At 37.8% G+C, this 72089-nt stretch overlaps 1 protein-coding gene and 1 pseudogene across 4 annotated transcripts; both read left to right on the top strand.

Moving 5' to 3' along the window:
• The first annotated feature begins 22205 nt into the window (after positions 1-22205).
• GCFC2 (GC-rich sequence DNA-binding factor 2) lies at positions 22206-58730 on the top strand. 4 transcript variants are annotated; one of them, XM_036028209.1, is made up of 17 exons: positions 22209-22566; positions 26566-26694; positions 31368-31592; positions 32520-32617; positions 33298-33416; positions 34567-34753; positions 36374-36497; positions 37406-37487; positions 38017-38129; positions 38863-39062; positions 40717-40867; positions 45716-45837; positions 48320-48396; positions 49789-49855; positions 52577-52723; positions 55683-55807; positions 57104-58730. In XM_036028209.1, exons 1-17 carry the CDS (start codon positions 22269-22271, stop codon positions 57219-57221), a joined length of 2382 nt encoding a protein of 793 aa, XP_035884102.1. In that variant the 5' UTR covers positions 22209-22268; the 3' UTR covers positions 57222-58730. The 4 variants fall into 4 exon arrangements, with proteins under 4 accessions (XP_035884105.1, XP_035884103.1, XP_035884104.1 ...); XM_036028210.1 differs by lacking the exons at positions 45716-45837; positions 48320-48396; positions 49789-49855; ... (1 more) ...; positions 55683-55807; positions 57104-58730 and having other exon boundaries at positions 22207-22566; positions 40730-40805; XM_036028211.1 differs by lacking the exons at positions 38863-39062; positions 40717-40867; positions 45716-45837; ... (3 more) ...; positions 55683-55807; positions 57104-58730 and having other exon boundaries at positions 22207-22566; positions 37406-37523.
• LOC114500811 lies at positions 49870-50791 on the top strand (annotated as a pseudogene).
• Positions 58731-72089: the final 13359 nt, after the last annotated feature.

Genomic DNA, 72089 nt, shown 5'->3' with positions numbered 1-72089 from the left:
CAAGGGAGAAAAAGGAAGTAACATATAAGGGAGCCCCAATAAGGTTAGCAGCTGACTTCTCAATGGAAACGCTCCAATCCAGAAGAGAATGGCAAGAAATATTCCAAGTAATGAGAAACAGAGGCCTGCAACCCAGGCTACTTTACCCAGCAAGGCTCTCAATCAAGATAGAAGGTCAAGTAAGGAGCTTCCCAGACAAAAGAAGTCTGCAAGAATACACCTCCAGCCAGCCAGCTCTGCAGGAGATGCTAAAGGAACTGCTTTAAGGAAAGGAAGGAAAAGAAAGGGGGGGAGGGGACACAGGTATGAAAATGGCAATGAATAAGTACCTGTCAATAATAACCTTAAATGTAAATGAATTAAATGCTACAGTCAAACACACAGAATAGCTGAGTGGATAAGAAAGCATGACCCATGCCTATGCTGCCTACAAGAGACCCACCTCAGGATGAAAGACCTACACAGGCTGAAAGTGAAGGGCTGGAAACAAATTTTCTAAGCAAACAGACAGGAAAAAAGCCAGGGTAGCAATACTCATATCAGACAAAATAGACTTCAAACAAAGGGCCTTAAAGAGAGACCCAGAAGGTCACTTTATAACACTCAAGGGAAGAATCCACCAAGAAGACATAAACATTGTAAATAGATATGCACCCAACATAGGAGCACCCAAATACATAAAGAAAATCTTAGAGGACTTAAGGAAAGATATTGACAGCAACACAATTATACTAGGGTATTTTAACACCCGACTGTCAAAAATGGGCAGATCTACTGGACAAAATATCAACAAAGATATTGTGGAATTGAACAATGCCCTAGATAAAATGGACTTAACTGATATATCTAGAGCCTTTCATCCCAAAGAAGCTAAATACACATTCCTTTCAAATGCACATGGAACATTTTCAAAGATAGACCACATGATAGGACACAAAAGAAGCCTCAACAAATTCAAGAAAATTGAAATCATACCAAGCATTTTCTCCAACCACAAGGGACTGAAATAGAAACCAACCCCAAGGAAAAACAAAAAACAAACAACAAAAAAAACTCAAAATCATGGAGATTGAATAGCACGCTATTAAACAATGAATGGGACAAGAATGGAATTAGGGAAGAAATCAAAAGGTTCCTGAAAACAAATGAAAATGAACTCACAACAACCTCAAATTTATGGGACACAGCGAAGGCAGTCCTGAGAGGGAAGTTCATAGTGATACAGGTCTACCTAAAAAAGATAGAAACATTTCAAACAAACAACCTAAGCCTACGTCTACAAGAACTCAAGGAACAACAACAAAGATAGCCCAGAGCAAGCAGAAGGAAGGAAATAACCAAGATCAGAGCAGAATTAAATGACATAGAGACTAAAAGCACAATTCTAAGGATCAATGAATCCAGGAGCTGGCTCTTTGAAAACATAAACAAAATCGACAAGCCTTTAAGCAGACTCATCAAGAAGAAAAGAGAGAAGACCCAAATGAACACAATCAGAAATGAAAGAGGAGAGATTACAACTGATACCACAGAAATACAAAGGACTGTAAGAAATGACTATGAAGAACTGTATGCCAGAAACTTGAAAGCCTAGGTGAAATGGAAAAATTTCTAGAAACATATAATCTTCCCAAGCTCAATGAAGAAGAAGCAGAAAGCTTGAACAGACCAATAACAGCAGATGACATTGAAGCAGTAATCAAAAAACTCCCACCCTGGCTGGTGTGGCTCAGTGGATTGAGCACCTGCCTGTGATCCAAAGGGTCACGGTGATCCAGTTCGATTCCCAGTCAGGGCATATGCCTGGGTTGCAGGCCAGGCCCCCAGTACAGGCTGCACAAAAGGCAACCACACATTGATGTTTCCCTTCCTCCCTTTCTGCCTCCCTTCCCCTCTGTCTAAAAATAAATAAATAAAATACTAAAACAACAACAAAACTCCCAACACATAAAAGCCCTGGACCTAATGGTTTCACAGGAGAATTCTAGAAAGCATTTAAGGAAGAGCTAACCCCTATCCTTCAAAGACTATTCCAAAAAATCCAAAATGATAGAAGACTCCCAAACTCTTTTTATGAAGCCAGCATCATCCTAATCCCAAAACCAGATAAAGCTACAACAAAGAAAGAAAACTTCAGGCCAATATCGCTGATGAACATAGATGTTAAAATCCTCAACAAAATATTGGCAAACCACATCCAACAATACATTAAAAAGATCATACACCATGACCAAGTGGGATTCATCCCAGGGATGCAAGGATGGTATAGTATTTGCAAATCAATAAATGTAATACATCACATAAAAAAAATCAAAGACCAAAATCACATGATCATATCAATAGATGCAGAAAAAGCATTTGATAAGGTACAATGCCCATGTATGATAAAAACACTCAGCAAAGTGGGAATCAAGGGAGCATTTCTCAACATAATAAAGGCCATTTATGAGAGACCTACAGTCAACAGCATACTCGAGGGGAAAAGCTAAAATCTTTTCCACTAAAATCAGGAACAAGACAAAGTTGTCCACTTTCACCACTTCTATTCAACATAGTATTGCAAGTTTTATCCATAGTGATCAGACAAGAAAAGGAAATAAAACACATCCAAATTGGAAAGGAGGAAACAAAACTGTCATTGTTTGCAGATGACATGATAGTGTACATAGAAAATCCTATAGACTCTGCCAAAAAACTGCTCGACCTAATAAATGAATTTGGCAAAACAGCAGGAGACAAAGTCAATATCTAGAAATCAAAGGCATTTTTGTACACCAACAATGAAACATCAAAAGCAGAAATCAAGAAAAAAATCCCATTTGATATAGCAACAAGAAAAATCAAATACCTAGGAATAATCCTAACCAAGGAGGTAAAAGACATGTGTGCTGAAAACTACACAACACTGAGGAAAGAAACAAGGAAGACACAAACAAATGGAAACATACACCATGTTTGTGGATCAGAAGAATTAACATCATCAAAATGTCCATAGTACCTAAAACAATTTACAGATTCAATGCAATACCTATTAAAGTACCAATGGCATGTTTCATAGACATGGAACAAGCACTTCAAAAATTTATATGGAACCATAAATGACCCCAAATAGCTGCTGCCATTTTGAGAAAGAAGAGGAAAGTAGGAGGATCACAATACCTGATACCAAACTGTATTACAAGGCCACTGTAATCAAAACAGCCTGGTACTGGCATAAAAACAAGCACATGGACCAATGGAACAGTACAGAGAGCTCTGAAATAAACCCAAGTCTCTGCAGTCAATTAATATTTGACAAAGGGGGCAGCAACATAAAATGGAGTAGAAATAGCCTCTTCAAGAAATGGTGTTGGGAGAACTGGACAGCTACGTGCAAAAAAAAAAAAAAAGAAAAGAAAAGAAAAAGAAAAAGAAACTTGAGCACCAACTTACACCACTCACAAAAATAAATTTAAGGTGGATAAAAGATTTAAATGTAAGTTGTGACACCATTAAAGTCCTAGTGGAGAACACAGGCAGGAAAATCTCAGATATTTCATGCAGTTACATTTTCACTGATATGTCCCCTAGAGCAAGGGACATAAAGGAAAGAATAAATAAATGGGATCTCATCAAAATAAAAAGCTTCTGCATGGCTCATGAAAGCAGTGTTAAAATAAAAAGAGAACCAACCATATGGGAAGACATTTGCCAATGATACCTCAGACAGGGTTTAATCTCCAAAATATATAAAGAACTTACATGACTCCACTCTAAGAAGACAAGCAACCCAATTAAAAAATGGGCAAAGGACTTGAATAGACATTTCTCCCAGGAGGACATACAGAGGATCCAGAGAAACATGAAAAAATGCTCAGTATCACTAGCCATCAGAGAGATGCAAATTAAAACCACAATGAGATACCACTTCACACCAGTCAGAATGGCCATCATAAACAAAGCAACAAACAAGTGTTGGAGAGGTTGTGGAGAAAAGGGGACCCTAGTGCACTGTTGGTGAGACTGCAGACTGGTACAACCACTATGGAAAGCAGTATGGAACTTCCTCAGAAACCTAAAAATAGATGTACCTATTGACCCTGCAATTCCACTGCTGGGACTCTATCCTAAGAATACTAAAACACCAATACAAAAAGAACCTATGCATCCCAATGTTCATAGCAGCACAATTTACAATAGCTGATGCTGGAAGCAACCTAAGTACCCATCAGTAAATGAATGGATCAGAAAAACTATGGTACGTGTACACAATGGAATTCTATGCATCAGCAAGAAAGAAGGAGCTCCTACCTTTTGCCACAGCATGGATGGAACTGCAAAGCATTATGCTATGCAAAATAAGCCAGGCAGTGAAAGACAAATACCATATGATCTCACTTTTAACAGGAACCTAAACAACAAAACAAACAAGCAAGCAAAATATAACCAAAGATACTGAAATAGAGAACAGGGTGACAGTGACCAGAGGGGAGAGGGGATCGAATTTCAAGGGAAAAGGGGAAGAGTTTACATGAACAAGTATAAAGGATACATGGACAATAACAAGAGGGTGGTGGAAATGGGAGGGAGGTGGGGAGGGCTGGGGGGATGGGCTGGGATAGGAGTAAAAGACAGAAAACTGTACTTGAACATCAATTAAATTTTTTTAAAAGAATTTAAGCTCAGTGGATTGAGCGCGGGCTGGGAACCAAAGTGTCCCAGGTTCGATTCCCAGCCAGGGTACATTCCTGGGTTGCAGGCCAGAACCCCCAGCAACCACACATTGATGTTTCTCTCTCCCTCTCTCCCTCTCTCCCTCTCTCCCTCTCTCCCTCTCTCCCTCCCTCCTTTTCCTCTCTAAAAATAAATAAACAAAATCTTTAAAAAATAATAAAAAATAAAAAAAAAGAATTTAAAAAAAAATTTTCACCAAACCTTAAATAAACATATAATACAGCATTTTTCCAGAGAGATATTATGAAACCACCTATGTAATTTCATAGTCTTTAAGAGACTATGTCACACTAAAAAGGTAACATTAATTTTAATAATATATTTTATTTACCATAACCAAAATATTCCATTTTAATAAATGATAATGAATAGAAATTCTATTTTTAAGGTATTAATGAGACACTTACATACTTTTTTCATAATGTCTTTGAAATTCAGTAGGCATTTCATATTCACAGCACATTTCAATTCATACTGGCCATATCAAGTGCTCATTAGCCATTTGTAACCAGTGATTACCATACCGTACAGCACATCTCTAACCTCCATTGTAGACAAACTGTTTCATATCAGAGGAAAAGCTGATACCAAAACAAAAGGAATGCAAGAAAGAAACTGTAGACCAATCTGACTTAAAGCATAAATGGAAAAATTCTAAAATATATACTATGTGAAATTCATGTGAAAAAGGTAAAGGTCAAGAGTATCTGGCACAATTTGAAAACAAACAAGAAAGTAGAACTTGACCCCCTCAGACATAGCTTTTTGATTACCCTAGCTGTTTTGAAAGTTAGAGTAATAGAATTGGGTGTAGAAGCAGACAAATAGGCCAGAGTAACAATACAGGAAACATGGTATGTGACAGAGGCTACAGTGCAAAGCAGAAGACAAGAGTGTTCTGATCAGTTTATAGTGCTAGGACAATTTTTTATCCATAATTAAAATTTTTTGAATTAGATTCCTACTTTACATTCTACACAAGAATATATGCTAAATGTTTTAAAGATCTAACTATGGGTGGAAATGAAACTTTAAAACTCTAAAAGAAAAGAGAACTTTGTGGTAGGGTTTCTTAAACAAGATTTCTTAAACAAAATCCCAAAAGTATAACTTATTTAGGTAAACATTGGTGAGTTTTACTATATTAAACTTAAAACTTCTGTGAAACAGTAACAAAATTTAAAAATCATTCCCAGGCTGAGAAAAGATATTTATAATGATAGAACTAACAAAGGAATAGATCTAGAGTATATTAAAAATATCCAAAAATCAATAAAAATAATGAAAAATTTAACAGAAAATTGGACAAAGAATATAAAGAGAAAAAATTATGCAGTAAATAAAAAAGAAACACAAATGGCTATTAAACATGTGAATAAATGTTCTACCTCACATTGATTAGGTAAATGCAAATTAAAACAGTAATGAGGTAACATGCACACTCATCAGATTGGTAACAGGGTTTGATGACTCTAGGGATCATTGAGAATCTGGAGCAATGGGAACTCATACACTGCAGAAGGGAGTATGAATTTGAATAGGTACCATTGAAGGCAATTTAACAATATCTAATAAAGTTGATCATGTGCAGGCTCCATCACCCAGTAATTATGCTTCTAAGTAAACTCCCTTAAGAAACTCTTCTTATTTATTCAGACCAATTGAATTCTCACTCTCTTTGTCCCTTCTTACCCCTCCAGACTAGGTCCAGAGGAAGCTCCAAGTATATAATGGTGTTTTCTTATAACAAATATAAAAAATAGCTTCCTTGAGATTATACCACCACCCAACAATACAAAAGTTGCTACAGTAAATTTTGTTTAAAATAGCTGTTTTCTTTCCCATCACAGATATAAATTTCACTGTAGGAAGAAAGTATTGCCAGAAGGACTAATAAAAATAAAAGATATCTTTGAGAGTAGCAGCATTTAGAATAAAGTTCAAAATCTTTAGGAGGCCATGAAGGCCATGTATGCCCTCTCACAGGCCTGCCTCTCCAGCATCATGTTGGCCCACTCTTCCCCAGCTCTTCCTCATTTCAGCACTTGAATTCACCTTGTCTCTCCCACCAAAGAGATCTTGCTGTTCCCTCTACCTGAAAGCTGTCTTCTCTACCTCTCCTTGTTGCCAATTCATGCTCAATTTAAAAGTAGCATTTCTTGGCAAACAATAAATACTTGATAAATATTTTTGGTCTGAAGTAGACTGGCCAAATACTGAAATGATTTGGACTGTTTGACTATTTATCTTCAGAGATTCAGAGCTGAATTTTGTATAATGCCTTTTAAAAGCAGGTCATGCTCTTTAAAAGCACTCCCAGGAAGAAACAGACAGAGTGTGATATTAGAATGCCTGTAGGAACAGATGCAGGATCAACAAGAAAATGTCCATCATTTCCAAAGCATGATGTGAATGGGACCATTAAAAGGAGTGTCCTATAAGTGAAGAACATCTCAAGGGCATGCAGCACTTCTTTTAGGTGCAGGGCATCTTTTCATGCTTCTGTGCAAATATCCAAAATGGTGTTTTTGAAACTTAATCTATAAAGTTTACAACCAACAAAACTCCATTTGGATCATTTTAGGGGATTTAGCTAGCCAAATGATGTCATGACATAATCAAAGTACCTGCAAGGGACAGTCTCCCACCTCTGAAACCAGCCCACCTACCCATTTGGCCCTGGTTCTCAGAAGTGTTGTTCTGTGTGTTTGTCTGCCTGCTGCTCTGGCCAAGTTGCACGGTTCTCAGGCTAGTGGGTTTCTTAGAGGGCAGCTGTCGGTGTGAATCCATGGCACACTAGAGTACAGGCTTAAATATGCCTGACCAGAGTTTAGGATGACAGGTTAAGGATGACATGACATTCAAATAATACCTCACTGGAGCACTGTGAATGTCCCCGTCTCTCTCAGCTGCCCCAAGCTTCGGTGGTCTACATGTTTTATTCCAGCATGCCACGCCCTCTTAGGGTAAGCTTCAGGCAGTCTAGATGTCAGTAGCAGCACTGAGGTCAGTGTCTCTTCGTGATATAACTCACCTCAAATGTGTCCACCCTCCTGGAAACTTGGCACATGCAACTTGGGTCAAAAAGTTGACCAGTGTCTGGGTCCATCGTTATTTAAATGCAAAGCCAAGAACCAGCCACCTAGAATTTCGTGAAATATCTTTTCTGTAACCAGAAGTAAGGGTGTGGTGTAAAGTTCCAGAGTGTTAAATCCTGCAGGAGGATGAACATTCACACACTGATGCAGTGCCTTTGGAGGAACTGGTCTGCCCACCACTGCACATGCTGGCCTCCCAGCTTTGCAGCAATTGGAAAAACGAATGGCAGAGGTCCTAGGACAGTAACATCAGGAAGTTGCAGACAGGGCACCAGATGTGTGATGTGTCCCATTATTTCCTGTGAATATATCTATTCGGCAATCCTAAACACCTCAGAAACTCTGTGTGGCACTTGACCCTGTAAGCCTTTAACACTACCTCATAGATATTTCCAGTCACCCAAGCCCTACAAGGGTCTGTGGATGGCATTGTTGACCGTTCATGCCAGGCCACCAAACAGATTACTTGGCTCAGGTCGGAGGTCCAATTTGTTTTCAGGCCAAAAGACAAAAGCTGGAAGAGCGGTACTATCAACTCTCCTTTCTTATCTTTTTTCAAAGATTTTATTTATTTTATTTTCAGAGAGAGGTGATGGGAGAGAGAAAAAGAGAGAAACATAAATGTGTGGTTGCCTCTCACATGCCCCCTACCGGGGACCTGGTCTACAACCCAGGCATGGGTCCTGATTGGAAATCAAACCAGCAACCCTTTGCTTCGAAGTCCAGTGCTCAATCCACTAAGCCACACCAGCCTGGGTTCAACTCTCCTTTCCCATGAGGCAAGGAACTACACCATGCTCAGCAATCATGGAAAACTGTAGCCTGACATTTCTAAGTGCAGGAGGGTTAAACAGATCAAAACAAAGGAAACAAAATATCAAGGGACAAGATGAGAAATGTGTTCTTACAGAGCTGCTAAAGCCAAAATAGACAGTGCCCTCATGTGGAAAAAAATTTTTTAAAGAAACACCTGTGAGTGACCTGTTGCTGATGAATATTTTTTCAGAAATTAAGCAAAAGACTATTTTCACTCCTTCAACCAGGAGTAGCCAGCTGACAATCCTCCAAAGACCCAGATGGCTAAAATTCTGAAGCCAAATGCTACGTGACAAAGTATTATGAGCAAAGAACAAGTGATTAACATTTACCTTATACATTTAAACCCAAGAAGTTGTCTGGGGTTCAACAGAACTAGACAACTTATTTTTAATATTAAAAAAGTAAATATAACATCTAATTAACAGAAAATTCATTTGCCCTGCTCCCACTGAATAAGGTGATTTTCTTAAAGCCAGTGTGAAGAAATGTCCAATTATGAATTCTCCACGGAGGATCCACTTATTTCCACTGGGCCCTAAGGCATAGCCATCCACAAGGGAAGGGCAGCATGCTTCACAAGCTCACTCGTGATTTTTTCTAGGAGTGGCAGGAACACTGGGCAGTGAGTCAGACCTTTGCTCACTCCCCTGAACACAGAGCACCTGTAAGGGAGGTGAAGGGGGTCCTCTCTGAAGAGGAAGGCATGGTTTAGAGAAAGAGAGGAGGGTCTGAACTTCCACAGAACTGGGGTCTTGCATGGGTCTCCACCTGCTGCACAGGGTCCTGTCAACTATACCTATACCGCTGCTGTGGAATCAGCAAACCCTACACATCAGGGCTTTTCTCCTAGAGAGCTGGCTGCCAAAAGTTCCAACACACCACAGTTCCTATGATTTACTCTTCCTTTCTGTAAGCTCTCTCATGCTCTTCTTCCTTTTACCTTTATTCTTCACCACTGTAGACTCTCATTCCCTTCACCTGTCCTGTTTGCCGCATCTGGGAACCCCCTTGGGACCTCTCTTCCTTCCACATCCAGCCTGGGCTCCCTGTTCTATCACACCACATTGATATTCAGACCCTTACCAAGCTAGCCCAACCCTGTCTAAAATTCCCCAACCATGAATCCATCAAATCTATGACCATTTCTCCTACTTCATGGCATCCAAGCACTGCTGGAGAAAATGTCATAGCCCTGAGTGTTGGATTTATTTATATCCATAGTATATGCCTCACAATCTCCTCAGTGCTTCTCAGAAACCTTTCTACTTATGGTTGACCAGCTTAGCTATTTTAAAATTTACCCACTTTCCCAAAGTTAACCATTCTCCTCTACCCTTCCCCACACAGACTGTCTGCATGTGGCCTCATCTCCTACATCAAGGAGAAAAAAATAACTAGAGCCATAGTGCTGGAATTCTCTCAACTCTTTGATGGTCAGCCACAAAAGTACCTATATCTATGTTATTTTATAGCTCATCTTCTTATTTCAATTAAAAAAATGTTTTCCTGCTCCTCTTTCTCCACTGTACTCAATTTCCTCATCTATAAAATATAATAATACTGACCTCATGGGGCATTTATGAGTATTAAATAAGTCCTCACTTAATAAATAGAATATACTCTCAGAAGTCTTTTTAAAGTAGGTTTACTGACATATAATCTACACGCCATAAAATTCATACCTTTAAAGTGTATAGTTCAATGAGTTTTCATCATTTATACATAGAGTTGTACCATTATCACCACAATCTAAATTTAGGGCATTTTTATCATTCTAAGAAAAACCCTGTACACAGTAGCAGTCACTCCCCATTTTCCTCTTACCATAGCCCCTGAAAACCATTGATCTACTTTATATCTTTATAGATTTGCCTGTTCTGGACATTTCATCTAAATGGAATCATACTCTACCTGTTCTTTTGATTGGCACCTTCCACTTAGTACAGTGTTCTTCAAGGTTTGATTTGCAAGGCTTTTAGAATACTGTCTGGCACATGATAAGTGTGCTGTGAGTGTTACTGTTTACAATTATAATTTCCTGGGCTTATTCTTTCTTAACTACTAAGCCCCAACTCTTTCTGAGAAACTCTAGTGATTTTCCTCTCTCTGGAGTATTTTCAACTCTTCTTTTCTACTTTTACCTCTTTCTTAACATATAAACCTTTTTAAGCCTATCCAATATCTGGTTAGTTCCTAACTCTCTCTACAGAGATAATTAATTTTAAAACTAGTCAACTGCTAATGCCACATTTTTCTATTTACTTCTCACAACTACTCTAGCATTAGTAGTATATAGAAAAAGCTTATCTTAAAATTGCCATTGGCTCTTAGAGATGGACCCTCAAAACCACCAGGTTTGATCTATTAACTTGAGCTGTATGAAGTGGTCAATACGCAATCACTTTTGTCATATGAAATGACAATTTTATATCATTCAGTCTTTCAATGCCTTCCAGGCAAAGAGTACCAGGATTACACCTACAGTTGATTGCTTCTTGCAGTGAGGGAGAATACACTCCCTAGCTATTAGAAAACATATGATTTGAGCTTGTCTTAGATGATAAATCTCTGTAGAGCTAAGGAAACAGGAATTTGCTGTGGACTGGGTGCAGTCAGAAAACAGAAGCAATTCCATAACTGGGTATCTTAATAAATTTAACCTAGGAGAGAAGACTGGAGTTCAGCTAAACCTATAATTGACAAAGATGCAGTAGCACTCATATCAGCCAGGATAAGGGAATGTTAGTCATTTTTGTGATTTGGACAATGTCCATAGAAACGATTATAAAGCACTCTTGCCTTTGTCTTGATCCATTATGGCCACTGAATGACTTTGTCTGATGTTGATGTTTTGAACAATTGTTTATATTTAACAGAAGAGCATATGTCCTAGTTGTGAGTGCTGTGTGAGTACCTAGCAACATTGTGGCTTGATGATAGTGTCAGGTCAACTTTGGGGTGTCAGAACTGCTTTTCTTCCTCTCAGTCTTCCTTCCTGACCAAAGGAAGATGATATCCATGATATTAAGTTTTTCACCATGGCTGAGATTTTGCTGATTAAGATCAAGTGTATTCAGAGAACAGAGCCTATTGTTCCTTTAGGGTTCATTTCTCCTTTTTCAATCATAGGATAAGTTGTTGAATCATTTAATGTGACAATGCCTGTGCAGTAACATTTAGGACTCTGGATGAGATAGATGGGTCAACTGCATAAAATGCAAGTACTTGAAATAAGTCTCAAAGCCAGGGGCCTAGACTATAAAACCCAGGCAATAATAACACCTGTGTCTGCTTAGAAAGCCAAGTACCTTTTTTTTTAGTTTAGTCATGGACTATTCTACTTGCTCTCCAGTATTTAAGACAACACAGTTATTGTTATGGAACAAATTTTCCTTCACTAGTTAAGAATAATTCAAAATAACTCTAGCTAATGAACTTAAATTTCAACAGATTTGTTGAACTCTCAGAGGCAAAGTTGTGTAATTTATAAGTTTCATTACTCTTTTCTAGTAGACCTTTTTTTTAAAATGTGGGACGCATAGCCCATATAGTATGCATAAAGAAGAAGCTAGTTTTCCTTACAGGAAAAATTTCCAAGTTGCCTGCATTTGTGTCTTTTTATAGGTTTCTGAGCATTCTTTTCACAAAAACATAATTCCTGGTACTTTTAAATTGCTGAAAATCTGTAATAATTATTTTGAAAACACAAGTTAAGTTAGCATGTGACAGGCATTAAGAATGAACACAATTGGAGCTGGCCAAATTTTGGTCTGTTAAGTTCAGCAGATTCCATGAATGAAATTAAACGTGGGTATGTCTCTGAAAAGAATAAACATTGTTTCATGAAGATCCTAATATTACTTCTGATTCCTGAAAGACTGGGTTTTGCTGATATAGTTGTAATAACTTCAGCAAAAGTATTTTGCTAACATGACATCACTGCTTAATTTTTATAAGACTATATAGAGGTTAGGATTCAAGATGTGAATAAAATTTAAGTTATGAAAGGTCCTATAAAAGATAATCTACCTTTTGAACTGCTTGAAGGAACAATTACTAAATTAGGCAGCTGACAGCTATTATCTGAGAAAAGCACTTCATAAAATTTTGTTTTTCCTTAAGTAGTAAAAAACTATACAAAGTCCAAGTTAAATAGAATGAAGATAAGGGGTATCACATTGAGAAGTCTTTTAGTTAGTTTAACAAAGGGTATCAAAATGGAACAATAAGTAAGATTAATAGTAAAGGAAAAGCAAATGGGTAATGAAGAATAAGAACATTGATCTTCCATTGTCTTGGTGGAAGCTGTAGTCAACAATGTGTTCCATCACCTGGGGTGGGGTGGGGGGGACTTCTCCAGTCAGAAGCTTCTTGGTAATTCCTAAGACTCCTAAATTTAAGGTCTCTGAATGAATGGACATCTAATAGTCAGAAGAAAATGTATGTCTTTTAAGTTGAGATCACCATCTTGGAGTTTTAGTAGGCTGTTGGTTGTTCACATTATCAGATGAGGTGCATTCCATTGAGGTTTAAGGACAGTTTTTTCTCTAATACCTCCTTTAGAAAACTCAATTACCAGGTTCCAGAATATGAAGAGTCTACTTAGGTAAAAAGCTGGAGACATCATATGAGTCTCCTGTAGCATTATGTCATATCAACTTGTAATAGACTAGAATATGCGATTGGAAATAGTGCCCAAATGCATAAGGCAACCTGTTTTTTACTGGCCAAGTGACAAGTGATAGTTTTAAGAAAAGATTGATCTTACTGCCATCAAGTTTAATAACAATGATTTGGGTCTTCGAAACTTGAAGTTTTACAGAACTTTGATGGTTTTAGCTTCAGAATTCCCTTTATTTTCTTTATTTTCCCTAAAGTTGTAGAGGATAGTGGAGATTCTGAGTAAAAGGTAAAGTGAGAACAAGTTAGATACCCTTTATTTTTATAATTTCTCTCTCTCTTCTCTCCCCACCCCCCTCTCAAGTAGCTTAATTGGTATTTGCTCCCTTTGGTCAAGTTGGGAGAATTTGATTATCGACTATAACAATAACTGGATTGATCCAAAACACATCTGATATGTTTAAATCATGAGTACATATAAATTTTTAAAAAAACTAATTGGCCACAATTAGAGGGTATTATAAAGCAACTTATTATTTTCAAAATTGGTAAATACAAAGAAAGAAAGAAGCATTTATATTTCCTTTTCCTACATGAATGATACCACTGAGTATCCAATATTAAATGAGAAGTTTCTCTTTTAAAAATATGTCACTCAAAGCAATCTACAGAGTCAATGCAATCCCTATCAAAATTTTAATGGCATTCTTCATAGATTTAGAAGAAATAATTCTAAAATTTCTATGAAACCACAAGAGATCCAAAATAGCCAAAGCAAACTTGAAAGAGAAGAACAAGGATGGAAGCATTACATCTCCTGCTTTCAACTATTATAAAGCTATTATAATCAAAACAGTATAGTATTGGCATAAAAAAACAGACACATAGATTAATGGAACAGAATAGAGGTAAAAACCTATGTATATATGGTCAATTAACTTATGACAAAAGAGCCTAGAATATACAATGGGAAAAGGACAGTCTCTTCCATAAATGATGTTGGGAAAACTAGACAGCCACATGTGAAAGAATGAAACTGTACCACTCTCTTATACAACACACAAAAATTACACAAAATGGATTTACAATCTGAACAACAAAACTACTAGAATAAAACTTAGGCAGTAAGCTCCTTGACATCATTCTTGACAATGATTTAGGAGAAAAAACTTTGGTGACAAAAGCAAAGGCAACAAAAGCAAAAATAAACAAGTAGGGCTAAATCAAAACTTTAGCTACTAACAAAAAACAAAAAGAAGACTCAAATAAATAAAATCAGAAATTAAAGAGGCGATATTAAAACTGATACCACAAAATACATAAGATCATAAAGTACTGTGAACAATTATACGCTAACAAATCGAATAACCTATAATAAATGGATAAATTCCTAAAAACATATAATTTATCAAGATTGACTTCCAATCAAAATGGCAGAATGAATATGGCTCTCCTACTTGCACAACCACATCAAAATTACAACTAAACTTTAGAACAACCATTATTCAGAACCATCAATAATCAAGATGAATGAAAGTCCTACAACTACAGAATTAAAGAAGAATCCACATTGAGACTGGTAAGAGGAGTGGAGATGCAGAAGAGGCTGGTCCCATACCTACATGCAGTGGATAGAAATCAGAAGATGATATCTCAAGAGCGAAGGGTCCCAGACCCACACTAAGCTTTCCAGCCCAGGGTTCCAGTGCCAGAAACATAAGTCCCCATTACTTCTGTCTGTAAAAACCAGCATGGATTGAGGCCATAGAAGACAGAAACCTCTGGAGTCTCAGGCAATTTCTCTTAAAGGACCCATGCACAGACTTACTTGGACTTACTCCCTCTGAGCTCCAGTGTAGGGGCAGCAGATTGAAACACATCAGAGATATATGAGGAGACACTGAGTTCTCCAACATCAGAGTAAGAGTTGGAAGACAGCTTTCTCCCAGTCAGAAGTGCTGGCAGAGGCCATTGTTCCTTTTCTGAGCCCTCCCCCAAAAGAGCCACAGAGCTGGTAGGCAGACACCATTCTAAGACTCCATCAACCTGGCTCACACTGTTTGTCCCACTCTGGTGATTCCCTGAAGCCCTGCCTACCCAGCTTTCTGATCCACCCAAGCTGTTTCCAGTGGCTTTTCCATATGAGAATTTGTCTTGGCCCAGGCATCAGATTTTTCTAAATTCTCTCAAACAAGAAGCATCTGGCTTCGATGAGCCTGATACTGCTCAGCAAGTTGCCTCAGACCTGGCAATAATAGCAGCCAACCTTGGTTCACAGCTTGGTCTAGCCAGGGCACATCCAAGTCCAGCACAAATAGCAGCCATCTGCAGATCACTTTGAAACTTATGTTGTATGACAGAACACAGCATAACACATGTGGTAGCTGACCTTGAATATGCCTAGAGCAATCAAGGCTCAACTACAACAGGAGGGTGTATACAGCCCACATGATGGGTGCATCTCAATACCCAATTTGAGTAATAAGGGAGGTTGTGCCACTGGACTCTACAGGGCACCTACTATATTAGGGCACTCTATCAAGCCTGGGAGATATAACAGCTCTACCTAATACATAGGAATAATCACAAGGAGGCTGCCAAAATGAGAAGACCAAGACACATGACTTAAATGAAAAAGCAGGAAAAAAAACTCATAAAAAGAACTAAATAAAATAGAGACAAGCATGCAACTAGATGCAGAGCTTGAAAATTGATTCTACAGATACTCAAGGAACTTAGTGAGGACCTCAACAGCATAAAAAAAATATTGTCAGAAACAAAGGATACACTAATTGAAATAAAGAACAATTTATAGGGAATCAACAGGGGAGTGGATGAAGGTGATAATCAATCAGCAATTTGGAATACAAGGAAGCAAAAAACAACCAATCAGTACACCAAGAAGAAAAAAGTTTCCAAAAAAATGAGGATAGTGTAAGGAAACTCTGGGACAACTTCAGGCAAACCAACATTCACAAGGAGGAGAGACGGCAAGCAATTGCAAAACCTTTTGAAAAAAATAGTGAAAGAAAACTTCCTTAACTTGGTGAAGGAAATAGACATACAAGTCCAGGAGGCACAGAGAGTTCCACACAAGATGAACTCAAAGAGGCCCACACTGAGACACATGATAGTTGAAATGCTAAACGCTGAAGACAGAGAATCTTAAAAGCAGCAAGAGAAAAGCAGTTAATTACTTACAATGGAGCCTCCATAAGACTGTCAGCTGATTTCTCAAACAAAACTTTGCAGGCTAGAAGGGATTGTCAAGAAATTTTCAGTGATGAAAAGCAAGGACCTACAACCAAGATTACTCTGCACAGCAATGCTATCAATTAGAATCAAATGACAAAGAGCTTCCTAGACAAGAAAAAGCTAAAGGAGTTCATCACCACCAAACCAGTATTATATGAAATGTTAAAGGGTCTTCTTTAAGAACAAGATCAAAAATATGAACCATAAAATGGCAATAAATATATATCTATTAACAATTGATTCTTAAAAACAAACTAAGCAAACAAGTAGAACAGGCACAGAATCCTAGATACAAAGTACATTTTTATGGTTGCCAAATGGGAAAGAAGTTGAGGGAATGGGCTAAAAAGGTAAAGGGTTTAAGAAGTACAGATTGTTGGTTAAGAGTAGTCATGGGGGTGTAAAGCACAGCAGAGGGAATAAAGTGGCCAAAGAACACACATGCATGACCCATGGACATGGACAACACTGTGAGGATATCCTGAAGGAATGGGCGTAGTGGGTAGAGGGGAACAAGGGAGAAAAACTGGAACCACTGTAATACCATAAACAAAATATATTTTTTTTAAAAGACCAAATCATGAAGAATCAGAAATCTGAACTCACCAATAACGAGTCAAGTGATGGAATCGATAATCAAAAGCTTCCCTCCACAGAAAAGCCCAGGGCCAACTAGTTTGGTAAATTCTACCAAACACTTAAAGAATTAACACCAATCCTCAAACTCTTCCCAAAAATTGAAGAGTTAGGAACACTGCTAAACTTATTTTAAAAAGCCAGCACTACCCTACAACCAAAGCCAGATAAGGACACTACAAGAAAACTATATACCAATATATCTAGTAAATGTAAAAGCAATAATTTGCAACAAAATATTAGCAAACTGAGTTCAACAACACATTAAAAGGATCATATACCACAAACAAGTGGAATTTATCCCTGAGATACAAGAATGGTACAATATATGCAAATCGATATGTGATATACCACATTAATAGAATAAAAAATACAAATTATATGGTCCCCTCTATAAATGTAGAAAAAGCATTTGACAAAATGCTACATCCTTTCATGCTGAAAATCCTCAACAAATTGAAGTGTATATAGAAGGAACATACCTCAACATAATAAAGGCCATTCATGAACTAACAACATGCTCAACAGTGAAAGATTGAAAGCTTTTACTCTAAGAACAGACACAAGACAAAGATGCCCACTTTCACCAATCTTATTCAACATCGTACTGAAAGCTTTACCTTTCAACACTCAGGAAAACACTTTAAAAAAAAAAAAAAAGAGCATCCAGCCCTGGCTGGTGTGGCTCAGTGGATGGAGTGCTAGCCTGCAAAAGAAAGGATTGCCGGTTCGATTTCCAGTCAGGAAATATGCCTGGGTTGCAAGCCAGGCCCCCAGTAGAGGGCACACGAGAGGCAAACACATTGATGTTTCTCTCCCTCTCTTTCTCCTTCCCTTTCCCTCTCTCTGAAAATAAATAAATAAGTCTCTTTTTAAAAGAAAGAACATCCAAATCAGAAAAAAAGAAGTAAAGTTGTCATTTGCACATGATATAATCTTATATGTAGGAAACTCTAAACCAGAGATGTCAAACTCATTTTCACCTGGGACCACATCAGCCTCATGTTTGCCTTCATAGGGCCGAATGTAATTTTAGGACTGTATAAATGTGACTACTCCTTAACAGTTAATTGAGAGCTTGGCACTGCCACAGAGTAAAAACAAGTTACTGGGCAGAGAAAACAAAGAGAAGGGCCGGATTCAGCCCAAGGGCCTTGTGTTTGCCACCTGTGCTCTAAAGGCTACACACACACAAACTGTTGGAAAGAATAAATGAATTCAATAAAATTTCAGAATACAAAGTCAACACATAAACATCCATTGCATTTCTATACACTAACAATGAACAATCTGAAAAAAAATTTTCAGTAACAATTCCATTTACAACAGCATCAAAAAGGAAAAACAAATACCTAGAAATAAACTTGACTAAGGAAGTGAAACTTATATACTAAAAAATACAAAATATTAATGAAAGAAATTGAAGACACAATTAAATAGAAAGACACCCACTGTGCATGCATTGGAAGACAATATTGTTACCATGTCTGTGCTACCCAAAATGATACAGGAATTCATTGCCATCCCTATTAAAATCCCAAAGACACTTTTTTACAGAAATAGGAAAGACAACCCTAAAATTCACATGAAATCTCAGAGCACCCTGCATAGCCAAAACCACTTTAATAAAGAAGAACTTAAATGTAAAACTCCTAAAACATAGGGGGAAATCTTCATGACATTGGTCTTTGGCAATGATTTCTTGGATATGACACTGAAAGTACAGGAAAAACCATACAAAATAGACAAGTGGGACTACATTCAGCTAAAAATCTTCTGTACAGCAAAGTAAACACTCAACAGAGTGAAGAGGCAAGAGAGACATGGAAAGGGAGAGATACATTTACAAACCCTGTATCTGATAAGAAATTAATATGCGAAATACTGAAGCTATTAAATCAACTCAGTAAAAATAAATAAATAAATAAATAACCCAATTTTAAAATGGGCAAAGGATTTGAATAGACTTTCTCCAAAAAAACCAACATGTGGGGAGAGTTGAGGTGATGGGGAGGGTTGGGGGGAAAAGGCAGAAAACTATTTGAACAACAATAAAAAAAGTTTACATAAATAAATATTTTTTATCCTCAAAAAAAAAAGAAAACAATGTGTATATGAAAGATGCTTAATGCCACTAATCATTAGGGGAATGTAAATGAAAACCATAATGAGATATTGTAACTGGAAAAGACACCGGCGTTTGGGCTGCCTGTCACTACCAAATCCAATAAGCAATGACAGTGATTGAATCTTTTATAGGCGTTTTATTCAGATGGCCAGAGATCCAAGAAGATGGTGGGTTCATACCCTAACAAACCATGTTGTTCTTTCTTTCCCAGCCAGATCTTTTATAAGGGGGTTGGAGGAAGGCAAACAAGGTGTCAGCAAAAGCCTTTGAAATTCAACAGTTGCCTCCAAGGGGGATGGGTAGTCACTTGCTTCTTCCTGATACAGACCTCTCCAGACTAGGTAATCCCCAGTCATGCCCCAAGAGGTCAACTGCTTAAAACTCAGGCACCAGGATGGGCCTTATCTGTAGTTGCTGAAACAAAAACTTAACATACACATTACTTGCTAGATTTATGACTATTTACCTTAAGTTAAATTTTCCCAAGTCTTAAACCCCTGTCAATATCACTTCATGCCTGCTGGGATGACCACTATCAAAAAAAAAAAAAACCAGTAACAAAGGGAAGGTAGAAAGTTTCAGTTATACAACAGGTGTAAGGTTTCAGTAAAACAAAAAAAAGTTTCTAGAGATGTGCTATACAACATTGTGCTTAAAATTAACAATACTGTACTGCACACTTAGAATTTTGTTAAGAGAGTAGATCCCATGACAAATGTTCTTAACACAATTAAAGATGTTCAACAAGCCAACCTGAAGGGCTGGTATAGTTAATAGCTGGAGACCACTGGGAGCAGGACCACCTGTGTGTTGTGACACTCTGGTCCCGGTGAAGCAGGAGAGCAAGAAGCTAGGAAGATTCCTGGGCAAGTGGAATGGGAAAACTGAGACCAGGAAATAAAATAAGGCCAAACAATTTAAGTAACTTATAGCCAGCTGGAATCACAAGAACTTATCTCCCCTAACCAAGGATGCTTGAGAGTGAATGGTTTATACTTCTCCTCCCTAACCAGAAAGTACATAGTTTAAATCTCTTTGGTCTGGGAGATAGAGAACAGAGACCCTATTAATGTCATTTGTGCCAGCTAAACCCAGGGACAGATGAAGTCAGGGAAACAAATAACAAAACCCCATTAAAAGCCAGACAGACCCGAGATAAAAGTAAAGCAGTAGAGCAGACAAAAGAATATTCCCAAAACCCCCTTATGCCCTCATTTTGACACATTAACATATAAAAAATGCACCTGGAAAGCTGATAAATATTCTGCTGAAACCCTCCAGTAAGATTTCACCCACAGAAAAGAAAACAAAAAAGATTAAAAAGCCCTCAAGACAAAGACTCGGCAGGGGCTTACTCTAGAGTAAGCCAGGCTAGCCTCCGTGGCTCACTCCTTTCCTATAACTTTTCTAGAGAGCCAAAGTCACCCCACTTTGTCTCTCTACTGTTACTTCCTCAACCATAAGTTTCCTCTTTGTTTCACTCTCCCCAGACTTAATAAATGTATTCTCAAAATCACCTGGACTCGTGCTGTGAAATCTTTCCTATATAAAGTTCAGAACCCACACACTTACGGGCTGACCTGAGGCAGACCCACTCCCGGCCAGTGCCTGTCCGGTAACACCAGCACCAGTCCCCTACCATAGTAAGTGCTCAAAAACTAAGATACTGAAAAAAATGAAAGCACGTTTGGTCTATATTCTTAGGGATGTATTTCCACAATATATTTTTTTAATTCCCAAAGGAAGAAGTGATCCATTACTTATAAACATGACTTCCTAAAATGTTGTCCTCTGAGAAAGTCTGACATAGGCTGTTTTAAAAATGAAAATATATCCATCACTTATAACAAGAGAGAATGAAAAAAAATAGCTCTTTAATAAGAAAAGATGCAATTTCCCTATTATTTGATACAGCCCTTCTGTAAGAACCACATTTCTCACTAGAGGGAGCTCAGAACCCACTGATCAATGGCAAGAGAGACTGAATAAAAAACACCACTACACTTCAGGGAAAAGGGATCTGTTTGAGTAAATATGGCATCTAATTTCAGAAGTTGGATTTTTTATATGCCAGTTTTCTTCAATTATATAAGTATGTGAAAGGCGATCAATGTGAGGCTTCCTAATAGGAATTGATATAATAAGTATTATAAGTGAGTATGGTATGGGTCTAATAAGAGATGTTGCATTATCCTTGCTCTCATGTGAGAAAAAATTCCTAGTGTATTCATGAGAAAGTACAAATAATATAAGTAGTGATGATTTGGGGTGCCCAGAAAGGCTGCTTGGGGAAATACAATTCTTTCTCTCTGGCTGCTCTTTTCCTCGTTCCATGTGTAACCCCGGGAGGCATTTCAAACATTTTTCAAGCGCATCTTTCTAAACACCCCCTTTTCTTAGATACACTTTTTTCGTGTGGACCAAAGCATTTAACCAGGTTCTGCTGAAGCTGTGAAGCCTGGATGCAACCATTTGATTTTTACTTATTTGTGCCCCTATTGTTTATGTGTAGATTTTACTGTTTAGCTTTCAGAAGCAATACACATACAACACACACTCCTTTTTGTTTGTTTGTTCGTTTGTTTTTGTTTGTTTGAATTCTTGGTTAGAGAGAACTTGACTTCTTCCAATAAGTAGAGAACAGCAGATTCAGTTCCAGTCCAGGGCGCGGGCACGGCGATTCCAAGACAGTGTTTGCAGAAGGAGAGCCTGTGAGTGCTGCTCTCCGTGGCTCTAAGTACGAGAAGCCTGGGTGAATCTCCCTGCACTATCTGCACAAGCTGCCCTTCCAGAGGGAACATTTTGTATTCCCGGACTTGGAGGTCAACCTACTCCTAGACAAGGTACGCATGCGTACTACGAAGCAGTAGTCTTCGGGCGCGGGACGGGCGCGCGCAAGCAGCTGCCCGGCGGGGTCGGGAGCGCGCTCCGAATGGACGTCACTGAGCCGGGTTGGCTGCTCCGGAAGAGATCGTGAGCACAGCGCCCAGGTCTACACCATGGCTCACAAGCCGAAAAGGACTTTCCGGCAGCGCCGAGCCGACTCTAGTGACAGCGATGGCGCCGAGGAGCCATCTGCTGGACCTAGGGTGCTGGAGGAGCAGGCAGCCCCCGGCCCTGAGGACGAAGGACCTACTTCTGCAGGGGGTCGCGCAGAGGCAGCGGGACGGCCCCTTCGGGGCCGGGGCTCTCGGGGCCGGGGCCGGGGCCGGGTCTGGGCGAGTTCCCGGCGGGCTGCCCAAGCGGCTCCCCACGCGGACGGCGGCTTGAGCGCTCCAGGTGACTTGGAACAGCAAGGTGGGCGCCCAGGTGACGCGGTAGGGGCAGAGCGGGAAGAGGCCCGCGGGATACTCTCAAGATTTCTGCACCCCTCTGCTGACCACCAGCAATGGTCAATAGTGGAGATAGTAAGCAAGACAAGTGCCTGCGAGCACTTGTCTGCTTCCCAAATCTTCAGGAGGCTGCTTGTGGGAGTAGAAGGAATCTTGTAGGGCTTGGGGGCTCATCTTGACGGATGAACCATCACCAGTTACAGCTTTGGTGCAGTGCTTGATGTTTTTTTCTAACACCCTTAGGTAGACGAGAGTTATATGTGCCTTTTGGAAACGTACTCAATTATTTTTCTAGAAAATACTCAACCAGAATATTAGATTAGAAGAATGCAGGTGGCAGGCTCGAGACATTTTCTTTAACCTGTTTTCTTTTTCTCCAGTTATTTGGGGAGATTGAGATAAAAGTAGCTATATGTCACTAAGTAGCATTGACAACACTATCAATAAAGGTGCAATAAAGTCATTAAATAGTAGTAGTAGTAGTAGTAGTAGTTTCAAAATACCTTTACCTTGTGAAATACTGGATTCAAGCAGCATAAATTTGTTTGCATAGAATGTATTCTAGTGTGAATTGGGACTTGATAAGAATACAGTTTTTGGTTAGTCTTAAGGTAAAAAAAATTTTCTCCACTATTTTTAGTCCAAGTATTTTGGTGATTTCTTACTGTCTTTTCTAAATTTCTGTAACTTTTTATTTTTATACTCCATGTAGTCATCTTGTCACTGGAAAGGGAGGGGGGCCAATGCAGGTCTGCCCCTGCCTGCCCAGTCTGGAATGTGTGGGTTCTCGACTTCTTGTAGGAAAGGTTTCATGGCAGGAGTCCAGGTGGTTCTGAGAGCACCTTTATTAAAGCTGGGGACAGGGAAGCAAAGGAAAGACTTCAGATAGAAGAGGCAAGGCCACAGCAACAGTAGTGAGTATGGACCTTACATAAGGAAGTCACAGTGACAGAAGTGAGCCACGCTGGGCTGCGTGCACTCAGGGAACAAGTTACAGAGGCAAAAGGAGAGGCCTTAGACACAGGTTCAGGGGACTGGCTTGGGACAAGCTGCCTCTGCCCACTTCTCCCCTGGTTGCGAGTCTCATGGGGACCCTTAGAGCTTGGGATAAAGAGAACAAAAGTATACTTTGAAGAAAGAGGTAGGGAGAGGTGTGCAAGCATGCTGGAGAAAGCACCATTGGGTCCATTGTCTTAAGAATTTTTATCTGTTTTCTCAAGGTAGGAGCTTTAGGGCAGGTTTCAGGGGAGAGTCTTAATAGAATATTCAAAAGCTTTCCAGGTGTGTCTTTTGATAGGCTGATGGATCAAAATGAGCTGATAGGGGAGTTTGGGATCACTGTCTAGTCAGTTTCACTGCTTTACTTGGATTTGTCTGGCTAATTTATTCCCCCTACTTCATTTGGTCTGGGGTTTGGCTGGCACTACTGGCACTAACTGGGTCTCTGTTATCTGTCTCCCTGACCAGAATGATTTTAGTTACTCACTCTATGGTTGTGGAGGACAGGTATAAACCATCTGCTCCTAAGTGTCCTTGGTCAAAGAAGATAAGATCTCACCATTTATTAGCAGACTGTTAATGCTTGGTCTTGTTTAACTATTTGTCTCCGTTTTTCTCCACTTTCCAAGGAATTTTCCTAGCTTCTTACTATCCTGGTTAAACTTGAGTAGGGAGAAGTGAGACCAAGAGTTGCCTTTTCTCTGGCCTTCTTTAAATTTTAAAAAAAAAAAGTGGTCCTTAAACATTTTGGTCTTACTCATCCCTTTATACTCTTAAAAATAATTGAGGGTCCCAACAATCTTTGGTGGATTATTTCAGTTAATATTTACCATATTAAAAATTAGGGTAAATTTTAATTCATTTTATAAATTAATCCATTACAACATAAGGATAAGTAACATTTTTGTGAAAAATAACTATTTTCCAAAAAATACTAAGAGTGGCATTATTTTCAGTTTGCAGATCTTTTTAGTGTGTGACTTAACAGAAAGCAGCTCAATTCTCAAAGCTGCTTCTGCATTCAGTCTGTCGTGATACATAATTTCATTTGCAGTATGTAAAGAAAATCACAAATAGGTGATTGACAGGAGTACTTAATAGCCTTTTTAAAATCATTGAGAGTGTTTTGATTTACTGTTACAACAGCTCAGGTAAAATTTTTTGTAAAGGTTAGTTTGCAACATAAAAAGTAAAACTATCAATTTTTTTGTACCTCATTACATTAAAATACACTGGTGTATTTTGCTTTTTGAATGGATCTCTTTACCCATGCATGATTGGTAACATGTTTGACTATTTGGAAAGTATTGGTTCACCGAGTTTGCAGATCTTGCAAATATTGGTATTTTTTATGACCCCATATAAAAAAAAATCCATTAATGTTACTTCTGATATAATCAGTCAGTTTTCTAAAATTCTAGTTTTCACATGAAATCTCTTAATTTCTGAAGTGATAGGCACAACTTTGCTCACTTTTGTGAAAATGTTTGATATATTCAGCTGTCCGTGTCTGTGTAACTAGAGTTTGTCAGTTGTTGGAGTAAACGGGCGTTCCTTCTGGAAGCCAGTGGCTGCTGCAACGCACAGCTCATCACCCAGATGCTTTTCCTTGAGGCAGCCATTGCATTATTGCAGTACATCCGAGAACTGCTTTGTGTATGTTCCCATTTTGTTCCCCAGATTACTAAAAAGATTTTTAAGGGTCAAGATTTAATGAAATTAATCATTTTTATTGCTTTATTAAGGACTACAAGTGAAACTTTTTGTTTTCCCCTGCCAGTGCATGGCAGTGTAGTACACAACGGCTGCTCCTTTAGATTGGTGTCGCTGTCTGGAATTGTACTAAGAGGCCAGCAGTTTTAATCACCACCGCTTTTGCTTCATTATATGAATATCATCAGAGCAAAAAGGACTAGTAAAATGTTAATATTGTGATGAAAGTAATTCTGACTTGACAGACCCTCTGAGAGGGTCCCAAGGACCCCTGTCTATTGATGTACTATCCTATGAGAACCACTGCTCTGCTGTTCGTCAGCCTTGAACATGAAGAGGAGTTGTCATAAGTAGCAATGACTAGAAAGATATAAGCTGCAACTATATTCCTTTGTCTTTTAGGTTTGATCTTACTGCAAACTTTTTTCTTAATTATATCTAGGTCTAATTAAGGAAAGTTTTTAAAACAAAGAGTACTATTTATGTAATCTTAAATGGTAAGATTATTAATAAAAATGACAAAACAATTGTGAATTAACATATCCTTTCTTGGCAATTATCAGGAATTCCTTTATATTTTGCTCATTTAATTCTCACAACACCTTTTTGGGTGTTAATCTCTTAATGCTATCTTTGTTTAATAGGTTAATTGACAGACTAAGTGTCCTTCCCAAAATCACATAATGAAAATAGATCCATAATTGATTTGAGACTACAGGGCTCATTACAGTAATTCTTGCCACCAGCCATTGAAATATGATATAATATAAAAAGAGCCTACATTCCAGAGTTAGGTGAACTTTCTGTTGCGAGCCCTGCTTACCCAGTTGTTAACATTGTAGCATCAGACCATGTTATTTAGCCTCTTGAATCCTGATGAAAACACAAGTTCTCCTCAGTGATAGCATTTATTGATACTTTATAGAAATGTGAATAATCCTGATAAAGCAGATTCCGACATACCTAACACATACTAAATATGCATTAAATATTTTTTCTTTTTCTGCGTATTCAAAGAAGTATTTTACTAGGTAAACTGATAGTACAAATAGGGTGAATCTTGGTACATTTTTTAGACCATCCATTGGTTTTAGAAATAATGGAAGTTGGAGAAAGGTCTGTGTATCTACTTTACATATGTGGAGTAAAATTAGAACACCGTAGTATATATATGCCGTGTGTTGCTCAGAACTGTAATTATTGATTCCAATATCTTGATTCTCTCTTGTTATATTCAAAAATATTCTGTTAGAATCCAGAACAGTTGATCTTTCAACAACAGATGAAGAGGATGGACCACAGCCTACCTCAGGAAGTAAGGATGACCAGAGTTCGTCTTCCAACAGCTCTAGCACTCTGGAAGAAGAATTTTCATCAATAGGTTGGTAATTTTGTAAGCTTTTTAAGAATTTTATTTCTAATATCACTGTTTTTCTACACCAGTGATCTTAATAACATAAACTCTAGTAAAGTGTGGGGCAAGTAGTTAGTATTAATGATGGTCCAAATTTCTATACTGACTGTTCATTTCCATTACCTAACATACCTAGGGTCAGACAGTTTATAAGGGGCCCAACTAAGATTCAAACTCAGTCACTTTGCCCCAAAGCCTATGTTCTTAACCACTGTGCTTTATTGGGTAATTCACGCCCATAACTCAAGGACAGTAAGAATTTGTCAGTGAGAAAGTGTGAGGTACAGGATGTAGCTTTTATAAAACTCTAGGAAAGATAACATAGTATGTGTAGGGAACTAAAAATAGTTGTTGGACTGAAAATATTTAGTTGGCATTTAAGAACAGGAACGAAGAGTAAGCAAGCAGAGAGACAAATTGGAGCCAGGCAATATAGGGCTTGAGGAACCACTGAAAATTTTATATAACTAAATGACATGGCCGTTTTTGCGTTTTAGAAAAATCAGTCCAGTTCCGGGGTTGGCAAATTACTGCCTGTGGGCCAAATCTAGCCCACCACCTGCTTTTATAAAAAAAGTTTTTGTAGTCACACTCATTCAATTATATATTTTCTGAGGCTGCTTTTACACAGCAGAGTTGAGACATCAACAGAGACTTGATGGCACACAAAGCCCGAAATGCCTCTTACTGTAGCTCAGGGGTTCATAAGTTGTTCTGTGCTCTTTTTCAGTCTCATGAAACCTAAAACCACTTCTGAGGAAATAAGTAAAATACATAACTTTATAAGGGAAACAAATGAATTTGAAATATAGTTGTTAACATATTTTAAAAGTGCTTTATTAACTTATTAAATAGGAAGAACTAGTAGATCTTGTAATTTTTTTCCTCATACAGGTTTACAAGGGACAGGTACTTAGTGATGAAGCCTAGTAGACAAGTGAAGCCCTGGCTAGACTCTAGCTACAGTGCTATCCTGTGGAACTTTCTGTGATGGTGTAAAAATTCTGTATCTTCACTATCCAGTGCATTAGCTGCTAACCACATGTGGCCATAGAGGTCTTGAAATGTGGCTAGACCAACTAAGGAACTGGATTTTAATTTGATTAAATTTAAATAGTCACATAGGGCAAGTGGTTACTATATTGAACAGTGCTGCTGTAGAAGATGGTGGATTAGACAGAGTAAGACAGTAATTGTAGAGTGTTGCAGCACTGAGCACCCAAGGAAAGAAGGCAGTGTTTAGAAAGTGTGGGATAGGTTTTAATTACAATGACTGAGGTGTTGCTGGCATGGAATGCCCAGGAGCAAGCGACAGTGAATGTCTGGCAGGGTGCAGGACAGCTGAGCACAGTAAAGGATCATCTCTCCACAAATGCCCCTTTGAGAAGCACTGATCGAAAGTTGAAAACTTGTCCTGTGAGGAACACTTTTTTCTTTCTGGAGAAGAAAAGATGTAGAGGGAACATAAGTTTAAGGACTGGTATGTGGAAGGAGCACATTTATTTTTTCAGATGATAGAACTATTAGAATGATCCAGTAATGGAATATTTGTCTTGAGATGTTCAGTGTTACAGAGACTACTTGTTACCAATGGGGTATGGTATTTAAGCTCTACTCCTTAAATAGGATGTAAAATTTATTTCTGAGTTAAAAATCTATAAAAGCATTTTTTTAAGATTTTATTTATTTATTTTTAGAGAGGGAAGGGAGGAAGATAGAGAGAGAGAGGCGTCAATGTGCGGTTGCTGGGGGTTATGGCCTGCAACCCAGGCATGTACCCTGGCTGGGAATTGAACCTGGGACATTTTGGTTCCCAGCCCGCGCTCAATCCACTGAGCTACGCCAGCCAGGGCTATAAAAACATTTTTTATTAATATAAAGCAGTATGCTTACTTTAGTAATTAGTCACATGTTTGCCCAACATCTGCTGTGTGGGAACCCTTGAGCTACATGTTGGCTATGGACAGGACAGGATAGAGAACTCTTTCTCTTGAGTTTTTGAGGGGGGCTCCACCCACAGGGCACCCCCAGCCACCACGGATGAGAATAAGTCTACCAAGACATGATCTGCTTGGGGAGGAAAGGTGGCGGATATCTCAAAGGAGAAGGGCCAAGAGCCTTTTCCTCAATGGCCTTTTATTGGGTTCGTTTGCACAAGAATTCAGGTAAAGCTCATTAATCATTGTCAGGCAGTAAGGATCAAACAATAGATAACAAAGAACTCTGAGGTTCTTTGAGTCATGGTCAGATAGCTAAAGAGCTGTAAAACTTTGAAGAACAAACTTACTTCTTACTTGGACCCTTCTCATTTAATTGAGAGCATTCTAAACAAAGCAGGTTTCACAGGATTTTACATATTCTTTCTTAGGCCTGATCACCCAGGGAACCCGCCCTTTCCAGCACAGGGCTGCACCGCCCTCCTACATTGTTTCAGGCTTAAGGTATTGTTTTAGGCTTAAGAAAGGCAGGGGAAGTAAGGCAGCCACGAGATTAGGAGACTTCTCGAAGACAGAATGAGGACTCAGGCTTTGTCAAAACTTAGGGGCAAGGGTCCATCATCCCATTTTGCTGTAGCCCCCAAAGTCATTCCCTGGGGGCCTCCCACGTGATTGTGCCTGTCTTAGGTCACTCCCCCCTTTGGGGAATCTTACCCGTCATTGGCTAACCAACCAAGCATTGGGGGCCAGTTATGGATGAAGTAAAAGGAGTAGAAGCAGCGCCCCTGCCTGGGAGATAAGCTCTTGTCTCCTTAGTGACTTACGGTCCAAGGTCACTCCCTCAACCTTAGCCTTAGCGGGGGTAACAGCTTCTGAAACCAGGCAGGGCGGTTCCCAACAAGTTTTTACTTCATTGTTGCTTAAGAGGATTTGCTTTATGTAGCACTGATTTAATGTATCTCACCAGTAAGTCCTTTCATTGTGGTTTATTAACTAAATATTACCGAGTCATTTGCAGGTGACTCACTTCCAACTCAAGTATTTCTGTTTCTGTTTTCATACACTTAGGTATTAAACCTAAGTGTATCATCTTAATCTGGTTACACATTAAAATCCCCTATGGGCTCAGATCAACTGAATCTGGATCTCTGGACTGGGAGCCTGGATACCAGCAGATTATCAAGCTCCCCAGGTGATTAATGTGTAGCCACCATCAAGAAGTGCCAGTGTAACCTGTTGTGATGGTTTTGAATTTTAATTCTGCTTTAGGTTATATCAGCTGTTTCTCAGCTTTAAAGATGTCATGTTGTTTGTAGTCACATCACAATAAAATCATTAAAATAAGACAAAATGTAGAACCCTCTGGCATTCCATTACAGTCAACATTTTTTTTCCGAGTAGTTTTCAGCAGTTAAGAATCCGGTGCACTATGCAATTCTCCCCACGTATTTTAACATTACCCACAAGGAAAGCATGCAGCTGCAACCATTAAATACTTCAGGAGGATGAAGAGACACCTGACCTATATCATGGTCCTGAATAAGTACTAATCTATAAAAAATAAATGACTTGATTTGATATTCCTTGTTTTGTTTGTTTTGTTTTTAATCCTCGCCTGAGGGTATGTTCATTGATTCTAGAGCCAGAGGAAGGGGTACAGAGAGACACATCCATGTGAGAGAAAAACATTGATCAGTTGCCTCCCTTTTGTGCCCAGACCAGGGAGGGATTGAACCCACATCCTTTTGGTGCAAGGGATGACACTGCAACCAACTGAGCCACCCAGCCAGGAAGATATTCCTTGTTTTTGATGAACATATATTGGTTTCTAGCGATTGCCGCCTATTGTTTCATAATTAATTCAAGTACTTTTTGATTTCCTTAGTACTAATTATAATATATATTGGTCTGTGATTTCTGAAATCTCTTTTTTTCTGTTTCAAAAATTGGAACATTTCTAGCCCTGGCCAGGTAGCTCAGTTGGTTAGAGCATTGTCCTGCTATACCAAAGTTGCAGGTTCAGTCCTGAGTGGGATATGTACAAAAATCAACCGATGATTGCGTAAATAAGTGGAACAACAAATCATTGTCTCTCTCTTGCTCTCCCTATCTCCCTTCCTCTCTCTAAAATGAATAAGTAAAATCTTTTTAAAACATTGAAACATTTCTGCCTCTCCAGCAATATGATATTTTTTCTATTTATTTTTGAAGGAATTCGGACCATGGGGGGAAGATACCCTAATTAATATTTTTAAATGCTTGAAATAGTGAGAATTTCTCTTGCCATTTTGTTTAACCTTAGTGTTTTACTTAAGAAACCATTTCTTCCCACAGCATAAAGATTCATTTCAGTTTAGATAGATCATGCACAAAGAAACTTGTTTTGAATTGGATGAGTCCATATTAATAAGTTTTATACTCTATAAAATAAAGAAAAAATAAAACAAAGCTCTGTTAAAAGCTGTTATCTTTTAATTCTCTCATTCATCTGATACTTCATTCAATTCATTTAAAGATAAATTTTAATAAATAAAATTTTTCTCAAATAATTTTCTTCTATTACTGATGAAGATATCAAGCCATTTGCATTCATAATAGTAAATAAAAAATTACAAAACTGGTATGATTTTTTAATGTAAATATGAAGAATATTTATTTCTGTTGGTGCTTGGTTTTCAATATCCTCCTTTCCATTTCTTTCAGTGAATATCCCTGATGCAACTTTCATTCAGGCAGCCCGCAGAAAACGTGAATTGGCCAGGGCCCGAAAGGACTATATTTCTTTGGATGTCAAACACCCTTCCACCATCTCTGATATGAAGGGAAACAGTGAGGAAGATCCCGAGAGTGAGCCTGACGACCATGAAAAGAGAATACCGTTTACTCCAAAGCCCCAAACACTCAAACAAAGAATGGCTGAAGAAACAAGTACATATTTAATTTACTTACAATATATGAGCTTTAAGGCTTGTTTGCTAGAATATAATATTATAGTAAAACTTCCATAAAAACATCATGTAGTGTCTCATATTCTAAAGGGTATTAAAGTTGATTTTTATTTAATACCGATGTGGTCAAGGACGTTATGCCTCTAAAAGACATGTCTGTATCAAAGTGTTATCAAAGGGTATGTGTAATGTTTTTACTGTTATCCAGTTTCCACTCCATGTTTTTGGCTGGGTAAAAAAAATTTCACGCTGTCTTATTTTTAATATTGAAAACTTACTGTCACCTTTATAAAGATTTTTTTTTTAACATGGAAGCATCTACAGGGATTTTAGGTGTCAGGTATTGAAATCTTCCCTGCTATAATAAAAGATTTCCTCAACCCATAATCTTTAGCTCTCAAAAAACTGTTTTCACAATTCTCATTTTTAAACTATTTTTAGTAGTATTTTTGTCACTTCAAATAGTATTATTGCAGAATGAGATTTGGTTCCTTATAACCCCAAAATTATTTTTAAATATTTAGATTCTCAAGTAGAATTCAGAAACTCTGATAAGGGAAGCCAAATATTTCTTTTTTTCCAATCTTTTCAATGAGTCTATAGTGTTTTGAGTGGGACAGTTTAGTGACAAATGCAGTTTCTGGAGTTGGATTGATGGGTTTGATTCCCAGCTGCAGTACATCCTCAAGCAAGTTATTTAACTTTTAAAGTCTGAGTTTCCTCATTTATAAAATGAGGGTGATTATAGGGACCTATTCCCAGAATTATTGTGAAGAATAAGTTAACACCAGCAAAAAACTGCTAAGCCAGCACATTGTAAGTCTCTCAAAAATGTTAGCTACTGTATTAAAAAGGGAAAGGTATTGAATATTTCTACATAACTGCTTTTTGTTGTTTTTTTTTCTAGCAACCAGAAGTGAAGGAACAAGTGAAGAAAGTCAGGAAGATGAAAATCAGGATATTTGGGAACAGCAGCAAATGAGGAAGGCAGTTAAAATGACAGAGGTAACAATTCCCTTACATCATGTGGATTAGTTTGCTGTGACAGCTCTAACAAATTGCCACAACCGGGATGGCTTAAAGCAAGAGACGTTGATTCTCTGACCAATGAGGGAATTTGTGGTCTCTGCTCTGGCAAGATGGTTGTGTTTTGAGAGGTCCAGAAAAAAAGGAAATTACTCTGATATTCCAAAGACAGGTTATCTTAGATGCAAAAAGATGAAATGCTCAATTTAGGTGAAGATTTACCTTTGTTAGGGAAAAACACCACCGTAGGACATGCTACCCGCCATGAACTGCTCTTAGTTAGGAAGTTTTAACTTCAGACCGCCCTGTGTGGTTACTTTGGCCTCTGTGTTTGTGAGGCCGCCGTGCAGGCTTCCCGTGAGCATGTCAGGTTTACTGTGTGGCTCCCTTTTTTGTCCACAGGAACAAAACCAGCTTTAAAATACACTCAGAACCAAACGTTGGGAAAAATAAGATTTTGTAATTTGCCTCTTGCACATTAAAGTTCTAAATTTTAAAACTAAGAGTTTTGAAAATATTTTATTGTAATTAGGAAAAATGTCAATGTCATGGAATTTGGAGCTGATGAAATCTTCAAGTATATAATCTACTTTTATGCTATTAATAATTGTGAGATTAATGAATGTTGAAAGCAACACTAATTTTTATATTATTTTTAGGGAAGAGACATAGATCTTTCTTCCTACAGTAGTGATTTTCAAACAGTGAAGAAGTTTGATACTTCCATTTCATTCCCACCAGTAAATTTAGAAGTTATAAAGAAGCAATTAAATACTAGGTAAGTAATATTCATATTAAAATTTACATTTATCCTAGATATTTAACAGTGAAAAAATTAGCACTAACTATATAATCTTTAAAACTATTAATATATTAAACAGATTTTAGAAAAAGCATCACTAACAAAACTGATTTTCTTTCTTATATATCTTTGTGGTCTTTAAAATAGGTGTATATTACATGGTTAAAATCCATAAATATAAAATTCTGCAATTTTTGAACTTAATGTTTTTATAAGCATTTATCTGCAATGTTAAATAGTTGTTAATTTTTTAAAATAATATGTTGGGAGTGATGACAGCAAAATGCCAGAGTATAAAACCCTAGACCTCATTCCGTCACAGAGATACCAACTTAAAAACAATATATGTTTAAAAGCCTTTAGGAGAACTCCAGAAACCCATTAGAAAGTCACAGTATCCCAGGCAATCTCAAAGTCAAGAATAGCCACACTGTAATGGGTAGGAAAAACCATTCCTTCGACTGCATTAGCCTCTCCCATAAGCCAGCACTGCTTGTAATAGAGAGAAAAATGTAACTACAGGCCTTAACTGTGATAACATAAAAGTGGAAGTAACCAAAATATTCATCAACAATTGAATGGATAAAGAAAATGTGGTATTTATACACAATGGAGTATTATCTCCCTAAAAAAGGAAGGGAAATCCAATAGGGATGAGCCTTGAGGACTAAGTGAAATAAGCCAGTCATGGCGAGATCAATGCCACATTATTCTACTTATATGAGGTATCTAAAGCAGTCAGACTCTAGAAACAGGGAATGGAATGGTAGTTGCAAGGGATTCGGGGATGAGGAAACGAGAAGAGTTAGAATTACAGCTATTACATCTAGTATTGCATACAATTCAGAATTTCATGCTAAGGGAAAGGTAGGAAAGGACTGAAACTACCCTATGATTAGCCTGAGCACCTGGAACCTCTCAGTGTCCTTCCCTGCTTTTCCCTTTGAGCCACTTTCTTTGTGTTGTTCTCCTTTGTGAAGTTTCTTAAGCCCAGGTTTATGTGGTTGTCGGTTTCCTTGGTGCTCTCTGTAAGGTAGCTTTGAAAAAACTTTCATCAGAGTGCTACTTACTACAGTAGAAAAGAGAGTTTGAAAAACAAATCCATGTTTATCTTTTATTTATATAGATTAACGTTGCTACAAGATACGCACCGCTCACACCTGAGGGAGTATGAGAAATACATAGAAGATGTCAAGAGCTCAAAGAGTGCCATCCAGAACCTAGAGAATTCATCAGAGCAAGCTCTAAATATTAAATTCTATAAAGGCATGAAAATTTATGTGGAAAATTTAATTGACTGCCTTAATGAAAAGGTACATGGCTGTAAAGATTTGTATTATTTATTTTTTATAGAGAAATTTCTTTTCCATGTGATGTATGAAAAGCCTAACTCCTGTAATTGAATATTTCCCTCTAGTGTTTTTCCTACCCATTTTTATATACTGAAATATTAAGTATTCCCTTACTGGTTGATATTACAGGGTATTATAAAGTCTTCTGCTTGAGAGAAATTCCTAGAAAATGAATTATTAAGTCAAAGGGCCTAGGTATTTTTAAGGCTTATGAAACATTAAACTATCCTCCAGAAAGATTGTATATTTTATTTTTAGTTTTACTATACTTAAAAAAAGCTTATTATTTTTACATATTTATTTCAATCTCAGGCAAACCCTTTGTTTTGTTAATACATGTCATTTTTCTTTTGAGTTGTTTTTCTTCTTTACCCACTTATCTTTTTGGTTCATAACAGCAATTTTTTTCCTTTTTTCTTGTTTTTCTGCCTCTACATTATGAAGTTTTTTATTGTTTTAGTTTTTAATGCTTTATCCTACTTGGCATAGATAAACTTTCCAATTTATTTTGTCTTCTGGTTTTGTTTGTGATGGCTTTTTGACATTCACAAGTTTTGAAATTTTTGTGTTAATCAGATTTTTGAATTATTTTTTCCCTTTATGGCTTCTGGGGGGTTTTACACATTCTAAGTCCATTCATTACGGTCCTGAGTTCCTTTTTTTTAACCATTTTAGAAATATACTCTATTTTCTGCATTACTTTTTAATTTACTATTGTTTTAAGTTGACTACCTTTTTTTTTTTAAAGATTTTATTTATTTATTTTTAGGGAGGGAAGGGGGGGAGAGAGAGAGAGAGACAGAGAGAGAAGAGAAACATCAATGTGCAGTTGCTGGGGGTTATGGCCTGCAACCCAGGAATGTACCCTAGCTGGGAATCGAACCTGGGACACTTTGGTTCCCAGCCCATGCTCAATCCACTGAGCTACGCCAGCCAGGGCTAAGTTGACTACCTTTTAATGTCACTACTTTAAAGTATTTATTACAATGTAATTTTCATCATTCACCCTTGAAGAAGTACACTGTTAAAAGTTTTGCAGGCCTGCACATTGATGCAGGTATGGAACATCCCCACATTGAAGTGGGGAAAATTACCCCAGAAATACTTGTATAAGAATGCCAGTATCAAAATCATGCATTTCTGCTTCACAACTTTCTTACCTGTCAGGTCTCTTCCATGCTCCACTTTCTGTAATTTTACCAGTTTCCTCAAGCACCACCCCCCACACACACAGTCTGCTCCCTCAGCCTATAAAGAATGGTTGCACCCATCATTTCTTCCTCCTCTTCTGTCTCAAAGAAGAAGCCTTCTTCTTATCCATGTTCCTAACTTCAGCCCATTTGGTTTCATTATTATGATATGTATAGCTGTTCTAGTAAGTTGATTTTCTGCTTATTATTAATATTGAAAGTATTTGCGGCTAAGTCTGTTCCTCACAGCGTTTTTTTAAGTTGAGATATGATAGTATGAAAACGTTTCTTTATATGAAAATAGAGCATTTATACGTGCTGATGTGTAAATATTACATTTTATTAGTTTTTACTGATGACCTACAAAATGTTACTTATATATGTATTTCAGATTATCAACATCCAAGAAATAGAATCATCCATGCATGCACTCCTTTTAAAACAAGCCATGACCTTTATGAAACGCAGGCAAGATGAATTAAAACATGAATCAACGTATTTACAGCAGTTATCACGTTAGTGTTTTTTCATCTTCAATATGATTATTCATTAAGCTAAATTATCAGCTGGAGAATAAAAATATTTTATTCCTGTATTTAAAAAATTGTTTTTTGCATATTTTCCCATCAACCTTTAACCCACTTCCTTCTAAAAACCCCAAAACATTTAGAGCTAGGGCTTTAAAATGTCTTCAGTTAGGCATGAGACTAAAAAATAAAAATTACAACTGTGCATTTAATGACAATTTTTATATGAGTAGACAAATTCATATACTGCATCAAAAATCTAACTTATAAAGTTTCCATAGCCCTCTATAACAGATTTGTTATAGAGGTTAAAGAAATTCTGGTTGATTTCAATGTAGAATCATATGTAAGATCTCATATAAGATTAGGATTCAGCCTTTTAGTTCTCACACTTTTTTTTTTTTTTTCCTCCTGAGATGTCTTCCTCTGGTTAAGGTGTGTGAGGGGATCGGGAAGGTGCTAAGACCATTGTCAAGTAGGTGATGATAGCAAAAGCAAAATGACTTTCAAACGTGGCGTTTAGTCGGTCATAATTTATGGTATATACTAAAATAGGAAATAACATTCATAATGCAAATGTATGCATTTAGCTACAGGGACAAAAAACTGGTGAAACTACTAAAAAAGAATATAAGGGAAAGAAACCTAATAGTAGAATTTTGCTACTGTTATCAAGTGCTGAACTATATTGTCCAGCCAAGGTACATTTTCTTAGGCTTGCACACTAGATGTCTGTTAATATTGTGATAGGGAGTCAACATGGCAATTTCATTGCATGATGAAATACAGAATTTAAGTATATTACATGTATGTTTATATATATACACATATGTATACACACCTGAGATACAACTTTTATTTTCAAAGTGTTATACTTTATTTCTTTTGAAAACTAGGCAAAGCTGAGACATCAACAAATGGAAGCTTAGCTATAGATGAAAAAACTCAACGGATTTTAGAGGAAATCGAATCTCGAAGGTACCTATATAAAGGGAAGACTTAAAGCATCATTGAGCAAGTATTTTTCACTACTTAAGTATAGTTAACCGTATGGTATAATTAACTGTAACCTAACAATTTAATTTGTGAGAATGATGTAAAACCAAAATATAGTTTAACAATCTTAATATAATTTAAACCTTCAACCGCAAGGTTTAAAAACACACTTGCATTTGGTTTAGTCCAAAGGAATAGGTAAAATGGCCTTTATCTGGCTGGGAACTACTGCTAAGGAGAAGCCAGTCCTGACTGTGCTGTTACCCATTCTTCAGAATTGGGTAGCCAGTTGTAATGTCCTAGACGGGATTGTCTTATAAGAATAAAGAGGGAGAACCACAAATTCACATTAATGAAGCTAAAATGTCAAAAATATTAACATAAAATGTGTGCTAATAATAATGTATTTCTGGGAATTTTATATAAATTATGAGTTTTTCTGTTTCAAAGCATTCACTTTCAGCAGGAGCTATTTGTTTTTAATTGATTTTTGGTTTATTGCAAAATACAGGACACAAAGAAGACAAGCAAGGGCGCTTTCTGGGAACTGTGATCATCAGGAAGGGATATCCAGTGATGATGAACTGTCTTCAGCTGACATGACTGACTTCCAAAAAAGCCAAGGTCAGCCACCAAGTTTCTAACGTATCTTTATGTGAAGCATTGAAATGGTGGGAATTGCTTTGCAGTGATTGTCCTTAAATACATAAGTTACAGAAAATAGATGGGAAATTTCAGGAAAAGACACATTTTTTTTTCCTTTAAGGCTTCTCCTACTTCTGAAAAAATTGGATAAAATGGAGAGCATTCTATTACTGCATCTTTTAGTTTGTTTGTTTTTTCCTTCAGCCCTTCTCATCTCTTGTTATAAAGGACATTTTTGGTTTTATTTTTCCACTACATACTTTCTATATTATGACTTGTAACTTAAAATAATGCCACAATGGCTATTATGAGAGGGTAAAATACATATGATTTAAAGAGTTGTGGGCTTTACAGAGTTTGAAGAAGGACTCTGTTCTGTGTGGTCTTGTATAGATTCCTTGACCTCCCTAAACCTGATGTTTGCTTGTTTACTGTCTGTGAATAAGTAGGCTAGTGACACCTACCTTTTAAGGAAGATAGTTATGATGAATGAGACAATATATTTGTAATGTTTTGGCATATAGCGGGGGCTCAGTAAATGTTAGATTTTATTAGTGTTGATATTATTACTAAAGGGGTTTTTAATAAAAATTAATTTATATGTTAATATAAATTAGGAAAGTTTTTAACTCAATTGATTACATGGTTTATATGTCTGTTTATAGGAAGCACACTTAAAATGCATTATAACAAAGACTCATTTTATTCACAGGTGACATTTTACAGGATCATAAGAAGATTTTTGAAGATGTACATGATGATTTTTGTAATATCCAGAATATTTTGTTAAAATTTCAACAATGGCGAGAAAAGTTTCCTGATTCTTACTATGAAGCTTTTATTGGTTTATGCATACCAAAGCTTTTAAATCCGCTGATACGAGTTCAGTTGATTGACTGGAATCCTCTTAAGGTATTTGAGAAAATAAACCTGATCATATCAGTTATTAAATTCTCTTGTTATCAGGTTAGCTGTAAAATACCTGGTACCTGGCCTTTAGAATTGGAGTTGATAATTGGTGCTTTGGTGTAATAGTCTACAGCCATCTTGGTTTGCACTTTATTTTTGAGGCTGAGGGGCACTAAACTCTATTAAAAGAAACACTATTTTTTTTTAAGTTTGTTCTTTGATAAGTAAGTTTAAGATCACTGAAAAGTAAAGGTAATATTAAGCCTTAAGAATTCTCCAGTCTTGGGAAATCGACAAAGGTACCAGGAGTTCTGAAGTTGCAGATGACTTATTAGAAATAGATGGTTAGTAAAGCTACTGCATTAAGGAGGAAGAATGTTAATGGGGATTTTAAAGGTACATAGGATTTAACGGGAGGGGAGAGAGAAAAAAAGGTATTTCATAAAGGTGCACAGGGAAAAATAGAGTTCAGGAGCTAGATACTGCACAGATGTTCAGATCCTAAATTAACAGATTAGAACTTGTTTTTGGTTAATAATGGGAAGAGTGATGTGATGAAAGTAAGGTTTTAGAAATCCTAGCAGAAGACTAACTTAGAGGGAAAATAAAAGGTAAAGATATATACTGGAAGGATTTGCTGTAGCCCAAGTCCTGAGTGATGAATTCCTTACACAGGGTGATAGGGACAATGGAAAGAGAAAAAGAGCTGATTACAGGGGCATAATGAAACAAGAAACCATAAAATACTAAAAACCCCACATCCAAACGTGATCACAAAGTTTGGAGTGTGGGTTATTAGAATAATGCTAGTTCCATTAATAGCAGTAGGGACTTTTCAGATAGGGAAAGGGTTTTGAAAGAAGTTACACTTTATAGATAATGAAATGATAACAGGATTTCCATCTAGGTATGCCTAGTAAGCAAACAACAATGAGATCATGAAATTCTAGGAAGAGAGGAGAGCTGAAGGTCAAGATTTAACAAAGTGAAGGATAGAGCCATGTTCTATCTTTATCTGCCCTAGTCATGCATGCCTGTTGGCTCTGTGTTAGGTTCAAGGCCATATAGTCTGCATAGTAGAGGAACCAAGTTTATCTCTAAGAAAGTGGTAGGTAGCTAGTGGGACAGCAGTCTAGCTGTTAGCCACTCAAGCTGAATGGAGTACTCTGTAATGCCTAGCAGAGATCTGTTCATTTATTCATTCAACAAGTAATAATCAGCCATTTGCTATTTGCCTAGTAAGCTAAATCCCATGCAGAATACACATTTGAGCCTGTGAGAGTTGAGAGAGCCAGAAGTGAATTTTGCGTGAGGTGAATAAATTTTTATAAATAAGAATAAGTGTTATTCTTATAAATATGTATTTTGCTCCTAATGGTGCTAGCAGTGTGGTCAGCTCTGAACATACAGTGGGTACTTTTAGAGTAATTGTCATACAAAAGGACATACGAAAGGCATCCATATTGCATAGATGTCCTGTCTTAGTCATGTCACCCTATGTAGCTTTGGGGTTTGGTGCTGTATATATGGAGTTAAAGTACAAAATTCTTCTCCTTTGATCCTCAGAAAACTCTGGTGGTTACTGGAAAAGCTAGCCATTTAAAAATAAACTAATGTTTAAGAATTTATTTATAACTTTGGTAATTGTATTTATAAGTTTGATTCCATAGGTTTAAAACAGATGTCATGGTTCACATCTATAGAAGAATTTATGGATAAGAGTATGGAAGATTCAAAGAAGGAAGATAGTTCTGATAAGAAAATCTTATCTACCGTCATCAACAAAACAATTATTCCTCGACTTACAGGTGTGTGTTTATAATCTTGATATAATTAAATTCTTCCAGAGCAGAGTGTAAGATCACTACTTTCTGTTACAGTCACAGAAGTTTTTGAATACAAGAAAATGTAATATGCAGTAAAAATTAACAGATGTCATAATTTAAGCTGGTTAAAAAATGCTTGTTTGTGCATTTGATTTGCTATCAAACCATTGATAACCTTTTGCCTTTAGCATTTGTGACATTAGTGTTACTTTTATAACCTCTAGATCATTTATTAGTGGCACACTTCTGTCCTTACTACTGTATTTTTTCTTTTCCTTAACTTGTCCCCTTACATTTCTTCTCCTTATTTCTTCTCTCTTTAAACAAGATACTACTGCCGTTTCCTTACTTCCGCCCCTGGCAATCAGAAGCACTTGCACTGATGCTTGTGCTTCAGTGTAAAGAGGTGTTTTACCTGAAGCTGTACTTGGAGAGGATCTCTGTCACTGAGAATGGATTCTGACAGCACAGTTTGCATAACTCCTAAAAGATGAAGCAGTCAGTTTTGTATTGCTTCTCAGCCACCTTGACCAAGTTTTTTCTCATTGTAACTTGCTGTGTGATCATGAGGTGTATTAGGAAGTTGCTACTTTTAACCAGCTGTATTAGTGATAGTGTAGCTGTGTGACTCACTTGGGTACTCTGTAGAAAATTCAAACTACTTCATATACAATTAAATAGTCCCTCAAATAAGTAGCATTATGAGAAATTAATATTTTATATTTATTCTCATGTCCTATCTGGAGCCTCTTTACACTCGTCTTGGGCTCCCTGGATAATTTCACACTTTCCTTTAGTGCCATCTGCATCTGTGTTCAGCATGGTAACTACTAACTGTACGTGAGTGTTAATATGTAAGTTTCTACTAAGAAAGATTAAAATTCAGTGTCTGAGTCACACCGGCCATATATTAAATGTGCAAAACCCAGATGAAGCTCTTAGATATTGCAGATATAAGATGTTTTTTCTGTCATCACAAAAAGTTCTTTTGGATATTGCCGCTGTACGTAATTTTAAATCCAAAAGAACTGGAAAAGGCAAGTCCAGGTCTCTTCTTAAAGCACCAGATCTCTCTTATCAAAGTACCTGTGAACACATCCACTTGTATGTGGTGCAGGCACTCAAATCCCACATGCAAAACCATACCTGTCATCATTGCTCAGGCCTGCCTCTCTGTATTCCTTATCTAGAAAATAGCACCTCCATCTACCCACGTGTTGAAATCTGACCTTCAAGTAATGCAGTGTTTCCTCTTTCTTACCTCTTTATGTAAGCAACGGCCAATTCTGTTATCTTTTTTTCTTTTTCTGAACCAATTTCTATGCTATAATCATAGTGATCTGTGTAAAATATGAGTCTGACTCTATTTTACCTCACTTGAAACACTCTTGAACATAGCTTTCTAGGCCTTTCAGAATCACATCTGTTTACTAATTCTCCAGCCCCATCCCTTTACTCCTTCTCATTCCCACCTCTCCTGCCCTTCCTCTGTACTCACCTAGGCATTTATATTTTGTATGCTCCATCTGGTTACCCCCAAACCCCACCTCTGTCATCTGGCTAACTCCTCTTCGTCTTTCAGGATTCAGTATGGACATCACCTCTAGGAACTGGTTTAGGCATACCTCTCTGGGTTCCTGTAGCACTCTGGACTCATACTTACGATGGCAATTGCAGTTGCTTATATAAGTATTTGTATTTGCCATCAGACAAAGCTGTTCAAGCCAGCTACCTAGTGTTATTTCTTGTTATGTCTCCTGTATTTAATGCTAGGCATGTGGTAGGCTCTCAGTATTAGTGGACTGAATATTTCTAAGGTTATTAGAAGCCTAACCTTCTAGGTGTTTGAGAAATAGCCGTTTTAGTTTTGGCTTATTTGTTTTTTTTAACCTATTTATTTTTTCTGTTATTTAACTTGCATTTTATAAGGGTCTGCCTGTGTCAGATACTGTTGTTGTTTCTGCATGTACAGCAGTGAACAAAATAATAAATTTTTGCCCTTGTGGAGCTTACATTCTGTGAGGAAGACAGATGATAAACAAGATAAATAAAATCTAGAGCACATTAGTTACAAGAGCTAAGGAGAAAAATTAAATAAGGGGAAGGTGTACAAATTATCAAAGATAAATTATCCAAAGAACCCTGAAACACTAATTTGAAGGAATATATGCACCTCTATGTTCATTGCAGCATTATTTACAATAGCCCAGATTTAGAAGCAGACCAAGTGTCCCATCAGTAGTTGGATGCAGGGGAAAGCTATGGTACATTTATACTATGGAATACTACTCAGCTGTAAAAAAAAGAAGAGAGAGCGAGAAGGAAATCTCATGCTTTGCAGCCACATGGATGGCCCTGTAGGGTATTATCCTAGGTGAAATAAGCCAGTCAAAAAAAAGACACATACCATGATTTCACTCATATGTGCAATCTAATGATCAAAAAGAGCTAACAAGCAAAATAGAGACAAAGTCATAGATAGAGAGCAGCTGACATATGTCCGGAGTGAGGGTGGAGGGATTGAGCAAAAAGGAAAAAAGAGAGAACTCGTGGCATGGACAACAAACAGTGTGGTGATTGCTGGGTGGTGGGGGAGGGGTGGGGGGGAGATAGACAAGGATAGAGGGGGATAAATGATGATGGCAGGACTTGACAGGGTGATGAACACACAGTACAGGACACAGATGGTGTGTTGTAGAACTGTAGACACGAAACCTGTATAGTTTTGTTAACCAGTATCACCCCAATAAATTCAATAAAGAGAGGAAAAAAATATTGTTAAGAAATGTATAAGGAAGAGAAATATATTTACAGTATTTATTGAGAAACATCCATGTAAAGTGGACCAGTACAGTAAAAAAAAAAAAAAGAGATGAACACAATTTAAAATAGGTTGACCAGGGAAGGCCTTCCTGAGAAGGCCACAAACGAGCTTGAGCAGATTTCAAAAGGAAGTGAGCCATATGAATCCTGAGGGAACAGCACCCCAGGCAGCAGAAACACCACGTACAAAGGCCTCAAGGCAGGAGCTAGCCTGAGGTACTTGACAAACTGTGCTTAGGTCAGTGTAGCTATAGTGGAGTGAGCAAGGAGGAGATTAACAAGAGGTTAGCAAGAATGGCACTCATTTGTAAGGACTTTTGTGAAAGAGAACCATTTGAAGAGTTTTGAACAGAGAAGTGACATGGTCTACTTTAACATTTAGTGAAATCACTCTGGTTACTATGTTGGGAATGAACTGTAGGCAAGCCAGTTATGAAGCTTTTGCAGTAATCCAAGCAACAGAATACAGTGTCTTGGATGGGATGTTAAAAGTGGAGGTGCTGAAGAGTGGTTGACTTCTGTATGTATTTCAAAGGTAACACTGACAGAATTTGTTAATGTTGTGGTTGTGGAGCAAGAGAGAGAAGAAACAGGAATGATTCCTGGTTTTCTTGCCATAAGACTGAGAGAAGCAAATTTAGGGTAGGAGGTGTGTCAGAAGCTCAGCTTGACATGTCTTGAGTTTAAGATGCCTCTCACGCAAATGGATATGTCAATGAGGGAGTTGAGTATGTGAGTCTAAAGGAGAGGTCTGGATAGGAGAAATAAATTTGGAATTTATGAGCACACATATGGCATTTAAAGCCACCAAGATATCTTTAAATACTAAGGGTATAGATATGGATAAAAGAGAGGTGACCAGAGTTCTGAGGTATGCCGTCATCAAAGAGGTGACAGGCAGCCAGCAAAGGAGAGCAGAGAGGTAGGTGGGGAACCAGGTCAAGAATGTGTTTCTAGAGGGAATGATCAACTGTTGTAATTGTTGCTGATAAATCAGATGGGGATTAGACTCAGCCATTTATTAGATTTTGTGATGTAAAGGTCATCTGTGACTGGTTGGGGAGACAATGTAACTGAAGTGAATTCAAGAGTTAATGGGTGGAGAGAAATCAGAGGAAGGAAGCTTAGCCATTTTTTTTTTGTATTTTGTTTTAAAATGAAGGAAAGAAAGAGTGCAGTACTGAAGGGGAAAGTGGAGTCAAGAGACCAGTTATTTTTAATACAAGAGAAATAATTGTAGGCTGATGGGAAAGGTCCAATAGAAGTGATGATGATACCGGAGCGAGAGCACAGAATTCCAGAGCAGAATCTTCAAATAAGCCAAAGGGTTTGGGATCTGTTGCACAAATAAAGAGCTGGCCTCAGCGAGGAGCATGAGTGCTTCATCCACAGGAATGGGAGACAAGTTAGGCTGTACGGGCACACATGCAGGTAGGTGAAGTAGGGGCTTAGGGAGCTTCTCTTCTGCCTGGTTCTATTTTCACATCAAATTAGTAAGTAATCTGCTGAGAGTGAGAGCACAGGAGAAGAGAAGAAACATTCATCCAGAAGAGTAAAATCCATTAACTTTTGGGTTTAATGGATTAATGGTTCTTAACTCCATAAATGAGGAGGAAGAAGACAGGAGATAATCCTCTAGAGGAAAGGGAGAAGGAATGGGCCAGGGGAACAGTGTGATTGCTGGGCAGCATTCAGCATTCACTAGAGTTTCATGGTGATGAATTTAAAGTGTAGTTTTTTTTCCAGCCATGTTTTAGCTTCACGATGGCAAGCGCAGACTCGGTGACAAGATGGATTTAACAAGGGGTGGTTTAGCCAGACAAGTTCTACAAACCCGAAAAGATAAGGAAATTAAGGATGTAGACAAATATGTAATGGTAATGACTGGTGTGGATTTTAAACCACAAAAAGAAAGAAGTAATCTTTGCTAAAAAGCTTTGGTTGTTTATATGTAACAAACACAGCAATTGAGTAAATAATTGTGCACCACTGAAATTTTTGTTTCAGACTTTGTAGAATTTATATGGGATCCTTTGTCGACCTCACAGACCACAAGTTTAATAACACACTGCAGAATGATTCTTGATGAACTTTCCATTTGGGAGGATGAAGTTAGTAAAGGCAAACAGGTAATAATTTCCAGAGTTATAAATTTCTTTATTTATATATCAACATAATTTTATTATAAATCTTTTTTACAGAAGACACACAAGGCATAATTACCAGAAAACTATTTGAGGGAAACATACTTAGTTCTGATTTATAGGAACTATAATTGACCATTTTTTTTCTGTTTATACTAATAATACAAAAGACACTTTGATACTCCTGAATACTCTTGACAGGAATGGTTATCATTATTACAGGATGCACATACATATAATAAGACCCAGGTTAATTGTTTCTATTCTTATTAGCTTATTTCTCTGTTCAGTGGCCTGACTTGTGTTCTCGTGGCCCAGCCAGCCATCCCTCAGGTCTGGGAATGCGCATTGGCCCTGCAGAGATGAATAGCCATAAATGAGTTAGTATAGATTCATTCCTTCTAAAGGAAAAAAAAAATCTCATTTCCTTTGTTCTTTTGGCAAAAATCTAGTGGCATTGTGGCCTTGCTGTGACAATGATTTTACAATTAGGCTAACATTCACTATAGTAATAATTATTTATTATCTGCCAAAGAGCAATGATCTTTTTAAGGATTCAGAGTTCAATAGAATAAATTTGCATTGTATTATAATTTAGAATTGAGTTTTGCTGGACATAAAGAGGAACTTTTTAGAGGCCTTGGTGAGAGTCTATTGAATCTTTTATTGTAGTACTGTGTTTTATCATTCTTGTTTATGAAAATTATTGTATACTCATGCAGTTAAATAAGTAAATGAATTTTATGTTGAGCTATAACATTGACAGGCTGGAGAGCACCCAAAGTAGAATTACCAAAGTGGTTGAAGAGCAAGGAGGCATGTCCTATCCATATTCTGAATACCATTAGATTTTTGTGCCTGAATTGTTATCATGAAGTAGGGGAACTGTAAGAAGAAGGAGAAGAGGGGTTCTATCATGATTCTGCCTTCAAGAAGCATGTAATCTTAGAGGAAATAATTAGCTGGAGCTTGTAAGTGCCTTTTCAAAGCTGTTTTAAAGTATATATACAAAGATGCGGGTATCTAGTTGTTAAAAAAACTTTACTGTTTGGAGAAATTTTCTATCACATAATGTATTTTAATACTCAGAAAAGTTAATAAGCTAAATTTTAAAATATGTGAATTTAGGTTTTCTTTTGTTTTAAACAATTTAAAATCAGTATCAAACTTATAGAAAAGTCTCATGGATAAAAATGGCCTATTCATTGAGTTTTTGTTTTTAATGTTTATTGAATATTGCTGCGTGGCCACTTGAGGAATATGCTACAGACATTTATGTGGAATGAGAAATAGGACTTCAGTTAGAGATACTTTTTATGAAAAATATTTAGTTGGCGTCTTCATTTTTGAGTAATCTAGTTAGTGTGGGGTATGTGACAGTTTACTTTGTGCCACACACACTGTCACTGACGCAGAGAACTTTCACCTTAGCGTGCAGTAGGCCACTGCGTTTTTCAAATGTGGATTCCTTTTTAAGAATAAGAACACTATCTTATTATAGAAATGTTGCTAATATATGAAGAAAAATTGTTTAACTCCCCTTGTCTTTTCATCCTAGTTGAAGGGCTCATACCATTGTAGGATATTTTTGTCCAGAACTTTATTTCAGAGTTGTAATCGTGACAGACATGTACATTTGTAACCTACTTCTTCCACTTAATATTATCTAATTAAATATTTAAATTTGTATGTTACTGCATTCTTCATAAACTAGCTAAATAATGTTTCATGCAATATGAATGATGCCTATAACTTAATGTTCCTAAAAGTCGCTATGGTTGAATATTTTGGTTTCCAGTTTTTTATATACAAATAAAAAATTAATCTGCCAAAATATGTTTACTGCACCAAAAGACATTAACAAACCACCAAAAGACTCACAACTAGAGTATATAAAAGGTTTCTACAAATCTGTAAGAAAGAGGTAGACCTAATAGATATGTAGACAAGCAGCTCAATTAAGTAATTTGTAAAAGGGCATGTCTAAATGGCAAATAAGAGTATGAGAGAGTACTCAGCATCACATTACTCAACAAAAAAACTAAAAACATAATAAAATATGACTAAATACTAACCAGAATTGAAAACAGTTTTTCAAAATACCACTTTTTAGTAAAGGTATAAATAAACAAGTTTTCTCATACACAGCCAGTTGGAATATAAATGGGACACACCACTACTTCCTAAAAGACATGTATGAAAACTTGGATAGCAGCATTATTCATAATAGCCTCAAACTGGAAACCATCCAAATGTCCTATCAGTAGTGTCATGCAACAGAACACTGTACAGCCATGAGCATGTACTAACTGCAGTGATACGCAGTAATGTGGTTCAATAAAGTTCTCTCGTTCCTAATTGATACTTTAACACCTGATTCTGTGTGTGTACAGAGTAAATTACCTCTCTTGGTAAATATGTTTCCACCTATGACTATCACTGATGCTTTTAAATTTTTGACTAATAGGATTTACTTAAATCCATTGTTTCAAGAATGAAGAAAGCAATAGAAGATGATGTTTTTATTCCTCTGTATCCAAAGAGGTAAGAGGTATTAATTTCTAGATTGTATGAATTAGCTAATCATATAATAGAGATTTAAGAATATAATACAAAAGAAATTATATTAAATATTTTCAAAACATATTTATGCACAATAAGATGCAAATTGAGGTTTTAACAGATATTTCTCAGTCATCTTCTATGTACCATATATGTACCCCTTGGATATAGTGGGGGGGTTTTGTAATGTTATTCTTAAGAACATGACAGGTAGCATGGCAGAGTAATTAAAATCACAGATTCTGGAGCCCAGATTCACCATTACTAGATAATGACGGTGGCCTTTCTATGTCCTCAAATGTAAAATGGGACATTAAGTTAATGCCTGTCTCAAAGGACAGTATGAAAACAAAGCATGCTCAGAACAGTGCCGGGCACAGAGAAAGCAAAGCATAGGCCGGGAACATCACTGAGGGGCCAGAAACTGCATCTATGAACTGTTATTTGTTTTAAATTATGAAACAAGTAGTATTTTATGCATGTTCATACATTTGCTAAGAAGACATCAGTTATAGTAATAGATCATGAACTGAAGCTACCCAGCAAGTACTCACAGGATGGAACTGCTTTATGGAGAGAAGAGAAAGACACTTCTAAGCTTTCTGGTCAATGTGAATCAAGAAAAGATATCTGTGTAAAAATTCAGCCTTCTTATGGTTTGTTTTCTAATGTTTTAGACGGGTAATATATTCACATGGTTCAAAAGTATATCTTCTTAAAATTTTATTTATATTTAAAATGAAAAATCTTACTCCCTCCCACTCCTGACTTTCATTCACCCCAGTTTTGACCTTCCTCTGCTGTGTACATAAATGCATGCAATAACAATCACTGTTAGTAATTTTTTACCCTTCCAGAATTTCTTTATTCAATTAGAGTTAAATACTTACATATGTTATAATCTTATTTTCCCTCCTTTCTGTAGCAAAGGAAGTACATTGCAAACAGTTGTACATTTTTTTTTTGTTCCTTACTTTTTTGACATCTTTGATATCTTATAACCAGTTTGTCATTATACATGTCATCATATAAGTAGTTTCCTCATTCTTTTTTAAGCTGCATGATATGCTACCATATAGATATACTGTAACTAACAGGCACATAAGTGGCAAACCACTGCTGACAGTGTTGTGAGTAATTTTATAGACATTCTGTGCATGTGCAAGTATACCTAATGGCAAACAAGCCATTTTCAAAAACAGATTTGTTGGGTCAACAGGTGCATGCATTTGTCATTTTTATATCGTCAGAGCACCTCCATTCATAATCCATTAGGGTTTAGTTTGGTTGCTTAAAAAAACAAATTTTTAAACTCTCCTTCTGAAAGATTAACAATTGTTTGCATTGTCTCCTTTCTCTTTTATTTCAAATTAGTGCTGTAGAAAACAAAACATCACCACATTCAAAGTTCCAAGAAAGGCAATTCTGGTCAGGTCTAAAGGTAAGCCAAGAACTGCAAAAATGAAAAAAACTTTTCTTTCAAATCCAGTTTACTATAAAGTAGAGATCATCAACAAACTTCTGTAAAGGACCAGACCATTTTTTGAGCCTTTAGTCTGTTGAACTATTCAGCTCTGCCACTGTAGTGCAAACACAGTCATAGACAATTCAGTACAAATGAGCATGGCTGTTTCAATTAAAACCTCTACTTATAGATGCTGAAATTTAAATATCATAATTTTCACATGTCACAAAATTTTCTTCTTTTTTTTTAAATAATTTAAAAGTATAAACACCAGGTAGAGGGAGGAGGCGCTGGGCAGGAGGAGGGGCCTGGGCCCAGCAAGGCGGTGCAGCTCCAGCCCACCCTGACACCAATGCCCCAGGAGCCCTGCCTGCACAGGGCTCTCCAGGTCCACCTTGGGCAAGGAGACCTCTGGATGCCTCCTCCTCCCAGAGGCTGTCCTGGCATGGTGTCCATAAACACTACACGTGAAGAGTAGTAAAAGGGATCGGTGATTTTTGAGGTATCCTGGAGAGAGTATCCTAGTCAGCTTCCTGTGGACAAACTCAGTGTTTTCCAAAGATGCTGTTGAGTTAGTCTTTCCTACTGCTTTGCTTCACTCCAAGTTTTTCATAACATGGGCTGAATGAAATCAAAGCAAACTTTTCCATTTCCTGCCACAATTGAGAGTGACAAGGTACACGCAAGTGCAGAGAGCTTTCTGTCAAAGGAGAGATTTCAACCTAGGATGCCTTCTTGAGTTACCAGTAAGGAAGTGAAGGAACCCACTGAGTTCAAAATTGTGGTCTTTGAATTTGCACACACCTGACCCAGGAAATCTTGAATGATGCCTTGCAGCAGTGGGCAGATAGTAACATCAAGTACTGTGGCATCCCATTCATTGAGAATGACACCTCCTTGAACTGTGGATAGAGTTGGTGCCAGTTTAAATACATGAAATAAGAGCAAAAAGTTACGTGAACATTATGACTCCATCTGAATGTAAAAATCAGCCTATGATCATATCAAGAGTATAAGAATACCTAAAATGAAATGGGTTTTAAGCAGTGCTGTGGTAATAGCAATTTCTGTCTTCTTGTTCTTGGGTTATAGTCACTTAAAGGGCTTAAACCTAGATCCTGTGGTACCACAAAAATCAGCCGTATGTCACATACAGCTTGAGACAGTATCACATCACCAAAGAAAGAAAAATGTAAAAAATGAAACATAATAAAATAGAAATAAAAACAATTGTTCACCAGCTCTACAAAAACAGGCAGTAAGTTGGATTACCCCACAAACCACAGCTGGCTAACCCCTGGTCTAAGAGATAAAGGATGAAGTCAGTGCTAAGTCAGTGGCAACAGGAATGGTAAGGAGAAGGTAAGTTCAAAAGATTTAGACTGAACCATTGAAAGGGCTTGATGACTAATTAATAATGTGAAGAATGTAGAGTACTTGCCAGGTTTCTGACGTTAGCAGCCTGGTAACTTATGACATCCTTTGAGGGCATTGGAAGAGATACAGGAAAAAACAGCTTTGAGAGGGAAGATAGGATCTGTTTCAGACATAGTTAACTGAGGATACCTAAAAGAGGGCTAAGAGGCAACTGGATTTGTGAGTCTGAATTGCAGGGGGCAGATCTAGCTAGAGACTTGGGAGCCAACCACATACAGTGTTTGGAGTCATGGTCATGAATGACAGCCTCTGAGGAGATTGGGTGACCCATGCAAAGAAGGCCAAGGACAAAACCTTGGGGAACACTTATGTAAGAGGTGGGCAGAGAAAGCAGAGTCTTCAAAGAAGCCCTAGAATGAACTGTGAAACTTAGAATTATCGCAAGAGATTGGCATCAGGGGAACTAGGTGAGGGGCTTTCAAGAATTAAGACGGTGTTAAATGCCATTGGAAAGTATTCGGAGAAAGACTAAAAATGTTTATTGGAGTTGCCTATTAGTAGGTCATAGGTGACCTCAGTAAAAATAGTTTTAATAGGGTGAATTCATCTTTGTCATGTGGTTGAGTCAAGAAAAAGGCTTTCCAGGAAGAGGGAGCAACATCACAACGACAAAGTAGAGAAAAGCATGTTGGTACAACTGCATGTAGTTGAGCACTCACAGTAATAAATACAGTATTGGAAAAAAAGTGGAAAACACTAAAATTCACAGAAATATCTGGGTTTAGAGAAAAGAAAGGCAACCCATATAAATTTCATTAAAATTTCTCTGGAGTATTTTATCCAAGTTATCTCCAAACTTACAGGTTATTATTAATCTTATTTTATGTACCAGAGTAATGAGGTTCTCAGGCTTGACAGATTTCTCAAGGGCACACACAGTGGTAACCGCAGCACCGGCGTTTTTAACGGCAGTCCTCCCGGGGTCCTGCGGTCTCGCACCCAGTGCCCCAGGCTCCAGGAGAGTGTGGGCTGAGGACGGCTCTTGATTTGGAAAGGCTCCAGCAGATATTTGAGATGGATTTTGGGTGGTTGTCCTAAAAACTGAAAATAGGATGAACAATATGTAGAGGTTGGAATGTATCAGGTACTTATTTAGAATATTTTCTGTTGATTCTAAAATTGAAAGTTCCAACAGTACTAATTGTAGTGAAAGTTTAAAAGAGTTTGACCAACTTATGTTTGTTGGAGGATCATCTAGTTTTTCTTTGGAGAAAAGGTACATAGTCACTTGACGTTTTATTTTATTTTATTTTATTCTAGCTCTTCCACAATGTTCTTCTTTGGAATGGACTCCTCCCAGATGATACCTTGCAAGAGCTAGGACTAGGGAAGCTATTAAATCGTTACCTTGTCATAGCTCTTTATAATGCCGCACCTGGGCCAGATGTTGTTAAAAAGTGCAGCCAGGTGAGTTCTGTAGGAAATGATTCTAACTTTATCATTTTTAAAAATTCAGTCATTAAAATCTATTTTGTAACAAAATAATTAAAATTGTGATATCCACATAATAACAAACAAATCTATTTAATAGACCAGAAACCCAGAAGCAACTCCTCAGTGTTTAAAATTTAGTATATAGGTTAATTGTTTATAAAAAGAATATTAGACCCCTACCTCTCACTAAATAGCCACATAAATTTCAGGTAAAATGAAGAATTAAGTGTTAAAAATGAAATAAAATACTGTACTAAAAAGATAAATGACTGTATCTGATGGTAAGGGAGTCCTTTCTGAACGTTAAGCAGAAGAAATGATGAAAAAAAGTGTTAGATTTGATGAAGATAAAACACTTTAGTGGGTCAGAAAAACATTAACCAAAAAGACACCATGATTGCTAAATCATTGTTAAAACTAGAGGATAGGTTCACTGAGCTCACTGTACTTACTCTTTCTCCTGTTGTTTGTGTTTGAAATCTGTAAAAGACTAAAAAGAAAGTGAATTAAAAAACTGAGAAATAAAAGTTATAATACATTGGTAGACAAAATAGGTTAACAATAATGATAATACACAAATAAATAATACAATAAACTCTGTTTTGCATACTCATAACTATAAACCTACTTTTGTCCATCCCTGTATATAACAAGAATTAATATCCATATATAAAAAAGGATTTTTACAAATCAGTAAACAGTTCATTAAAGATGGCCAAAAGACATTCAACAGGCAATTCACCGAAAAATGATACGCAAAAAATAACCTGTAAACATGTGGGAAAGATTAATAGTACTAATAATCAGAGAGATGCAACCCTGGCTGGTGTGGCTCAGTGGACTGAGTGCTGCCCTGCAAACCAACGGGTCGCTTATATGATCCCCAATCAGGGGAGCACATGCCTGGGTTACAGGCCAGCTCCCCAGTGAGGGGCACATGAGAGGCAACCACACATTGATGTTTCTTTCTCTTTCCCCCTCCCTTCCCCTCTCTCTAAAAAATAAATAAATAAAATATTTTTTAAGAAAAAAGAGAATGCAAATAGTACAGTAGGGATATTAGTTTACCTGTTGTGCTGGCAAACTTGATTGCTGTTGTTTTCATTATAATTGCCAGTATTGTCATAAGCAAGGGGAAGCAGCACCTCATTCCAGGGTGCCATTCACCTGGAATGCAAGAGCCAGCGGTTCTGGGAAACAGTCTCTGCACTGGAGGAAGGAGAGGCAACTCTGGAGACTGTTTTGACATTGATACAAAACCTTTACAGTTTGTAGCCTTTGACTTAGCAATGTTACTTCTAGGAATTTATTCTAAGTTAAAAATCAGATGTGACCATACAGATTTTGAGTACAAGGAATATTGCTGTAACATTATTTATAATAGAAGATAATTGAAGACAACCAAAATGTTTAAAAACATTACTGTCTATCCATAAGATAAAATTCATGTTGTTAAAGAATCTATAAGAAATGAGAAACTAGTTACTTTATAATACAAATTTTAAAAAGAAAATATATATATATATATACACATACACACACATATATATATAACACATTAGGTTGCAGTTCCTACCCAGGATTTTTCTGGCTGTGGTTTTTATATCATACAGTTTTAAACTACATTATCTACCAAAAGTTTAAATCATCATCCATGCTGCATGTTTCCGGTTCCATTTAATCTTCTTTGACCATGAGAGTGCACCATGCAGAAGTAGAGGAGAAGACACACTGACACGCCCTCCACAGCTTGTGGCTAGTTAGCCTAGCCAAGACAGTGTGGCTTTATGCCCTGGGATCATTTATGGAAAATCTTTATGGTTCCGTGAGACTTACCATTGAGACTTGTGAGCCAGGTGCAAATGACATTAAATTACAAGCCAATAAGGGTTGGTTTCAGAACTTGAAACAAATGCAGTTTGCATAACAAAACTTATAGGACTTCCTGCCTTAGGCAAGCAATGTGTCTGCATTTTTTGTGAAAAATTGCAAAGAGTGATTAAGGAGTAGGATAGTAGGATAAATCTTTTCTCATCTCTGTTTTCAAGGCTGACCAATCAGATTTATTTTAAAAAGAATGAATCCGAGAACTTTCATTTAACATTTTATAATAAATATGTGGTGTGTTTTCTCCCTGCTTTTACTTTATATAAATACTGATCTGATCTTCCCAACTGAAGATCTATTTGATTGTCTAAGAATTTCTTTGAATAGTATGACCTCAGGTTTTTCCTTTATCCCCTTTTCTCTCCTTTTTATTCTTCTTTCTATTGTGAAGTTATTCATTTATTTTGTTACATTTTTCTGTTTTTGCCTGTATGTGTTAAGGATAATGATGTGTTATTTTTTTTCCAAAGAAAAGTTGAATGCACATACGCTGACTTTATGCACAGACATTGCTTTACACGGACATTTAAAGCAATGTATTAAATTCGAAGAAAATCAAAACCATAATTTTTTTATTCTGTATATCTTAGAATCACCTACTTGGTTCCTTAACACTAATTTGTTTATGTAGATTATATGCTAGGTCAACAAATGTCTTAGTGAAACAATATTAAATGTATGTATTTTATAGTTGTGATAACTAAAAGTATTTTGTGTTTAGGCATTTCTGGTGTTTAATTGTAAAGTATGGTTTGCACAGATATAATGGCTCAGGAATACAGAGTAAAGAAAATATTACAAGTGCCACTAGAAGGTATTCATAAAAAGTAGCATATTTTAATCTCTTGGAGTTAAAATATAATTTTTAAAAAGTGTATAACCTTGACAAAGAAAGGCAAATTCTCAAAATCTATTTAACCGTACTACAAAACAGAGTAACACATAACCTGCATGATCACTGCGAAGATTAAATGGTGCCATGTCAGCAAAAGTCCTCAGATGGTGACTGTCATTATGAAAAACAACCATGTGTTTTGATTAACAGATAACAGCATATTTACCAGAAAAATGGTTTGAAAGTTCTGCCATGAGAACATCTATTCCCCAGCTAGAAAACTTCATCCAGTTTTTACTGCAGTCTGCACATAAATTATCTACAAGTGAATTCAGGTACTGCATATTTCATTGTACCTCCATAAGCATAGTTCAAGGATTCTATTATATCTGCAGCAATTTTTAGAAAGATTTGTACTTTCACTCTACTTTCAAGAATCTGTTGAGACTATTACTGTAAAATTATTAGATGTTTTTATGTGCAACCTTTGGAATCACTATTTTATATAATCACACCTCATACATATATGTAGTTCATATTTTTATACTTATTGTACCTTTTATCGGTGTTTCAGTTACAGTTTATATTTTTAAATGTAAATCTCTTCCAAAATAAACACATCCAGAAAACTAGAGCACAGGGCAATTCAGAATTAAAACCAGAAGTCAGAGCCTCTTATTAAGCATGTTTTTAATATGTTTTTAATTTTCCTGGCCATTTTTAAAATCTGAAGACTTTTTAAGTACAGGCCTGCACCCTGGGGTTTACCCCACAGTAACCAGATCTCTATGTCATGTATCTCATTCACAGCATCGGGTGTTTAGGGGCTTAAGGACAGTGGTGTTCAGGGGAACCACCTCTCCAGAAATCACAGACTCCAGATTTGTAGCATTATCCAGGGTGTCAAACTCATTTTCACTGGGGGCCACATCAGCCTCAGGACTGGATAAATGTAACTACTCCTTAATTGGGGCAAGGAGCTCGGCACTGCCATTGGGTAGAAACAAGGTGCTGGGCCAGATAAAACAAGGTGGAGGGCCAGATTTGGCCTGTGGACCTTGTGTTTGCCACCTGTGCTTTAGATGATGTCTGTAGGGTAAATGCTCCCACTGGGGCTCCCACTGCAATAGCCCTTACAAGCTGGTAGCAGCACAGCACAGCTCAAATTTCTGACAACAGATTTCTCTCTGCTTTTCTGCACTTAACAGTCATTCACGTTAAAATGTGCCGGGATACATCCACAAAATAGTCTGAATTGGAACTTTATAATTAACTGGAAAAGGTAGCATCTGAATATACAGGGTCCAGCACAAATAATGGCTCCTTTTTTATTAATAACGCACCTAAAAATCATAAGCATGGAATTCTGTAATGTAACAATATCGCACTCAGGCACGCCATATGACATTTTCAGTGAAATGTTCAAGTTAAAACTATAAATTATTACACCCTACCAATATTATTCCCCTACCAACCACACTGGAGCAGGCGTTACTTCTGCCAGACACTGTATTATGCTATTTTAGATATTGATTTAAGGTAAAATTTTTGTTTCAGATTAACAGCTGATGATTCACTGTGCTCTTACACATTACATTTGTTAAAGGGAAAATGCTTTTTTTGTTTTTCAGGGATGAAGTCAAAGAAATAATTCTTATACTGGTGAAAATAAGAGCTTTGAATCAAGCTGACTCCTTCATAGAACAGTATCACCTAGACCATCTTAAATCAGTAATTAGCGAAGTTTGACTGAACTGTACAGAAGAGTAATAAAGTAGATTTTAGTATGGTCACACTTGGCTCTTTTGCTGGGGGGGTTGTTTGTGGGATGCTGGTGCCTCTTTATTCTTAGTAATAGAGGCCAGAATTTGAAAATATACATATATATATTTCATCCATCTCCTCCTTCCTCCTGGTATCAGGAAAGGCTGTTCCCCTGATTCTGTGGTGTTTGCAGGAATTGTTAAGCACACAGGGGCAGTTAAGAATTCAACACACGTATTTCCCGTTGATTCTTCTGGCTGCTTTTCCAGTTCAGGAGAGGGGTTGGAGAAACCTTGCTTGTAGCTGCTTTGGCTTTGGTGAGACTTCTATCCTGATCCATAAAAACATCTTTTAGTTCTCTTCATTTTAATGATCTCTATTTACAAATAAGCTAAAGTGGAAATATTAATTGGAATTAATTACTTAAGTATTAACCGATCGAGATGTTTAAGGCTGTCATAGCTAATGATTACCAAATAGTCCTTCAGAAATCTGTACCAGTGTATTGTACCAACACAAGTGTCAGAGAGGCCAATGAGTCCCCACCAGCGATAGGTATTAGCATTGAGTTAACTCACTGCAAATTGAATAGGTGAAAGAATCTTATTTTAATTATGTGTTTGGGCTGTTAGGGAGTGAATGCTTGTTGTTTTGGGGCCGTTTGTAATTCTTTTCGGCATGTCCATTCATCTTTTTCTTAGGGGTTGGTAAGAGCTTCATATATTTAAAGATAACAGTGTTGTGCCTGTCCCGTGTCATTTGCCATTTTTATTTTAATTTTGTGTATATTTTTGGTATACTAAGTCATTACTTGCTAGGTAGTTACTACTCTTCTTTTTATGGTTTTTGTTGTTGGTTTTAAGCTTAGTTAAGGTATTTTAAATATTCAGAACACATGATTCATTTTCTAATAAAATATTTATATAAGGAAAATTTAAGGCAATTAAGATTGAGAATATTTTTCAAAGTGAGAGTTTACTAATAATATTTCTTAAAGCTATTTGTAAAATAGCAATGGCAACCCTAAATATATATTTTGTGTGTTGTTGCTCAAAAGATAATCAGAAAAAAAATTGATTATATTGTAGAGTTTGAGCATGTGGCCTCTGACACAATCACCCCTAGCTTTGAAGCTGCATATATTTTAATAGATGGATGTGTTATTTCTAATGCAGTGAAGACTCATAATTCACTTGATGAACAATTGTTTAAAGTTTATTTTAGTTACACAAATTATACAGGAATAGAATCTTACATAGAAAATTTAAGCCATTGCTGAGAAGCATTTGGCACTCCCACAAAGGTATTGTTGCCAGGGGTCCTTGCTGTTCTCGTTTCAGTGTCACTCTGTCAGACCTCTGCTCTGTTTACAGGTGTGTGTGGGGGGGGGGCGGGGGGTACAGCTTTGTTGTTTACATAAATGCCAGTACTGTATTGTATATGAAATTTGTGATTTTTTTTTACTGTAAAAGTACATACACATTTGAAAACTTCCCTCTGCCTTTTGCATTTTTATTAAAGATGCCTTGGATGTGTTCTTACCCTTTAAGTTTCTTTTTTCATGGGCAGAGAGATTTCTTTTGCTTTTCATAGTATGGAAAATATTGAATCTATTTTCAAAACTACAAATTGATTTAAACTTTGATATTTTTCTTTTTTTAAGATTTTATTTATTTATTTTTAGAGCGGGAAGGGAGGGAAATAGAGAGAGAGAGAGAGAAACATCAATGTGCGGTTGCTGGGGGTCATAGCCTGCAACCCAGGCATGTACCCTGACTGGGAATCAAACCTGCAACACTTTGGTTCACAGCCCACGCTCAATCCACTGAGCTACGCCAGCCAGGGCTTAAACTTTGATATTTTTCAACTAAGTTTCATTGTGCTTGGAGTTTGAACCTCAAGATTTTGATCTACCATATATTATAGTTGAGGATATTCAGAATACATTTGTGAAGCTTATGCAGTTGTTTTGTTTTGTTTTTTTTATTTTCCTGGTAACGTGAAATGGATGAAATGAGTGGAAAGAACATAACTAGCAATAACAGAACTTCAACTTAGTAACTCTTCACATATCTCAGTTCTTTTCCTGGATTTTTTTTCAGTTTTCTGTTCACATAAACAATGTGAAATTTTTACAGAATCAGACAAATTACTTTTTAAAAACTTCTCTCATGCTGTCTTTTAGGAAACAAAAAATGACCATGAAAAATGCTTCAAATAAATTTTGTTTGCATTTCTTAGGCTTATAACAAAGTGATATTTATGTAGGTGATTCCTGAGAAATATTATGTGTTGGCACAAAACTTGAAGAAGATATTATAGGAAAAGAAAATAATAGACCAACCATTCATGAACATAGAAATAAAAGTCCTTAAAGTATTAGCAAATTGAAACCAGCAGTGTATAGAAAGGATATTAATAATACTAATACACTGTGACTAAATAGGGTATATTCTAGGAGGGTGAGGTTTGTTTAACATTAGAAAGTGTAATTCACCAATGAACAGAATAAAAGAGGAAAACTATATGATCATCTCAGTGAATGCCAAAAACATATTAGACAAAATGCAACATCCTCTTCCAACCCAAAGGCTAGGGATATAAATTTCTCCGATAAAGAGCATTTGCAAAAACATCTACACTTAACATCATACTTAATGATGAAATATAAAAGCAAGAATGCACTCACCATTTCTGTTCAAATTGTTCTGTAGGTCCTAGCAATCAGAAAAAGGCATAATGACTAGAACACAAGAGTTAAGAGTCTTTATTCACAAAGGACATGATTGCTTACACAGAAAACTTTATGCAGTCTACCAAAAAAAAAAATCAGAACTATTAAGTACAGCCAAGGGCAGGCTGGTGATCTGATTAGAAACATAAAGTTTAAAACAGTAACATTTCAGTAGAGTCAAAATACATCAAATACCTACGAACAAATCTATAGAAAGATGTGCAAGTTCTCTACATTGAAATCTTTGCTAAGTTTTTTTTTTTTTTAACCTAAATAAAAAGAAGAAACAGCGTGTCCATGAACTGGGAAACTCAGACTTTGGTTAAAGTGCATAGACTCTCCAAAGTGGTGTGTAGTTCTGCAGTCAGTCCCCGTCAGAGTTCCATCAGGCTTTAAAGAAACAGACTGGTTGATTAAAACATGGAAATTAAATTTTGTGTGGGAATGCAAAGACCTTAAAATAGCCAAACTAATCTTAAGAAGGAAGGTCAGTTGGAAGACTTGCTGTATCTGATTTCAAGACTTACTCTAAAGCAATAGTAATCAATGCTGTTAGCATAAGAATAGATTACTGCATTAATGGAACAGAATCAAGAGTTCAGCAATACACCTACACACATGACTGCAACCAATTTTTGACCAAGGTGCCAAGTTAAGTCAGTGGGAAAAGGAATCTTTATAACCATATTAGTGGAACAACTGAATATACAAAATAAAATGAGGCAGCTCCCTTACCTGCAAACATGCCTCCCCAAAAATAGAGGTGAATTATAGGTCTAACCGTAAAACTTAGAACAGTTAGCTTGTAGAAGAACAAATGCCTTTGATCTTGGAGTAGGTAAAGATTTCTTGAGTAGGACACAGAAGGTAGTAACCAAAAAAGAAAAAGAAATTGGACTTTATCAAAATTTAAAATTTCTATAAAATTAGTCAGGACCTCTAAGAAGTCTGAATTAAAGCTACTGTACAGCGATCTATGCCGTTTCACATCCACTAGGATGACTGAAAAGACTGACACCAAATGGTGAGAATAAGAAGCCATTGGAACACTCATAAATCCTGATGGAGGTGTAAATGGAACAACACTCGGAGACCTGTTCATCAGTTTCTGATTACTTACATTCATTTACTATACAACTCAGCACTTCTCCTCCTAGATCTTTACCCAAGAAAGTAAAAACACATTCACAAAAAATCTTGGACAAGAGTATTGTTAGGAGTCTTAATGGCCCAAAACTAAACAAAATGGATAAACTGTATTCATACAATGGAAAACTCCTCACTGGAAATGCATTAATGCAAAACAATAAGATCTCATAAACTTGTTAAAAGAAAGAAGCTAGAAAAGAATACATACTATGATTCGATGTATACTAAATGTAAAAATATAATTTAAATGATGGATAAATGAAAAGAAAGGAAACTCGCCATAGTGATGGAAATGCTCTACCTTGATTGGCATGGTGGGTACATGGGCGTGTTCAGTTGTTAAAAACCCACTGATCAGGAAACTTAAGATCTGTTATTTTATTGTACTTTAATTGTACATCAGTTTTTTTAAATATAGGTCAGACAAGTATCTGGACTAGGGGACTATCTGACAGTGTTACCAATTGTCTGAGCAACATTGAAGACCATACTAATTGCTCTTCATGAATCTTGTATTCAAAGGTCGTTGGTGAATGTTTACTGAAAAAAACCAATAGGGATATCCAGAGATACTTTTGTTCTTAGCACACACAGTCCATTAGACTAGTGCTCTTAACCCATTTTCTGCACAAACAAACCTACACTTAACACATTTCCACCAAGAGTCATAATCACTGCCCCGTTAGTGTTTAATGTTAGGGGTTCGTATGATCTAACCAGAAATGTCCAGGAAAAGTCTGTAAGACGATCATAAACTAATTTATGTTGGCAATATCCTCTTAAACATTTAAGCCTTATAGAGTTAGTCCAGAAAAAATTGAATTAAGGTTTGTTAACAGAGTTTATAGGTTTTTTATTCAATGTCAAGAGAGCATTGAGTTTGACTGTTCATTTGAGTATTTTCACATGAATGGCTGTGTGGCAGAACTAACTGCCTTCAGGCCCATGGTTCCCCGGCTGTGAACTGAGATGCTCTGGGGCGGGATGTAAACTCACAGAGACATCATGGAGCATTTAAAATTTTCAAGGGGGACAGCAGTACTTGACAATTGTCGGAAATGACTGGAACTTAGAGCTCAAAGTTGCTCAGTTTCAACATGATCGTATTACATTACTTTAGAAAACAAGATACACTGGTGGAGCTGGTGTGCCAGGGGTTGCTGTGATAAAAAGTAGTTCCTTGTGGAACAGGAAGTGAGTGGTGGTGCCCAATCTGATTACTAGCCTTGATAAACTGCATAGTGGCTGACAGATAACGCACATTGCCATTACTAATTATGTTTTAAGGATGCAATTTTTAAAATTTATGTCTATTATTTAAAATATTTGAGCATAAATGATTAATAAACTGCACTCTTTCTTTTGGCCTAGGGGGTGGACAGAGCACCCTTTAAAAATTCCTGCAAAACTAAAGGATCTGTGAAGTGGGAAAGTTAGAACCACTGATAGTCCATTGAAAAATGCAGAACATTCCTAGACACATTTGGATTTGTTAAGGCTAAAGGAACATGTAGGAAAACCACTTTCCTTGTTGTGCTACAATTTGCAGGAACACATGAAGGATATTTAAATCAAAGAAGGATATTAAAGATAGCTAAATTTCACACATGTCTTGCTGCTATGGTAACCGGCCACCCTGGTTTGCAGGAATAAGATTTCCAGAAAACTAGGACACGGTCACTCTGTTGACTTCACTGAAGACGGTAACTGGGCATTTTGGTTGTCCACCTAATTTAGAGCAAAATAACCTGCCTTGAATTTCCCCTGCATCCTGCTGTTTCTGTGTGAGGCAGGACGTGAAGAGCAGCGGTTCTCAAGACTAGCTGTGCATTAGAGTCCTGCTGGGAGCTTTTAAAACACTCATGTCCACCCCCACCTTCCCATCATATTCTGATAGAGTCTGGAGATACTTTTTATTTGTTTCTAGTAGTTTATTTTTTATTGTATTTTCTTTCCATTACCATTTATTGCCCCTTATATACCTTTTTTCACCTCCACCCTGGAGACATTTTTTTAAATTGACTTTAATTGAGTTCTGACTCAGACACTAGTGAGTTTTAACACCAGCCTCACTGCCTATCCCCCTGTGCTGCTTTAAACAAGGTGCTTACCTCTCTGAAGCTATCTCGTTTCTAAAACAAAGTAAAAGCATCTACCTCACAAGGTTTCTGTGAATGTGAAAAGACATGAAATGCTTTGAATGGTGTCTAGGACATAGGAGCCCTTTTGGTGGGGCTTAGACTAACCTTCCCCTGGAAAATGAAAATTCTAATATATCATTTTTTTCTATTTCTAATGACACAAAAGACTCAGGGAATTATTTCCTTCCAGCTAATAATAATCCTACCACAACATTCAAGTTTAAAAACACCACACATGTGAGCAAAATGATGGAGCAGACAGATGCAAGAACTTTTCCTTCCACAGAAACACTGGAAAACGAGTGGCAGCAGACACAGCCAGCTTTGTCAGAACTCTTAAAAACAGAAGTTTATAGCAACCGAGCAATCAAGAAAAAGGCAACCTTAAGATGGTAGGAAGTCACCCAAATGGAGACATGAGTCAGACTTTGCTCCTCCCACGAGAACAACTGAACTATTCATGGGCGAAACACCATGGGGAGAGTCCTAGGGGCCGGGATGAAGCTGAAGCCCTCCTTGCACCACGGACACCAAGACAGGCTGCGCTGGAAAAGTAAGAGGAGCAGCTCCACACTGACCGCATTTTCTCTCCCTCAGGCCAGGGCAGCAGCAAACCAGCAGGTCTCCCCCAGGCCTGCATTTCCTCCAGTGGGGAAAGAGAACCCAGGGTGCACCTCCAGCTGCCCGACCATTGTTGGTCACCTCTTGAGAGTCCCCATCCAGTCTTACATCACAGGGAACACCTTGTTGGAACACCTGGAAGCTGAATAAACAGTACAGAAGTGCTGGAGCTGCGTACTGCAGGCAGAGCTGATTGTCCAGGAGCAAAACCAGGGACACTGTTCAGGGAATTTGGGGTGCAGGTTGGCTTGAGTAAAGGCCAGAAACAAACAGCTTTTCTGAGCTTGGAGTTGGCTCCCTTACTCCGGCCAGGGAGAGGAGCTAATTAACAACCACACCTGTTACCTACTGGACAGAGACTGGCCTGGAGGGTGTGGGTTCTTGACTTTGTGCAGAGAAGATTTCATGGCACAAATCCAGGTGATTTTGAGAGTACGTTTATTAAGGCTGGGGACAGTGAAATAAAGGGAGGACTTAGGGTAGAAGTAACAGGAGAGAGTCTAGAGAGAGTTCTGCTTTGGCTCCATACAAATGTTATAAGGAAAGGAGTGAACCAAGGCAGGGCTGCTGTTAGCTCACTGGGAAGTCAGAGAAAAGTCCAGGTGAAGCTGCTGCTGCCTGCTGCTGCCCTGGCTGCAAGTCTCATGGGGACCCTTGGAGTCTAGGAAGAGGTAAGAAGTTCATGCCCAGGAAATAGGCATGGGCATGCGCTAGAGCGAGCCCACACTGAATCTTCATCCTGGAGACTTTTTATCCTTTTCCTGCAGAGGAGAATCTTAGGGGATTATTCTTAGGGAAAGTATTCTTTGGACTGCTATTCTTTGGACAGACCCCCTTGGGTCTGTCCAGCTCTAATGGGGTTTTTGTTCTTTTTCCCCTGACTTCACCTGTCCCTGGGTTTAGCTGGCACAAATGAATTAATAGGGTCTCTGTTCTCTATCCCCCAGACCAAGGAGACTTAAACTATGTACTTTCTGGTTAGGATGGAGAGGTATAAACCATTTATTCTCAAGTGTCCTTGATTAGGAGAGATAAGTTCTTTCAATTCACCAGCTGGCTATAAATTGCTCAAACTGTTTGGCCTCGTTTAATTGTCTTATCTCAGCTTCCCCATTCCACTTGCCCAGGAATTCCCTAGTTTCCACTATCCTGTCACACACCCACTGTGGAATGTAGCTCCTGGCCCCTTCTGACCAGAAAGCCTGACCAGGAGCTCTGTGAGGATGCCTGGAGTTACCTTCCTGGCCTTGCTGGGGCAGGGGAGCTAATCTGCAGTCCAACCCACTGCTAAGTGGACCTCCCAGACCCACCTGATCAAAAACCCAGACTGGGAATACTTGGAAAGTTGCACAGCCAATCAACACTCCAATGGATACTCCAGCAGACTTAAGGAAGTTCAAGTTGAAAAGAGCACTAATTCTTTTAGGATAGCAAAGTTATCAGTTTAAAATAGGGTGTTATACCAATTCAAAAGAACCTATGTACCCCAATGTTCATAGCAGTGTTATTTACAATAGTCAAGTGCTGGAAACAGCCTAAATGCCTATCAGTAAATGAATAGATCAAAAAACTGTGATTCATTTACACAATGGAATACTACACAGCAGAAAGAAAGAAGGAGCTCCTACCTTTTGCAAAAGCATGGATGGATCTGGAGAGCATTATGCTAAGTGAAATAAGCCAGGCAGTAGAAGGCACGTACCATATGATCTCACCTAGATGTAGAACCTAATCAACAAAACAAACAAACAAGCAAAATAGAACCAGAGACATTGAAATAAAGAAAAAACTGACAGTGACCAGAGGGAAGCAGTAGGGGAGTAACGGGGGTAAGAAGGGGAAGGGTCAAGCAAGTCAAGGAACATGTATAAAGGACCCATTGACAAAGACAAAGGAAGAGAGGCTTGAATGTGGGAGGAGGGGGTGGGTAGGGCAGGAAACAGTAATGGAAAAATGGGGACAACTGTAATTGAACAATAATTAAAAAATAAAATTTTAAAATTGTGATGAGTACAGGGTTTGACAACTTCTGACTGACGAGTTCCAAGGTATGACTGTAAACACTGACATGAGAATCTTTTCAGTCTTCACTGGTCTTTCTTGGGGGTGCATACTCATACATTTTGATGCAGAAACATTACCATTTAATAATGAGGTGTTGAATTAGACCCCAATGGGATGTTTCAGAATATACTGTATTTTATTAGTTTAATAAAAGATGAAAACTATTAGGACCAAAAAAATAAGATGTTATGATTTTAATATATTTGATGCAGCCTCATGGCAACTACAGTGCAAGGGGAAAACCTATAGTAATGACACAGAAGGACATGATTGAAGGTCAAAGTACACCAAGGCCAAAAGACATCAAACTGCAAAGAAAGCAGGATAGAAAGCGAAGAACACTATCTACAAAACAGCCACAACACAATTAACAAAAAGGTCACAGTAAGTCCTCAGCTATCACTAATTACACATAAGTAAATTACATAGTTAAAGACACAGAATGACTGGATGGATTTTAAAAAAAAAAAAAGGAACCCAACAGCATGCTGTCTATAAGAGACTCACGTTGGCCCTAAGGATGCACACATTCTGGAAGCATTTTTCTCAGTCTGTTGAGAACTTGCTTCCAGGAACGTCCCCTGGCTCAAGTAAATTTTTATAAAAATTCCAAAAAAAATGCAGACATACACTGAGAGTAATGGGCAGAAAAGATATCTTCAGCCAATGGTAACAAAAAAAGCAGGAGTAACTATATATTAGACTAAATGGACTTTAAAAATGATAAAAGAGACAAAGAAGGTCATTATATAATGATAAAGGGGTCCATCCATCAAGAAGATATAATAATCATAAATATTCATGCACCTAACATCAGAATACCTAAATATTTAAAGCAAAAACTAACAGCTAAAAAGAGAAATAAACAGCAGTGCATTAAAAGTTGAGAATTTAATACCCACCTCTCAACAGTGGGTGGATCATGCAGACAAGAATCGATGAGTGGATGTGAGCATGCTAGAGACCACACGTGCCTGATGGACCACACAAAACAGTTCATCCAACAACAGCAGAGTACGTGTTCTTGCCCACAGGACCATGCTCTCAGATAGATCATATTTTAGGCCACAAAAATGTAGAAAAAACTCATGCAAGTCAATAGCCAAACAACAATCCAATTTTAAAATGGGCAAAGGCACAAATAGATGTGTTTCAGAGAAGATACAGGAATGGACAGCAGGTACATGACAAAGTGCTCACATTCACTAATCATCAGGGGAGTGCAAACCAAAACCACAGCATCACCTCACCCTGTGAGGACGGCTCTCATCATGAAGACATGAGATAATGAGTGCTGGTGAGGATGAGGTGAAAAAGGAACCCTTCTGCACTGTTGGTGGGAATGTAAATTGCTATAGCCACTATTGTTACCATAAAGCAGTCAGTGGGAGTGCCAGCAGACTCTCCATCCACTGTCCAAGATGGTGGCAGGGGGGAGTTCTTACGATGAGCACACCAGACAGCTAGCGTTGTGAGTGGGTAGGGCCCTAACATGCATGGAAAGATTAAAAGAGGAATGCATAGGCCCGAGCATGCCAAAGCTAGAAGGATAACTAAACTATAAAAGGCCCTTCCCTCCCTATCCCTGTCAGAACTGAGCAGGAAGAGGGAGATGGTCTTTGAGACGGAGTCCACCTTCTCCCAGGTTGTGTGGCACCTGAATAAACCACTTTCCCTTTTGCATCAGCACCTACCTCACAAGTTCAACTTTCATGACGGCAGGCAGCTGAACCTCAGTTTTGTTTGGTAACACTATGGAAAACAGTATGGAGGTATCTCAAAAAATTAAAACTAGAACAACCATATGATCCACCATTTCCACTACTGGGTATATCTGAAGAAATAAAAACACTGAGTCCAAGGACTGTCTGCACCAACATGTCGAAGGAGCACAGCAGCATCATCTACCACAGCCAAGACATGGAAGCAACCTAAGTGTCCAGATAAAGAAGTTGCGGCACACACACACATTGTAGAATATTGTTTGGTGATAAAAAAAAAGTTAAGTCTGGTGATTTACAACCTGAATGGACTTCAATGGACTTTGAGGGTGTTATGCTGAGTGAAATAAGTCACAGAGGGAAAAATAAATACTGTATGATCTCACAGAAACAAACAGGAACTTGAAGAAAAAGAGGGCTGATTTGTGGTCACCATAAACAGGGAGCGGGGGAATTGGATGGACGTGGCCAAAAGGTAAAACCTCCAGTCATAAGGTGCATGAGTGCCAGCATGTAGGATGTAACGTACAACATGATGACTACAGTTAGTCCGGCAGTAGAGCGTAAAGCTGTCATGAGAGTAGATTCTAAGAGTTCTCAACACTAGAAAAGAAGCGTCTTTTATTCATATATATAGATATTTACTAAATTTATTGTAGTAATCATTTCATAATATGTGAAAGCCAAATCATACTGTACACCCTATTTACACAATGCTATATATCAATTATATCTTGGCGAAACTGGAAACTTTATAAAAATAAAAGCAAATGGTAAGAAGACATTGTGGCACTTTTACCTGTCCTTCCCCAGCCCTCCTTGATGTCACAGCAGTCATGAAGATGGCAGCCACAGCATCAGTATGGACCTTGGTCCCTTTTACTGGAAGGAGCAGAGCAAACCTTATTCACAAATTATTGTTCATGTCTGTTCTATTCTAGCCTCTCTGGGGGTACCTGAAAAGGACAGAAGCAAAGCACTCATCTCTGTTTTACCTAACTTGAAACTCAGAAAATCAGCAGGCATTGATTAAAAATGGTGTAAGGCAAACAAACAGTCCACAATACCTAGGTAGAATGATAACAGCTGAGATGCACGATAGACCACCTATAACCTGGGAGAAAAAGCTGAGGGCGGAGGGTTACTTTGGGAAATTAGGATATTCAAAAGCATATATAGGAAAATTTAGAAAGCCACACATATGTCCAGGACAAGAAGCACGTTTAGAATAGGCTTAAGAAAACCCAAAGCTTCCAACTCAGGCAAATTTTTAGGGTTAGTGCAAACTTGGATAAGTGTTGTGGGAGTACCCTAGAGAAGAGACAGTCTGCAAAGGCTGGGAGAGAGATGTCTGTTTTGTTTGTTTCAGCTCCTGGTTTTCAAGGAAATCTATCTAAATACAAGTCAGCAACAGATTTCAGTGACCACGCAAAACAAAGAATACAATGTTTGAAAACATAATTTGAGCCCTGGCTGGTGTGGCTCAGTTGGTTAGAGCATTAGCCCATAGGCTGAAAGGTCACAGGTTTGATTCCCAGTCAGGAGGACACAAACCCAGGTTGCAAGTTCAACCCTGGTTGGGGAACTTACAAGCAATGTATCTCTCTCTCTCTCTCTCTCTCTCTCTCTCTCTCAAAAAAAATCAACGAAAAAATATATATCCTTAGGTAAAGATAATAATAATTTGTAAACATCAGTAAACAAATGGACTATTGCAGTCCAAAAATAAATGAAACCCTGGGGAAGGAGGGGACTTAATTTGAGCTCAATGAGGACCATGTTAGATAGGACAAGATTCTCAAGGTCTGTATAACACAGTATTTTGAAGACCTGCTGTAAACAGGATGAGCTTGACAGTAGCTCAAGGAATAAATGTAGCTCACTGCAAAGAAGTCAAAATGTAATTGACCAAATACTCATACAAGTAATGGCTAAGCCTCTGTGTGGGAAAATAGAGCTTTGGATAGAAATTTCCTGCCTCCTTTACTTTCTACAAATAAATAAAACTCCCAGGTGACAACCACATCTTGATCTCGACTACAGCACCCCAAGAGATAACCCCCGCCCCGAGTTCATAACACAAGAGTGATGGTTTACCTGAGAGGTTTGCTAATTCACTGGCAGATATGACCCTGTGTCACTCCGAGCCCAGCGTCTCACCTTTCCACTTCAACAGACTGGTGCCTGGGAGGGGTTGGCAGGCAGGAACTGGGGAGAGAGCTCACCGTGGTGGGGGCAGCAGGCCTGGTAGGACAGTGCCTCCAGGCTCAAGACTTGGCTGGAGAAGAGGCATCCCGGATGATGATGGGCTTTGGCAGCAAACTTGTTCCAGGATGGAGAGGTATGCCCCAGACTCTGATTTGGAATAGGTGAGTAGAGTGTGTAAAAGCTTCCAGGCAAGTCCTGAGAGAGAACTAAGTCCAAGAGGCTAGATGCCTAGGTGGGATTCAGAACAGGTGAGGGCTGATTGATAGGTGTTGTGGTGAAATGGGTCTCTGAGGTTTCACGGATTTCCAGCGGAGAGTGTTAGGATTCAGCATTTGTACACACCACACAGTAATGCCAGTTGTATTCATCACCGGGAAATTGATCCCCTCACCCCTCCTGTCCTTCTACCAACCCCCTTCTCGTGGAATATTTTAGCAAGAATTAATGTGCTAAATGATCCATGTATGAAAGTTTAAACATTGATTCATAGCATCCTGTATTATTTCTTTTGGCTGTATGGGAAGAAATCATAGTATGCTTTTAGATGGAGGGAAATGTATAAAAAGGTGAGATAAAAAATTGGGACCTGCCCCTCCCCAGAGGTGCCACATCTTCACCAGAGGCAAAGGAAAAGGGTAGCACCCAATCCATTTTTTGTCATAGTTGCATTATTAATTTTATTATATTTTTTAAAAATGGAAAAATGAAAATTGTATTAAATAACAACCTCATTTAATGTTAATATTTTATTTATACCCAAAATAAAATTTATTCTTTTAAAAACCTTGGCTTTAAGGAAGATAACTTATCTATAATATTTTAATATGCCCTTCTTTGTTTATCTCATTTCTAATCAGATGATTACCATAGTTGACATATTCTCAGGAACAAATGCTGAATACTTTATTTTAAAATTACTTTTAGCTTGCTAACATGTTTTTTGCTGGTCCTTGCTGTGAATCAATTTAAATAAAATACAATAAAATCAAGGGAACTTCCTAATTTGTCATGTGATTTTAGTAAGAGTTTGTAAATCAGATTTAGAAGATGAAAACATCATGGTGTATTTTTAAATTAAATTTATTGGGGTTCCACTGGTTACTAACATTATGTGAACTTCAGGTGCACACTTCGCAATACAACATCTACACACTTAATTGCGTGTTCGCCCCCAAAAGTCTAGTTCCCACTCCTCACCATGTATTTGACACACTTTTTACACTCTGTCCTTCCCCACAGCCTCCTTCCTCTGTGATAATCGCCATTCTTTTGTTTTTATCTATGAGTCTTTCTTTGTTCATTTGTTGGTGTTTGCTTCCCCCCACCCCCACCTGTGAGTGAAGTCATTGATCGGGTCCTCGTCCTTTTCAGTCTAATGTGTTTTGCTCAGCATGACAGGCAGAGGAACAGATGCAAAGGGCTAGTTTCTCAGATTTGATGACAAGACGTTTACAGACAGTAAGTGGCAGAACATGCAGTCCTGGCTCAAAGCAGCCTGGAACTTCTTAGTGCTGTCTGCTGACCTCCCATCGCCAGCCTAAGGCCTGGGGGCCAGACCAGCCACCGGGCTGAAGGTGGGAGGTTTCAGCATTCAGGCAAACAGAGCATGGAGGGCAGTCGCCTCTTGGCTGGAGGAGGAGGCCCATGGAAGCTCAGGCTCCCAGCAGGTGCGCTGGTGCTGGAGGTCTAGCCAGCTGAGGCCACAGATGCACATGGGAGAGCGAGCAAGGCTGGTCCTGCGGAGCTACAGGAAGCAGGACAGGGCCAGCTATTGAGGGGGCGTCCCCAGCTCCAAGATTCTAGAGAAGCTCGGTTTTAGTAGAACATAACCCAGTTATGTTCTACTAAACATAACCCAGGTGAACCCTGGGTTTAGGGTTCACCATGCAGTCCGGATTTAAGCATTATGGGCCTAGAGGGTCCTTTCTTTGGCCAGGACCACAGCCTGTGAAAACTAGCAGAACCTGGGCCTCTGAAGAGGGGGTCCCCGTGGGGAGGTCTCCGCTGGGTGTTCCCAGGGGTGAGGGTCGGAGCTTTCCCTGATCCCCTGCCCAGGCCCTCAGGCCACACGGGGCCCAACTGCAGACTGTGAGTCGGGACGTGGGACTGGACACCCACAGGACACAGGCACTGACCTGGCCAGGTCCTCAGGTGTCCCTCTGTGCTCCTGGCTTTGCTCTCTGACGTTGGCTTCAGGCTTCAGGCTCTCAGCCTC

Source organism: Phyllostomus discolor, chromosome 6 (assembly GCF_004126475.2).
Source record: "Phyllostomus discolor isolate MPI-MPIP mPhyDis1 chromosome 6, mPhyDis1.pri.v3, whole genome shotgun sequence".
In the NCBI taxonomy this organism is placed as follows: Eukaryota; Metazoa; Chordata; class Mammalia; order Chiroptera; family Phyllostomidae; genus Phyllostomus; species Phyllostomus discolor.
The sequence above is the reverse complement of the archived record's forward strand: the minus strand, read 5'-3'. Positions and strand labels throughout refer to the sequence as shown.

Coding starts and splice junctions, on each gene's coding strand:
- GCFC2 (XM_036028209.1), top strand. CDS start 22,269: ATGGCTCACAAGCCGAAAAGGACTTTCCGGCAGCGCCGAGCCGACTCT. Junction 39,063..40,716: donor TTGACTGGAATCCTCTTAAG/GTATTTGAGAAA, acceptor TGTATTTATAAG/TTTGATTCCATAGGTTTAAA. Junction 40,868..45,715: donor AATTATTCCTCGACTTACAG/GTGTGTGTTTAT, acceptor TTTTTGTTTCAG/ACTTTGTAGAATTTATATGG.